General features: G+C 33.8%; 1 protein-coding gene across 11 annotated transcripts; it reads right to left on the reverse strand.

Moving 5' to 3' along the window:
• Positions 1–1,854: 1,854 nt before the first annotated feature.
• Positions 1,855–52,614, reverse strand: LOC102891856 (zinc finger X-chromosomal protein). Of its 11 annotated transcripts, none has more exons than XM_015591777.2 (10): positions 52,506–52,614; positions 49,584–49,716; positions 24,454–24,521; positions 23,859–23,947; positions 17,838–18,407; positions 5,693–5,842; positions 5,325–5,468; positions 4,823–4,972; positions 4,198–4,338; positions 1,855–3,422 (listed from the first exon to the last, which is right to left on the reverse strand). In XM_015591777.2, the coding sequence occupies exons 4-10, from the start codon at positions 23,917–23,919 to the stop codon at positions 2,239–2,241; spliced, it is 2,400 nt and encodes a 799-aa protein (XP_015447263.1). In that variant the 5' UTR covers positions 23,920–23,947; positions 24,454–24,521; positions 49,584–49,716; positions 52,506–52,614; the 3' UTR covers positions 1,855–2,238. The 11 variants fall into 11 exon arrangements, with proteins under 11 accessions (XP_015447263.1, XP_015447262.1, XP_015447260.1 ...); XM_015591776.2 differs by lacking the exon at positions 52,506–52,614 and adding an exon at positions 51,930–52,248 and having other exon boundaries at positions 49,608–49,716; XM_015591774.2 differs by lacking the exon at positions 52,506–52,614 and adding an exon at positions 51,930–52,248.
• Between the last annotated feature and the right edge of the window lie 1,104 nt (positions 52,615–53,718).

A 53,718-nucleotide genomic window follows, 5' to 3' on the forward strand; every position in this document is an offset into this window, starting at 1 on the left:
AAATCTGTACCTCTTTAAAATATTAAATGGAAACATCCACTTTTTAGCTTTGCTAATCAAATTATTTTAAGAATTAAAACAGCCTGCATTAAAGTACATAACAGTAAATACAACTTCAGTATTCTCTTTATAAAAACAACTATTTTACCATATTAACTTGACCACATCCTTAACTACCTTTTAAGGTTTCAATACTGTGGTTAGAAAACAAAACAACTGTGTAATAACTCCAGAATATGTGAGAAATATAGAGTAGGCAAAAAGAGTGTTCTTTATCTTTCAGTTTATTTTTAAAATATAAATAGCTATTTTTCTGGTTTTATTCTGGTTTTAAAATTCTTAAATGTAAACTTTCATTTAAATATTTCCTTTTATATTACTTCAAGAAGAAACCAAATTCAAGAGAGATTTAAAAGATTTTTGCACAAGAAATAAGAGTTTTCAAAAACAGAACAATGGATGAATGCTAAAAAAGGAAAGTACATATATAAGGGACAAGAAGGCCTAAGAAGTACCAAAATTCTTCCCATGGCTGTGGTTGACATTAGGTTTTTAAATTCTACTGTGCTTCAAGCACTTGATTGAGAACTAAATTAATGTAGCCTTTACAGGGTCTCAAAAAGTTCCTAATATTTAGATTTCTAACACTATAAATATAACTTGTACATGAATATTAGTGGCACCAAGAAAGGCAAAGGTAAAAACTTTTCAGCAAAAGTAAAACGAAGCACCTTAATAAAAACTGAAGGTGCAAGGTAGCTATCAAGTGAAAAGAAAAACTTCCAATCTTCCACATTGTGCTAGCATATATGTGCCAACAGCCAATTAAAGTAACCTAAAGTGTTTTAAAATTTTCTATTAAAAAAAAAACAAATTCTAATTACATATATGTTTGAGTGACTGATTAAAATGTCAACTCAGAAATAAAAAACATACTGTGAGAAACTTGGTGATTCCAATTCAAGTCTCACATTTTTATTACATATGTTATATAATGAAACGTTACACCTGTATCCTCTAAAACAGCAACTTGTATGTTAAATCTTTTTTAACGTTGATAACTACCTAAGAAATAAAAAAGGCAAAACTTGCTAAGTTTAATTAGAGCCTATTCTCCAATATGAAGCCATTGCTTCCTAAGTCCTCCATACTTTGTGAAGACATTTCTTTTATACACTTAGTGAGAACCAAGAGATTTATGTCTGCATAGTCATTAGCTTTTCCAAAACTTTAAGGTACAAAGCTAAAATTATAAGAAAACATTCTGTTATAAATACACCTTAACTTGTTTTCCAGTAACCAAAAATATTTAAAAGAAAATACCTTTACTCTTTAAAAAACACTAGTGTCGTATTTTCCTTTCTAATTCTTCACTTGAATTTTAATCTCTGAACAGCAAGTTTGCAAAATGCTCTTTTGTACATCCCTGGATCTTTCAGTTTATTCTACATTTAATGCTTTTCATTATAGACTTAGAATTTGGGATGGTGTGTATAAATATGTAAAATAACACAGAGGCACATATAAAATTTAGGGTACACTTGTACATCCAGCTGCAAAAATCTTATGAGCCACAATTTATCTCAAAGACTACAAAACTCAGTTCACATAAGTCTTATTTCTAGAACACAACTATTCCAAAAGAAAGCTGTATAACCAGAAGAATAACAGAAATAAGCAAAACCTTTCACTAAGACTTTCTAGAAGTGTGTTGTGCTGACAAAAGATGCAAACACTATGAGGAAAGTCAAAGGAAGCATATTCTGTCTGCTAAACAAAAATGACTTTCATGTTACAATTACACCTGACAGTAAAAATCTCCCAGATGTTTCTATTTGATATGAAAAATCTGTGGAAGAAAATGAGTCAAAATGATTATTTTTAAAGTTACCAATCTCATGGGTTTTGTTTTTTTTTTTAATCTTAAATAGTCTTAGAAGAGTACCATCACGGTGAGTAAAGTTAAATAGTAAAATGTCTAATACTGAAAAATTCAGCATAGAATTAGAGGTTATTTTAATAAAAGCAACTTCATTATTGCTACTTTTCTCCATTGAATAAACAATCCGAATAGGATACAGAGCACCCTACTGAATAAAATGTTAAGAAGTCAACTAGAAGCAATAATCCTATTTTTACACAGCATAAATTAATATACAGTATTATATGTGGATGAGACTTTTAAATGAATTTTCTGTTTCAAGGCCAATGTTTTTACAAACATCTGTAGAAGTACTGTTAGGGGAGGCCAACTTCTTTATGATGTCGCATTATGTGCTGGTTCTTTTCTGAAGGTCTTCGGAACCCTTTCTTGCAATACTCACAACGGTGGGGGTAATCTTTCGTATGAATGGAAATAACATGTCGCTTAAAGCCTGAGGCATCTGTAGTGCTATACTCACAGTACTCACACTGATACACTTTCCTGCCACTGTGCGTCTTCATATGCTTTTTAAGCTCACTCTGTTGCCTAAATCCCTTTCTACATCTCTTACACCTAAATGGAAGATCTTTTGTGTGAACTGAGAGAATATGGCGACTTAGAACAAATGGATCTGCAATCTTAAAGTCACAGTGTCTACATTGGTGCATTTTTTTACCCTTGTGAGCAGCCACGTGTTTCTTGAGTTCTGAGGGCCTGTGAAAGCCTTTACTACACATGTCACATTTATGGGGGTAGTCCTTAGTGTGAACTGAAATTATGTGTCGTTTCAAATCACTTGAGTTGGAACTCCTGTGGTCGCAATGCAAACACTGGTGTGTTTTGCTTTCTTGGTGAATAAGAGCATGTTGCTGCACCTCTTTGGTATCTGAGAAAGTCAGAAGGCAAATGTCACATTTGAATGGCATCTCTTTACTATGCTTAGTTTTAACATGCGTTTTCAAATTAGAAGAGTCTGCAGACCTATATTCGCAGAACTGGCACTGGTACGGCTTCTCCCCAGTATGAATTCGCATGTGCTTTTTGAGTTCTGATGGGTGACGAAAACCTTTACCACACTCAACACAAATGTGAGGAAAGTTCTTGCTGTGGACTGCCAAAAGGTGGCGATTCAGTAACCCTTGTTCAGCTGTCTCGTATTCACAAAATTTACACTTGTGCATTTTGTTGGCTCCTTTTTCCTTATGCATCACTTTGTGAGTAAACAAAGTCCCAGTGTGAGAGAAATGCTTCCCATAGTCATTGCATTCGATGGCCTTCTCTGCCATGCTGGTCAACTTGTGGCTCTCCATGTGATTGTGTAAACTTACCTTCTTGTTGGTAATGAAATCACAGTCAGTACAATGGTAACTCTTCTTGGTTAAGTGTTCAGGATGGTTTTTCATGTGCCTTTTCAGAAAACCTCTCGACTTAAACTTTTTCCCACAAATCATGCAAGGATAGACAGTCAAGGGATGTCCATCAGGGCCAATAATTATTGCTAAGAAAAGAAAAGTTAAGGGACATGAGTGAATAAGCAAGTTCTATTTTGGTTTCTTCAAGAATTTAAAGTGTGCATTCTAAACATTAGACAGGTAATTCCTAAATCAGGTTAACATTCAACTTGATCATTTTTCAACAAGAGATATAACAACCTAGTAACAAAGAATTTGGTCCAGAAACGTCATTCAGTATGACAGTAGCAATGTCACTTCCAGGTTAAAATAAATAAAATACAAATTTAAAGCTACATAAATTTAGATACCTACTGAATAGTGTTCATAAAAAATAAAGTTCAACATTTCAGCTTTGTTTATTCCAAGACAAATTTATGCTAATATAAAGTTTACTGACACCTATGAAGACAATTTAAATATGCAAATAAGTATTTAAGACAATACAGGAAAGGAATATACCCAATGAACAACAAAGTATTTGTCTTATTCCTCTGTAAATGATGCCTACTTTAAGCTATCACAGATTCTTTACATTTGTTCATTTAGAGTTAACTAACATATTTTAGGGATTTGTCTTCATTTCCACTAAAATTACCTGAGTTTAATTCTTTCTCTAAATTTCTGATCCAAAAACTATTTTTTTTCCAAAAAAATCATTCATGAATATCACTGAATTCTTAAAATTCTATTTCCAAATTAATACACAAATGCTACATGTGGTCCAGCAGCTAAAATGCTATCACAACACCTCTGTGGAAATATACTAGTTTCATCTGAGAGCTCACAAAGCACACTGTGCTGTGGAACTCGTGCCCTCACCTGTTTGGTACTGCCTGGAATCAGGTCTTCTCCTTTTCTTTGTTTTTTGTTTAGCCAGTCTGCCAAGCCCAGCAGACTCATCTATGTGCAAGAGGGCACTTGCAGTGCCATTCCGGTTTTCAATTCCATCAGAATTATTACCTAACGATGTGCATTAAAAAACAAAATTATACTGTATTATAAATTATAAGAATTAGGGATTCTTTATTAACGACGACAACAAAAAGTAAACCATGATACTCATGAATGACAGAAATTTCCTATTCTAGGTAATGGGATTTATGGGCATATTTATATACAAGACCATAATAAATACCCAGCTTTGAAACCTAGCATCATTTTGCTCCATGAACTACCTTGCTGTGACTCAAAATTGTAGTCATGGATTTTCTGCTATAATCAAAATAAAAATTTCAGCTTGAAAGCCTATGTATTTCTTACATAATATAGAATGAAGGATATTTATGTTAAAATTAAAGGGAAAAAGGATGACTATAAAATCTTCCTCCACTTTTCCTTAACTCACTACACTAGTACTGCACAGTTCTAAGGCCTAACCATTTTTCAATAATAATAAACTGATGTTCAAGAACCTTGTAATCATTTGAACTACTATGTCACTTACCATAAGCTGCTGCCCATGCTATTGGCATGAAGGTTTTTATTTCATTGTCATCGGCTGTTTCATGCACAGTGGCTGCTGCTGTTGCAACAGCAGATTCCTCCTCTCCTACGATCACTTCCATATAAACTTCATCAGCAATTTCGGCAACATCTAAGTAGAAAATGAAGTGAACACTTATGAGACCAGGTTTATAAGAGATCAGACATGGCATTTATTTTTATTTGAATTCAGTCAAAAAACAAAAAAAGTTCAAATGTTACGTAATTCAAACACTACTTTCATATAATAAACTATAAATATTTGTTAAATGAATTATTCCTCCCTTTGCTCCACCATAATTTGTTTTTCAAGCAATATTCTAAGCATTTGTTAATAGTCACTGATGTTCTTTGGAATATGTCAGTACAATAATGTCTACAACAGCGTTGCTTACTTCCATCAAATATTTATTGCAGTTTAAATTGAAAACATAAAGTGTCCCACAAAAATGCCACCTACTTACTTAAATCTTCATCTTCTTGCTGAGAGTCACTGACAGTCATATAAACCATCTTCTCCCTTGGCACATGAATACTGTTAGTTTGATCAAGGAGTTCAACTCCATCATCATTCTCAGGCTCACTCTCCACAATATCTACAGTGCCACCTATCAGGGAAGATGACAGCTCTAGAAATTTATGTGAAAACTTCATTTCCACCTGTATCACTTTAATAAGTACCTCTTTCAACACTTTTTTATATTAGTATATTAGAAATGTTTTAAAGGTAATTTTCAGAAAAGAATTCAAATGTTCTCATCTAAACTATCCAAAAGTAATCAGGTTGAAGTAACTGACCAGGATATATAATATGCTGTGGGTTTCTTCTTACCTAAGTCTTCCTCTCCAGGGTCGGCTTTAAAAATGTACACTTTGATGACTTCAGGGCAAGTGCCATCCACTTTACAAGAAGTGATTTCTGATTCTGCATCAATAGTAATTCCAGAGGAACCATCCTGTTCTATTTTACTAGCATCATCCACTAAAAAGAGAAGAAATACACCATTAATAATAGCAGATACTTAAATATTACCATTTAAAAAAATCCTTTTTACAATTATAATCTCTAACTTGACTCATAAAATTGGATGATTTTTCCTAGAAAGCAGAACAATCAATGAGTCTCCTAAAAATGAGATGACATTTTACTCAAAGCAAACTCCTAGTAGCCTTCAAAATTAACAAAAATAATGAAATGATATACTTCATCATTAGGTAAAAGTATATCCATTAAAAAAAACTATTATATTCTCAAAGATTTTGGTAATACCCAAGTAGTAAAATGAACAAACACTGCTCTTATCTAAACGTGTTAGCACTACTTCATGCTGACTTCTCAGTATTATTTGGTCTAATCTGTTTCTATTGGAATTTCTTTTTAAATAAATTGAAATAGAATTTTCAGAAAAGTACACTGCAATGGTCAATGTAAATTCTAAAATCAAACTTTTAAATATAAAAGTACACATACATAGTATATATATATAAATATAAAAGTACACATACACATATAGAGAGAGGAGAGTTCATAAAAATGAGTCTGAGTCACTGCTAGCAAATGCAGCAAATGTATATTTAAACACATTCTCATATACCTCAATGGAAATAACCTGTTTTCTGTTTTCGGGGAAAAAAAAGGTACTCTTACTGACCAACAGAGGCACACATATTCCCCAATATTAGATTCACAGAATATAGAAAAAACACTTCATATTTAAACATTAAAAATAACACAGAAATAAGCAGATTATGGTTAGGATTTAGAACATTAAAAGTAAAAAATAATGTCTGAAAGAAACAGACTCTGGATTGAAATAATAAAAATATAATTCCCACAAAATGTAACCTTTTTCTTTCATTTCAATCCACTACTACTACTACTTTCACAAAAGAAAGTTTGGCAAAGACTTATGAAAACTCAGCCATTATAATTCAGCACATCATAAAAGTTGTATTTACTTAGGTCAAGCACATTAGAGAAAGACTAAAGAAATGTTTTCTCTGTTCCAGACACAACTGTCCTATCAGGCATTGCTAAAGATAAACCAGAGGAGAATGGAATCAAAGTTCAGAAGAGAAGGCTGATTTAGCTTGTCTTCAATACTCCCATCATGGCTTTCAACTCCCTTTTAGTTCCCTTTCTGGTGTTCCCCCTTCTAGACATACTTTATTATCTGGTTATATATTTATGTTTTACTCAATTCAACAATGAATCACAACTATAAATCAGACTTTGTGCTAGGTAGTAGAGATAACAAATATGAAAAAGTCATGGACTGGAGAAGTCTAATGCAGTGGAAAAGCGGACAATAGATGATTATTTTTAAACGTGATACCACTAATAATACAGCTACCATTTATTAAATGATTACTATAAACACTAAATACTACTTATAAGAGGAAGGTGTTAATATATCATCAACACTTTACAGTAAAGCAAAATAAAGTTGAGAAGAGATGAATGACTTATCTGAGGTCACATAACTAGTAACCAGCAAAGCCAAATTCAAAACTTAGTCTATGTGACTCACAACTAACATTCAACTTCTGGTGTTTTAAGAATGTATATATTCTATGAGAGTTAGAATTGTTAGAAGCAATAAATGGTACAACAAAGTACAAATGGTTTACATTAGTAAAGAGCAGATGAATATGCTTATAACTTAAGCACAACTCAATTAAGATTATGGTGAGTTTTGACCAATATTAATTTTGTCTTAAATTCTTCACAGTGACTTATGATTTTTATCTTTGAAATACTTCTGCCAATTCCTCACTATGTTCTTCAAAAGATCCAAAAATTCCATTTGTCTAAATCAAAATTCTTATATAGCATTATAAGAATATTCTAACAGATTAAAATGAAGTATTTCAAAAGCTAACATTAAAAAGTGATAACACAGTGAAATTTCATCTAATTTACTTTCTTAGCAGAAATTAAGAATATCCCAGGCCAAATTATTTGCCAAAACTACTTTCAAATACCATTCTGAAATATGGTTACAGCCATGGAACAACAACACAATACAAGTACAAAGTATAAGAAGAACACCTGCACTGGGGCTTGTAGTAACCTGGAGATCACTGATGTTCTTGGTGAAGAATGTTTTAGTGAATGCTAAATGGGGTCAGACTTGAGTGGATTAAGAATTCTACGTGACGTGTAGATATCTTTAAGAAGTCAACTTTAAAAAGGGAGAACAAAGGAAGGAGCAGTAATCAAAAAAGATGGCACGATCAAGGAGGTTATTATTTGATTGATAAAAATACTTAAGCACGTTCATAGTCTGTAGGAGTAATAAAGAGTTAGAGGACATGGTGAATTGCTAGATCAAGATCTCACAAGGGAAGAAGAAACTATAAGCAAAATTCCTTACACAGAATGAAAAACATTATTCCTTTTGACACCTGAGAATAGGTATTATCAACAGGAATATAGCTATTTTGTTGAACAGCAGCTTGGAATACAATGTGAAGTAAAAATCCTGACTGGTACTTGAACCACATATACACAAGGCAAGGACTTTGGTAAATGTTAACAGAACTGCAGACTGGGTTAAGAACTTTGAGAAGTAAGGAAAATGAGCTGGTCCAGGAAAAGCTTAATGATACCAAGGTTCAAAAAGCCTAGCCAGTTAAGTTCTTTACAATTACACACACACACACACACACGCACACACGCACATACCCGCACGTGCCCTCCTTAAACCTTGACCTTAAGTAACTAAATTATTTTGACTATGTTTTATATATAGTTTGTGGGGAGAAATGCGTCATGTCCTTAATTCTTGTCTGAGGTGTAATTAGCCTTTTTTCAAAGGTGAATATTTTTACAATGTATTCAGATGACTGGGCTATTTTCATTAAGGTGGCTTTGAAATGTTACAGAGATTGCCTTAGAGAATGAAGATCTTAGCAAACCAGACAGGAGAATCCACAATTAATTTATACCTTTTTGGAGAACTACTCTCTGAGAAATAGGTATTGTATGATAAAGCTAGTGCCTTTTGACAAGTTTGTAAAAAATGATTCTAAACAGGTACTGAAAAATCTAATGTAAAAATGTAATCTGCAGGTAACCACTAATAAAATTCTCAAAAAACAGAAAATCTGATAATTTTTCAGCTTGCAAAATGTCACATATTTACTTATAGCTTGTAAAAGATCTTTTTAACTTGTTTTTAAACAATATGTAATAAAAACATTCAAATATAAGATCTAGCAGAGAAAAAGCAAAGTTAATCTATTACTAGACAAAAGTGCAATTCACCTTGAAAATTTCACCTCAAACAGGTGTCCTACTGATTCAACCAGTAAAATTATTTGTATTACAAAAGTAGCTTATTAAAAAAGAAAACATTTAGGTGTTCTGTCACTATTCAAAATCTATGATTTGAAAATTGCCATTAAAAACTAAGCAAAAAACTCAGACAAAAAAGGCCTAGATAAAACTGAGTCGTCATATATATTTCTGTACAACTGCCTTATTAAAATATGTAGTAATGGAAGAACTAGAGCTTGAGATTAAGGTTTCTCCAAAATTAAGATTGCTTCTAATAACAACCTTTTGCATGGCATTTTATCTCAATATTTTATCTCAACCTTTCCCTTTATCTCACTGTATTATAAAGAAATAAAAGTTTTTGGACAGTATGTGATTTGCCTCAAGTCTTTTAAATTCCTAAGAGTTTAGAGGAGGGAGTGAGAAAGATGTCTATCTTTAGATTCAGACTTTCATTTCATTTTCATTCGTTATCTCCTTTCTCTAAGCTTCTACAGCAAATTCATTACAATTTGCGAGGAAAAAAGAATGATTAACCAATTTGCAGAGGAACTGCATTTTGTCTGGTCATTAATACAGAAATCTTTTATCATTAGCAAGATTACTACTCAAGTATTTGGCTTGCTTCTCCATTTCCTCAAATTGCATCATCTCTCAAGGTCAGGTGGTTGTTAAATGTTACCAACCACTGCCCATCACAGGAAATAATAAGCACCTATTTGATTTGCTTTACGCCATGTTTCCCAACCAAACAGCCCTACAAACTATGTTAAAGGAAAAAAAAAAAATCCAGTCACCTTACCCATCCTCCTTATCCTAAGAAATCATTCTACCATCTAATCTTCTGCCTTAACAGTCTTCTCTGTCCCAACACCCTGCCACCACCAAAATTCTCCATGTGCCTTGTTTAAGCAATTCTTCATTACTTGAGGCTTCTTCAACTTTGCCTTAAAAGGCTACTTTTAGTAGAGAGAATACATCTTTATTGTACTCCAATTCTATCAACCAGAACTATGAATAAAATTTAAAAGAATTTTATTCAATATTTCTCTATGACTATATACAAGTAAAAAAAGAAAAAATTAATGTTTTAAATAAAAATGATATTTTTTAAAAAAATATTTTAAACAAATCTAACAAAAAAAACCAGTTTAATTCCGCAGCTGATCATTCTATCCTCTTAAATATTTCCAATTCCTATGCCCCTCTCATTTTATCAGAGAACCACAAACTTAATGTGATTTTTGTCTTTACACCTGTATTTATGCAATTAAATCTGGATTAAGGAAAAAAAACAAAAACAATGCTTTTGCTCTCATTTTTAAATGCCTGACCATAAATCTTGAAAAGACTTTCACATTTTCTCCTTTAAATGGCCAATTGATCTTACTTTATTTCCCTGACAACAAAATACTCCACTAAATTTCACTCTACCTACCTGGAAACAACTAAATCCATAAATTTTGTCTTCACTACATGTCTACAAACTAATGTGCTCCTTTTTAAAACTAATCCTACTGCTTAAGGACTAAATTATACCTTCTTTTCACTGTTCAATTATTTTTTACATCAATTTATCAATCTCTACAAACAAGTTTTCCTCATCTCTTACAAAAAAAACCACCTTCTAATGATATCACATTTCTTGCCAACTACGGCTTCATTTCTCAATTTTTTTCATTCTACATTCTCTAAACTCACTTCATGAACTGTCTACCAATGTCACTCATGACCAATTCTCAAAACTCATTTGACTTGCCTTAGCAGCAGCATTTGACAAAGAAGTTCACTGTCATCCGATTTTAACTTTCCTCACTTAGCTTCTGTGACTCAACCTGTTTGTTCCCTCCTACATCACTGGCCATGCCTCCTCAGTCCTTTGCCAGTGCCTCTTTTCCCCTACCTCTTAACATAGCAAACCTCAGGGCTTAATCATTGGCCTTCTTTCCTTTATAACCAATTACTTGCTTTTGATGTCATTCTATCTTATGGTTTAAATTTTATACTTAGATTTCCTAATTTCTCCTAAACTCAGATTAGCACATGCATTTCCTTTTTTAAGTCTATCAGACAACTCAAAATTGAAATCTTTCATAAAAAGATATCTTGTCCTGGGATCCTTGACATATATATATAATTCACTTACAAATTTTTTATCTACCCCTACTAGAGGGTAGTTTCCATGATTAGAAGAAATTTCCATGTTTTGTTCACTGATCCCAAAAGTCTACATTGCCTGACATACAGAAATTATTCAGTATTCATTTGTTAAATGTGTAAGTGCTAATCTTGAAGTCAATGTCAAACATTTAAATACATATGCCCCTCCTAAGCAAAAATATTATGAAGAGGCTGAAGTATTTTAAAGACTCTATTAACCATCATTTGTTATAAAACATGAAGAAACATGTATATGTCATGCTGTCCAAAATATTTTATAGTCAACTTAATAAACAATTACTTTCTGTTGCATAACCTTAATGTGCACAGATTGGTGCACATATGGTAAAAAAACTGAAAAAAATAACACCAGTCATTTTACCTCTTTCTTCATTCTTGTGTTCCTTCTATTCATTCTTTGTCTGCTCTATTAATTACCAAAAAAGCAGTTCCACCATGCATGGGGTCTAATGTCTTTAAACTCCTGGACACTTGAAAATGATTTAGCTGTAATTTAGACTTGAAGAATAAGTTGGCTGGGTATAAAATTGTTAGGCTACAGTTTCATCATATTGTTTTACACACTGGTGCACTATCTTATGAAATTCAGTATTTTTATGTGGGTACCCATGTAACTTTATCCTTCAAGTACACTAACGTAACTATGACTTGGTTATTATTCCATCAATTTCTTATAACTATGAACTCTTAGTTGATTCCAATCATTCTTAGGAGATAAAATTCACATACCATAAAATTCACCCTTTTACAGTTTTTTGGGAAATTTCCAAAGTTATGTAACCATCATTCCCCCAAAATACATTTGTATTCTTTAGCCAACCCTTTCCCCAAGCTATCCCACAATTGGGCAACCACTAACTTACATTTTCTTTATAGATATATGTATTCTATACAAACCATATGCTTCCAACACTTTCAAAGTTCATCCACAGTAGCAAGTATCAGTGGTTTCCTTTCTTTTTATTACAAATAATATTCTACCACATTTTATTACAAATAATATTCTACCACCATTCAATAGTTTTTAAAACCATTCAATTTTAAAACCATCTTATAAATATTAGAGTTGTTTCCACCTTTTTGGCAATTAGAATACTACTTTGAACATTTGTGTAAAAACCATTGGGTGGACATGTATTTTCAATTCTGCGTGTATACGTAGGAACACAAAGAATAGTTGGGATATATGGTAATTCTATGTTCAACTTTTTGAGAAAGTGCCAAATTTTTCTAAAGAAATTACACAATTTTCCATTGCTATCAGCAATTTATGAGTGTTTCGAAGTTTCCATACTTTTGCCAATAATTGTTATTTTCCATTTTTAAAATACCTATTTTACATTACTGTGGTTTTGATTTACATTCCTCTAACGACTAATGATGTGCATCTTTCATGTGCTTCCTTTCCTTTGGAAAAAATGCCTACTCAAGTTATTTGCCTATTTTTTAATGCAGTTGTGTCTTTTTATTGTTGTGCTGTAGAAGTTCTTCATTTATTGTTTCCTAGACCCTTAAATATATGCTTTGCAAATATTTTCTCCCATTCTGAGTTACCTTTTCACTTTCTTGATAGTCTTTGAAACAAAAAACATTTTCAAATCTGATGAAGTTCTCTATATCTATTGTCCTTTAAGTTGCTTGTGTTTTCGGTACCATATCTTAAAAACCAATGCCTAATCCAAGTTCAACAATATATACACTTATGTTTTATTGAGTTTTAGAATTTTAGCTCTTACTATTTAAGCTTTCGATTTGAGTTAATTTTTGTGTTTTGAGGCAGCAGACCAATTTCATTCTTTTACATGTGGACATCCAGTTATTCTAGCAACATCTGAAGAGACTGAACTGTTCCCCCACTGAACTGTCCTGGCACACTTATGAAATATCAATTGACCACAGATGAATGGATTTACTTCTAGAGTCTCAATTCTATCCCACTGATTTATATGTCTTTCCTTATGCCAATAGTTCAACGTCTGAATCACTACAACTTTTTTGTTTACCTGGGAATGTCTTAATTTCTTCTTCATTTTTAAAGCTTTTAGCTGGATATAGAATTCTTGGTGACAGTCTTTTTCCTTCAATATGTTGAATATATCATCCCATTGTCTTGTAGACTCCATTGTTACCTAATGAGAAAACAGCTATTACTCTTTTTGAGGAAGGATCACTTGTATGTGATGAATCACTTCTGTGTGACTTGATTTCAAGATTTTTCTCTTTGTCTTTTGACAATTAACAAATTCACTGAACTTCTTAGCTTATATGTGCAGATGAATATTTCTTGTCAAATTTGGGAAGGTTTCAGCCATTACTTCTTGAAATATTCTTTCACCCAATTGACTCTTTCCTCTCCTGAGACTATACGTATGTTGACATGCTTAGTGTTCTATAGGTCAATATACCTGTACTCATTTTTCTTCATTTCTTTTCCCTTCTCAGATTGGACAATTTTATTTGATGTACCTTCAAATTTGCTTATTCTCTCTTTTGCTTGTTCAAATCTACTTTTGAGCTTCTCTGGTAAAATTTTCATTTATTATAACTTTCAAGTTCAGAATTTTAGTTTTTAAATTTAATTTATTACTGCTATTCTCTATTTATGAGACAGCATTCTTACACTCTCCTTTAGTTCTTTATACAAGGTTTCCTTTAGTTCTTTGAAAAAAAATGAAACAGCTGCTTTAAAATCTTTGTTAGTAAAGTTCCCTGTCTGGGATCTCTCAGGGTAAGTTTCTACTTACTATACTTTCTTCTGTGTTTGAGCCATGATAATTTCTTTGCATGTCTCATAATTTTTTTTGACAACTTAAAGATTTTAAATGCTGCAATGTGGTAACTGTTGAAGTCAGATTATCCCATTCACCCCAGTTTGTTGCTGCTGCTTGTTTGGTGGGTTTTCTGAACTAATTCCATTAAGTTTATATTCTTTCTTTGTATGGCCACTAAAGTTTCTGATAAGTGGTCAGCTACTGATTGGATTGAGATTTCCATAGATACGTGGAACCAGTAATTCTTCCAATATTTGCCAAGGAGTTCTGTGTATGTGTTGAAACACTTCTTCAACATTTAGCCAAGCAATTTAAAGGCCACACTGGCTTTTACTTCCTACTTGGACAGAGCTTCAAGGGCAGCCAAAGGAGTGAGCTTAGGGCCTTGCCAGGCTTCTTCCTAACATGAGCACAGTCCTGGGAATTGTCACATTCAAGAGTCCCAGGAATATGTCCCAACTTTTCAAAGCTCCCATCGACATTTTATTCCGAAGCTTTTCCTAAGCTTTACAGTTCTAACACCTGTTGTCTACCCTAACTGTATTTATTGCCTCAGCAGTAACTTGAATTACTTCTGATATACTTTGACAAACCCCAGGCAAAAGGCTGTTAACAGCAGATAGCTCAGAATGTCCCTAAAAATAAAGACAGTCTTACAAGTAGGGTATTCTAGGGAAACATTAGACAGGTCAAATAATGACAATTCTCTAGATATAGGGTTTGAAGGAGGGCTAACACCTTTCTGCCCTAACATCAGCTGCCAGGCTACTGATGTTTGTCAAGGAAAAGGATGGTTTTTACCATTAACTCGCACAGCTTAGAGAGGGGTATGTGTGAATACAGGGCGTTAAGAGGCCACAATGCTCACTGTACCAAAATTTAACCTTTTTTTTTTCTTGAATAAACGCTCCCTGTAAAGCTGAAAAAGTTTATTTTGGCCATTTCTACTGATGTTCTCACTTTGCCTACAGAGGAGACAATTTTTAATAATCGTTAGGGAAAGCTTTCTCCCATAACTTTGTCAATATTAGTTGTTTTCTTCTTTTCTGCATGTGGGTTTTATCTGTTTCTGTCTCCTATGTCTAGCAATTTTCTCCATAACTGTATCTTATTTTTTTAACCATTTCATTTTGCAATTTTTAAAGCATGATCAGAAGATTCCTGATTTTAGTCAGTCACATTTATTCTTGTTGCAGCTACCATGGTTTTTACCTTGATAATGTTTTATTTTTCCCTTTGCCTTCAATGCTATATTGTAATAGTTCCATCTCTTGTTGGCTTGCAGTATCCTTTGAAAATGTTTATCTGCTGCAATATTTTCTAAATGCATTTTACAGGCCTTATATTTAAAAAAGAAAAAAACTAATTCTAGTCTGATTAATAAAAATATCTTTCCAAATTTTATCAGAAGTTTAAAAAACTGATCAAGACATCTTTCCTAAAATATTCTTATTCATTTTTTAGAAATATTTTGTGTGTATATTTAAGTTCCAATATTTTATTTTTCCAATTAATTAAAAAAAACCTAGGAGAGAGCTTACAATGTTTAAGTTACTTACATAACCAATAATTAGCTATAGAACAAAATAATAAACACATATAAGAAATAAAAAACATGTGAATTAAGTATTTTACCATCTCTTTCATTCCAGTAACTATCAGAAACAACAAACAAACCATATATTGTACTGATCCTCAGAGTTTATGGCTCAGATATGAGGATTTGGGGTTCATTTTTTTATACACTCACTGAACCTCTTTTTATTGAATGTTCATTATAACCAAAATCATAATTAATTAAAAACTAAAAGCAAATCATATTATCAAAACACCTAAACTAGATGGCCCTGTAAGAGGCAAGATATCCCTAGAATTTTAGTTATAAAGTTAATATATTTGTTCAAGTATTTCACATCAAATATTCAAGGGTTAGATGATGGAGATACTTAAGTGGATAAAATAATCTATATACAGACTATATACTGCCACTTATATTGTAACAACGAGCTTTTGTGCCCAGAAATACCACAATAACACCATAAAAAATAAGAACTTTTCTTTATCATCATTTTAAGTAAGATCTTTAAATGAAAGAAACTTATCAAGATAGACACTAAACACTTCATAAAAACTATTAGGGACATAGACCCAAAAAACTACTAAAATTTGTAAAGAAAAAGAGTAAACAGATTCTTTGATTTATACATGCTAAAGAAAAATATCAAAGGAATCAAGATACTTCCATCTCCCATGCTATAAAAAGCATTAAAACAGATTAACAGCATATCTATTTTCTCTACTATATTTAAAATCACATCAGGCAATAATTTCTCTACCCACTTAAAAAAACTATCAACTTTAAATAGGTTCCTTCCATCTCTCCTCCCCAAATAGGGCTTTAAATTATAGTATAGCATGAGAGAAAGTATCTCTCCTAGCATATCAATAGCTAAAAACCTTGAAATTTCTAAATAAATTCATTTTGTAAAAAGTTTTATTTTAATTAAATTTACATGAAAATTAAATACTAATTGGTTATGATAAATGCTAACCCAAACAGGATACAAGTTCAAGGTCAAAAAATTGTAAATTACTACCATATTTAGAAATACTCTATACTTTATCTAGTACAAGCTTTTATACAGAGAAGGAATTCAGTGACTATTTATTAAATCAGGAGAATCAGGGTTTTGACAGTTATTAAGCAAGTTCAGTTGGATGTAGAAAATTATCATTATCACAATGCTGGGCCACTTTGATATGTATCACATAAAGAGTTAAATAAATGTCTGGTCTCTCTGCTCCCAAATTTTTATCATCTCTTTTGCTGTGCTATGCTGAAAGAACAGAAGACTTGTATGTATGTAGTGTTAATGAAAATAGTGTGAACTCTCTACTGTAAAACTGGATTCCAAAGACCCTAGTAGTAATCCCACGAGCTGGTGATTTAGGATAACCAAGTTACTTAAACCAGGAGGTAGATGATGGGACCAGCTAACAAACTGAAAACGCATTAATGTAGAGAACATATCTAAAGATTGAAGTCACAAAGATCAGAGACAACTATCGGGATTCACTAAGAGAACTACTATGATATCTGCTACTTAAACAAAATTCTAATTATGTCCTGACTGATAAAGAATTCAATACGATCAAGAAAGCCAGAATCCCATAAGGGGCATGGAACCGAGCATAAAACTACTACAATGCTAGATTTCTAATCAATCTGAAATCTATATCAATTGTTTACAGTCTTGTACACAACTACGTTATTTCAACGCATTCAGCTGATAGAATTCCAAAATAGTGAATTTACTTTTTTAAATATTATTTTGAAAGGAAAAGAGACACTGTTGTGTAAGACAGAAAATAAATGCAGAACTGTATAATAAAGACAAAAGATTTTTTCCAAGCTGAAACTCTTTCAAGTTTCAGTGTAATTCTGATAAGGCAGATAACAGCCTACTCACATCTTTCATTATTCCATATAGTTCAGGTCTATTCTTTTCAGCTTTCTTCTTTCTAATCTTTCTGTACTATCCTTATTAGTAATAACTTCATTTTTTATCATTTTGCTTTTCTTAATTATGACTCATCTTACAGGATCCAAACTAAAAAAAAATACTTATAAGCCTGAGATTTATTTTAAATTTATAAGTTTAAGTCAAGAAAATATCACCCAATGTGATAAGAAAGACAGCCTTCAAAACCACCTTTGACAATCACTATACCCCAAGACTTACAGGAAATCATAAGGTAGTCCTCACAGTTGCCTTTGTCATCATCTTGCTGGTCCACAGGGATCCCGTTGGCATCTATGACTGCTTCAGAGGCACAATCTGCTATCAATACTTCTTCTGAAACTATGTCAGTTGTCAGAGGGTCAGTGATGATTTCTGCTTCTACTACACTATCATGAATAACATGTTCAACGTGTCCAATGTCAGACACATGTATAGATTCACTTGTCAAGACGTATTCTGGCACAGACATTGAGGCTGAAGTAATGTCGGAAGCTAAAACATCATCTGGGACTGTGCAACGTGCTAAAGAAACTTCTTCAGTTATATCTGAATAAAGGACTTGCTCAGGAATGATGACATTTTCAGATATATCTGTTTCTTCTAAGATATCTGAGCACTGAACATCCTCAATAACAACATCCTCAATAACATCTTGGATTACAACTGAGTCTGGGTCATCAGGAACAAAGTTATGTACAGTTATATCTGAATCCACAATATCTGAAATAAAAACAGTTTCTTGAACTTCCACAACAATTTGATCACCATCCATGTATGTAGCATCAGTTCCTTAAAAAAACAAAAATTAAAATGACAAATTTCAGGTAGGCATGAATGACTAACTCAGATGATGTAAATGTTATTTACTTTCCACCAGGAAACAGACTCTATCTTCAGTTTTTTCAAATATTAAATAAATTAAGAGGAAATCTATTTTTGCTTCATATAATAGAAAATTTTAACACATTAACGATTTTTACTCAACCCTAATCAATTAACAGGTAAATACTAGGAAAACAAGAAACGTGGAGAGTTATAGAAGAAAATTATTCATAAATAAAATTGTTTAGAGCATCAACATAAAAAGTTCCTAGAGAATCAAAATAAAATCTTAAGGGGTAATAAAAATTAGCTAGGTAACATAAATTCATTTGTGTTCAATTTTCTGTTCAATTTTCTTTTCCTTTTTACCACAGATCTTTCAATACATCAGTGTTCTTCTTTTCATCACTATTACATAATTCTTTTCTTTTCCTTCTTTCTCCCTTTATAATTTTCCCACTCTTTTCTGATATTACACTAGTATTTTCCACCAGTGACTGAAAATTTAGAAAATGTACTGAATTTAGTATAGTAAAGAGTTGACACATAAAATTAGAAGAGAAACAGAAGGCCATAATTAAGGAGGAAAGAGAAAAGACAATGGGTTAGGTATTTTATGAATAGGTAAGATAAAATGTGCAGCTGCTCTGAAGTGCCTCTATCCAGCCTCCAGCCATCACCTATACCACAAAATCCTCTAAGAAGTTCCCTAGAATATAAGAAACTCTACACTAGTCCATTCTGCAATTTGGAATGAAGGAAGACAGTGAATCAATTATAGAACCCAATGAGATTAAATGACTTCACCAATATCACACAGTTGTTTACGCAGCATAAGGGTGCTCAGCGAGTATTACTCTGAATGAATGTCATAAGAGGCCAAAAAAAAAAAAAAAAAGTTAAAAAACATCATATCTGATTCAGATGAGCCACCTATAGATTTCTGTTGATGGTGAGTGGACCAGAGAGAAGCAAACATGGACGTCTCACCAAAAAAGCTATTTAGTTGATTAGTACACTTTGCTGTGACTGAGCAGGCCACGAGAGAAACACACAGATTCTTCAATAAACAAAAATGATAAACAAGAGCCAAAGAATAACAAAAGGTGTAAAAAGTCTTAAAGTTAGTTAATACCCACTTAAATTATATATCTAAGTAATAATGAGAATGTTTTCTTTCATTCCTGTAGAACTATGAAATGCTTTATAATCACTTGTCTTTAAAGTAATAATTCATATCAAACAGTAGATCACTTTAATCTCCATGTTAAAGACATAAATGTAAAAGCAATTACTAACAAGAGCACTACTTAAAAATCTGAACTGGAGAGAAAGGTTTAGACACTTGTTTTGTGACCTTGGGCAAAGTCATTTAATTTAACCACTGTGTTTCAGTTTCCTGGTCAGTAAAATGAGGACCATAGGATCTGCCATGCATACCTCACAGGACTGTTGTGATGATCAAATGGGAATATATGGGAAGTGTTCTGAAAAACTGTAATGAGAGGTTTCGTTATCATTAGGACATTTAAAAAAGGAAGCACTGGCAGATTCAGTGACTTGCTCAAAGATAAATGAACAACTAAGTGTTAACAGTAAGGGTATAAATGCAATAGCTTAGACCACTTAGTCCATGACCCAGGTGGCTTTCTTGTGGCAAGATTAATCTAGTAAATAATCTTTCTCCAAAGAACATAGTCTCTTTTTCAAGAACATTAATTATACTTCTCTATATTCAAGTGAAGAAAGAATTAACACTTTGCATTTACCATTATCAAACCGAAATTACCAAATGTGAGTCAACCTCAAATTATTTCAGACCACACACACACACAATTTAGGAAGCATACTGATTAATTCTCATGTTTCTTAGCAAAGTTAGTCATTGTTTCAATATAGAGCAATACGATCACATAAAATTCAATTATAAAATCATTAAACTTTTAACTTTTAAGAGTAGCTATGTAATAATAAATGATTTTATATTACGTAAAATCCAGTATAATCACTTACATACTTAGAACTATGGGTAATCTGAAGTCTTAAAAACCTTTTTTCTACTGTTAGAACTTAATAAATACAATTTTCCATATGCAGTGGGGGAATTAGGCAAGATACTATCTGCCTGATGCAGATGGATCATTTTGGGAAGCCTTTTGAGAAACAAGCTTGTAGAAGTAGAGAGTCTTGGGTTTATACTTTATCTGCTTGGCAAAGGAGAATAAAGAAATGACATCAACCATGTGTTATTTTAGAGTGAATACTCTACCAGTGTGATAGATAAAAGAAAGGAATTGAGAGTAAAAAATAGTTTAATATTACAGATTAAGAGTGAGATCAAAGAGCCTAAGCTAAGTAGTAGGAACCAGCACAAAGACCAGTGTGGTAAACAGAATCTCCAGTCCATCCATTCAGTCATACCCCACCCTTGGATGTTGTTCAGGCCTTAATCACTGGAACTGCAAATATGTCATATTATGGCTTATGCCATTAAGGCTTTGCAGATGTAATAAGGTTATAAACCATAAAATAGGGTGATTAAACTGGATAATTTGGGTGGGCCCAATCTGATCAAAGCAGAGAACTTGCCCCAGCATGCCCCAGAAAGCTGAAGCAGAATTTTAAGTATGAAAGAGACTCAATCCACTTCTGCTGTAGAGGACTCAATCCACTCCTGCTGTAGAGGAAAGCATAAGAAGGAACACAACCAGCTGCAAGGAGCAAAGACCAGCACCACAGCTGTGGCCAGAAACAAAATGAGGACCTCGGCCCTATAATATAAAAAAATGAATTCAGCCAACTACCTGAATTAGCCAGGAATCAGATTCATCTCCACTGTCCCAGAAAGGAACACACTTCTGACACTTTCATTTCAACCACATAAAGTAAATTTCAAAGGAGAGAGCCCAGTAATACTACAATAGATTTCTGACCTATAGCAACTGTGAGATAATAAATTTTCTTGTTTTAAACTGCTAAGTTGGTTTAATTACTGGTGCAGTAATAGGAATTAATACAGATTTTGGTACCAGAGAGTGGAGTGCTGATGTACAAATACTTAAAAATGTGATGTGGCTCTAGAATCAGATATTCTCTTGAAAACACCACTAGTAAAAATATGGACGTTTATAACTCATGTCAGTGAGAACTCAGAAGGAAAACACCACTAGTAAAAATATGGACGTTTATAACTCATGTCAGTGAGAACTCAGAAGGAAGACAAAACCAAGGTAGAGAAATCCTACAAGGATTTACAGAATGTCTAAGTCATTATGTATAGACTATTAATAAACACTTAGACATTAAGAACACGGCCAGTCACGATTTAAAAGCAAGTTAGAAACGTTACAAGGATTTACAGAATGTCTAAGTCATTATGTATAGACTATTAATAAACACTTAGACATTAAGAACACGGCCAGTCACGATTTAAAAGCAAGTTAGAAAATGAAAGAAAGAGTATACTCGTTATGTTGTGGCAAATATCTAAATAAAGCTGTATCCTTCAGTTAGTTATGTAGAAAGCGTAACTTATAACAGTAAACTCAGATATTTAGCTCAGGAGATCTTAGCAGAGTGTTGAAGGTGTGGCCTGGTTTCTTCCTGCTGCTTACGTAAAATTCAAGAAAAGAAAGTTAAATTGTAGGAATAACTTAAAAACAAAGAGACAACAAGACTTAAGAATTGGGAAATTCACAGCATATATAGATGGTAAAAAAAAAGTTAAAATTAGAGAGTTCTTTTGTCAAGATGTTCTAGAGAAAAAGCAGTATTATGGTCTACAATTCTTCTCTGAAATCTCAGAAAGATAAAAAGGTCCGCGAATTTAATTATATTATGTCCTCAAAGGCCATTTAAGGTATGCCTCATGCACCCTCAATCAAATAAGGGTGTTTCTAAGGAGCTTAAAGGCATTCACCAACAGCCTTCTCAGTAAAAAAAAAAAACAAAAAAAGGGATTTTCTCGGAAAGATATGTAAATGAGTCGCTATATAATAAAGTAGATTCTCATAACAAAAAAGATGCATCATAGTCTCTAAAAAAACCATAAAAAAAAAAAAATGCTAGCTTGGATTGAAAGAGGCAGAGAAAGTACAACAGAAAGAAGGCTATGGACTCCCAAATTCTAGGTGCATGAAGCAGACTGTTAAAACTACTTAGCTATAAACACTTGATATCTTAAATGAAAAAACTAAGGATGACAGAGAAAAGAGAGCCATGGCCCATAAAAGATTATTCCCAGAGCTAAAACAGAATAAAGTTTGCCTGGCTGGCTTTTAAAATTTCTTTAGACTAATGACTCTATTTTATCGTCCTTTTAACCCTGCCTGAACCAGAATACTCAAAACTACCCTACCATACATTCTAGGAGCACATAATTTGTTCTTTTTAGCTTTGTAAGCCCATAGATGAAGAGTTTTATTTAATGAACTACATACTTAGAGTATTATGAGAACACAATTTAGATGATATTTCAGATATCTGAGCTTAACTTAAATGCGAATTTTTAATGTTGAGTCTGAGACCCTCAAGAAAGCTTGAATGGATTTTACACTTGGGAAGGACATAAATTCTTAGGGACCAAATGCAGACAGTGGTAGTCAGATGGTCCTTCAAAGATATCCAAATCCTAATTCCTAGATATTATAACTATGTTATGTGACATGACAAAAGAAACCCTGCAGAAGTAATTAAGATTATATGCAAGACAGATTATCCTGGGTGGACTGCTGTCAACAGAAGGAATATCAGAAAGATTCAAAGCATGATAAGAATTCAACTTGCTTTTGCTAAAGGGAACCACATGTAAAGCATGAGAAGAAATATGGGCAGTGTATAGAAGCAAAATATGGCACTTCCTAACAGTCTCTAAGGAAACAAGAATCTCTACCCTAAACCACAGGAACTAAGTTTGGCTAAAAGTCTAAATTTTCTTGTAAAAAGATGCTGCCTCTGAGGCTCCAGAAAGAAATACAATACCTTGATTTTGGCTTTGTGAAAGTATACACAAAGAACCCAGTTGAGCTACACCATACATGAACTTCTGACCTACAAAACTGTAAGGTAACAAACTGGCATTGTTTTAGATCACTAAATTTGTGGAAATGTACTATGGCAATGACAGAAAACTAATACCAGGAAAACTAAACACGAAATACTTACAAAGTGTCCAAGAAATACTTTCAAAGTCTCCTATCAATGTCCATTGGACTTAGCACTATTAACTGTGGAAGATGAGAATTACTGTAAGATTTTAATGTTGAGGGTGTTACCAACAAGGTTATAGATCGGCTATGAGATTTTGACAAGGTAACAACACACCTAGTATAAATCAATTTAAGATCTAGCAATTTATGTTCTTGATAAGCAACTTCAAATTTGGTAGACAGAAGGTGTAACAACCCAAGAAATAGATACCTATTTCATCAAAAAATGAGTTTGGTTCTTGTGGCTGCAATTCAAGCTCATCTTCATCCATGGCCTTTGATTTTCATTAGTCACAGCTCCTAAACCAGGGATAAAGTATACCAAACATTAATTTTTTTATATTACATGTTTAAAATGTCATTATAGTTATATTTCTGAAAAGCTCCAATTCCCTGATTCTTCACAAATTATCAATGGGAAGATACTGATTGCCAGTGATATGTGGACAGCTATATAAGAGCAATCCAGCAGGCTGACAGTGGCATTTTTTGTTTAATTACAGTATTACTTACATAAAATGCACAAATCTGAAATGTTTAGTGCACAGATTTGTATATATATATGTGTGTGTATATATGCCCACCCAAAGGTTCACACTCCCTCTTGCTTCCTCTTCATCAGCAGCCCAATGATTCCTTAAAGGGTCAACGTTAATAAATTTTATAGACTGGAAAAATCTCATCAAGATTTCATTATATCTTTAAGTTTAATGTCTGTAATCTTCCAATAAATTACAAAATAGTAAAAATTAAATCATAACAATGGGTAGCATTCTTGAGATTTCTGCACGGAAATCTTAACTGACCTTCGGATTTCAGAAATAATTCTCAAAGTGTATGTATATTCTCCAGGCTACAGCTGAATTGGTACCAGCTATTAAAAAGGTAAAAAATAAATTAATCTCTGAAACAACAAAACCAAATTCCCATCCTTTGATATCTGAAACCATAAGAAAGAGTAACTCTCTCAAAGTCTTTCTCTCTCCTGGTGACTAAAACCATAATGTGTAAACATGACAGCTTAAGGCCCTTTACCAAATTGGCTTACGGTAAGAGAAACATTTTTTTTTTAACAGTTAAAATCCAAATACAAAGACCCCCGTACATGCAGAAAGAGAAGGGAGCAAAGAGAAGGTTTATCAGCAACCATGATTTACTTATGCTGCAAGTAGCGCACAAATCTCTTAATCAGTTTTCCTTGCTCCATTTCTCACATTTTAATTCACTTTCAACAGTGCTATTAGATATAGCTTCTTTAATCTTTATCATTTTTGCTCACAATGCTAAAAATGCATTCTTCTTGTTAAAATTTCAAGCTACATAGTGTATTTATTATACTTGTTTTCTGCTTTCTTCATGCTCATTTTGGGGTCTTGATCCTGGGAAAGACAGCCTATCCCAGACCTAGCTAAATTCTTCAGATGGCTTATCTCCTCTATGGGTATACTTTTGGTATACAAATTAACCAACTAGAGTCCTCACTTTCACTAAATTTATGTAGCAACACTGCCCTTACCCTTAAATACTCCAGGACCAGGTAACAACCTAGGTACAATTCCTATGGCTTAACTATTCCAATTCTAATCTTTGCACACCTGACCTATCTTGCCCATTCTTTCCTGCTAGAACCCTAATAAAAACTTTGGACCATGATATGCCCTCTCCTCCTTTCTGCTCCTTACCAATCTTAGTCCTTCCTTTGGGTAGGCCCCTTAATGGAATGGCATCCTTCTTTCTTTCTCCTCTTTTATCTAAAAGTAAAAACTTCTTCCTTTATGACAATCACTTTCCTACTGGATGTTTTACCATATCTATTTAAAACAAATATCAAATACATTTTAACACAAGTACAAAAATTAGTGAATTTTCCCAAGTAAAACTTAAATGATGTCAGACCTGTACTCAGAAATGTTTTAGTAGCTCCCCGCTGACTCCAAATAGAATTCAACTTCTTTGGTCTTTCCATTATTCTCTTAATTTCTCCTTACTCATTTCTCCCTCCTCTCCACCAATATCCCAAAATGTCTGTGCCTCGCTTTTCAGGAAAACAAAAATATGCACTGTCTCATAAGACTCAAACTCTATGCTTGGTCCTGGGTTTCTTTTACCCAAAATGCATTTCCATATCATCTCTGCTTCACTTATACAGTAAATGTCCTTTCCCCCCATGCATATACAAAAAGAAAACGCTAAGCAATTTCTTCTGACTGAACTTTCATATAATTTTTTCTTTCTCTACTGTATTTTGTAACATATGTCATGGTAATTTATGTATGTCTTAATGTTCAGATATTAAACTACATCGTCCTTAAAAATATATGCAAATATAAAACACTATAATTTATGTCATAAAGAAATGCATTTCCTACATGTCAAATGAGACATATCTAATTCATTTTCCAGAAATAATATATTTTGTTATATTTACTCAAAATGCTTCAAGAGCATTTATTTTTATTATGATGACATTAATGTTTTTATTATGATATGACATTATGAAATGACTTCTATAATGAGATGACATATTTTTCAACCACAGAAAAATTAAAAAATACCAGAATTGCTCTAAATAAGTTGTCACTGCTTCTTCTCCCCAAAACTGTGGTTTTGTAACGCTTTTACCTCTTTAAAAATATGATAATTGTATAAATGCAAAAATACCTTGTAAGCATAATTAAATAAAACTACATGAAATTAAGCCAATTAAGATGAGAATAAAAGTGATTTGTTGCTTAAGCTTTCTTTGACTTTTCTTAAAAAAATCAATCTTAGCCCTAATAAAAGTTGAACCTGAAAAAAAACATTTTTTTTGTCTTTATCTCAAAGAACACTAATTGAGACAATCACCCACAGATGAAAGGGCCTTAGTGGAAGTCTAAATGTCTGAAAGAAAAGTTGTCCCAATAAACAGGAAAAAAAAAAAAATGAGACTGAACATACTGGTGTGGATAAGAGGAATAGTTTCACTTTATTCACATCACCCTACCCTAAAGCAGCACAGCTATCAAGAGACAGCTTCTTGGCCTGTGATTTGACCCAAAGGGGAAAAAAAGAGATTGTCAGTAAACACCCAGCTTCAGGACACTGTCAAAAAGGTCCATTTCTTTCTTATCCCATTGAAAATACTAAGATTGCAGCACAACTGGGGGACAGGGAGAAGCTATTAAGAACAGTGGCCAAGGTTCTTGAAGGACATCAATTAGATATGCAATCCTCCCAATTGCTTCACAACTCCATGAGCTGCTAGCTGCTTTTACCTGGCCTATAATCACCCCAACTGACCCATGGCACACACACCATGGTGGCAACAGCAGGTCTGAAGACGGAACTTGGAAAAGGCTACCCAAACTGAAGAAATTAACAATGACCTAGGAAAAGTAAACATGAGGCTTTCAGCTCCTACACTGGCTTTGCAGCACTGACAGAAGACACTCTCTCTTAAGAATTCCCCCCAAAGAGCAAGCACGATGTGTAGAGCAGGCATATCTATAGGAAAGGCGTGAAAAAACTTCCAAAATCCTATCAGGGATAATAAGAGATATTTCTCACCAGAAGCCAAGTAATAAAGACAGGAAGAAGTGCTTCTTCAAACGTGAAGCCAACAACATAAAACTTCAAGAAACACGAAAAATTAGGACAAATGACACCACCAAAGGAACACAATAATTTTCTAGTAAAAACTCCAAAGAAACGGAAATTTTGTTTGCCATAAAGAATCTGAAGTAGTTGTTCAGATAAGATTAATGAGCTACAAGTAAATACAGAAGGACAGTTTCATGACATTACAAACAATACATGAAAAAAATGAGAAGTCTGAAAGAGAGATAGAGATCGTAAGATAGAACCAAAAAGAAACTCTGGAGCTGAAGAAAGCAAGAAATGAAATGAGAAGTGAAACAGCAAAGTTTCAATAACAAAGTGGATCAAACATAGAATCTGTGAAGTAGAAACAGGTCTTTTGATGTGATATAGTCAGAGGTGAACAAAGAAAAAGAATGAAAAGGAGTTAACACAGGCTGTGTGAACCATACTACTAAAGGAAACACCCAAATGTTACTAAAGACCCAAGAAATGAGAGTGAGAAGAGGCAGAAAGTTTTAAATAAAAAAATAATAGCTAAGAACCTCCCCAAACTGTAGAATTTTTGAACATCCACATTCATGAAGGTCATAAATCCTCATAACATTTCAACCTAAAGCAAACTTTTTCAAGACACATTATAATAATTACAACTGTCAAAATTAAAGAATTTTAAAAGCATCAAGAAATAAAAATATCTCACAAACAAGGGAACTACCATTGGGCTATCAGCAGATTTCCCAGCAGAAACACTGCAAAGGTAGGACAGAACAATCTATGCTAAAAGAAAAAAATTACCAGCCAAGGATCCTTAATTCGCAAAGCTGTACTTCAGAAATGAAAGTTAAAGGCTTTCCCAAACAAATCTAAGGGAGTTCATCACCAATAGACTTGCCTTACAGAAATGTTGAAGGGAGGGAGAAAAATGCTGAAAAGAGTTATTCAAAATGAAATGAAAAATAGCTAAGTCAAAACATGAAAAATACAAAAACAAAACCCACTAGAAAAGGTAAGTGTAATCAAAGTCAGAATAATCCATCAATATATTAACTAGTGTAAAAAACCAAAGTATTAGGAAAAAAACTGTAGCTGCAATTTGTTAGTGAATACATAATACAAAAAAGGTAAATTTTTAATAACAAAACAAAATGTGAAATAGACAACAAAAGAATAAAGTCTACAATTACACTTACCAGCTAATATAAACTATCATGTGTATGATTTATATTTTGCCGCATGGTAACAACAAAGCAAAAACTTATAGTAGATTGACAAACAGAGAATCAAAGCATACTACTATGAAAAATAATCAGTTCCTCCAAAAAAGGGAGAGAAGGAAACAAGATTATAAACATCCCGATAACTATAAATAAGATGGCATTAGTAAGTTATTATGTATAGTTAAATGTAAATGGATTAAATTTTTCAATAAAAAGACATGGAATGGCTGGGTGAATTTAAAAGAACAACCTAAGCATATATGGTGCTTATGGGAAACTCCCTTCAGCTGTAAGGACACACATATGCTTAAAATGGAAGGATGTAAAAAGGTACTTCTAAAAAGTGGAAACCAAAAGAGAAAAGGAGTAGCCATGCTTATCAGACAAAAAAACAGCTGTATGCCAAAAATGATAGATATACAAAGGTCATATATAATGATAAAAGGTCAAATTAAGAAGACATAATAAATCATAAATATATATGTAGCCAACATCAAACCCTACATCAACACTGGAACACTTAACTGTATTAAGCAAATACTAATGTATATGAAGGGACAAATAATAATACTAAACTTGAGAGCTTCATTACCCTAATTTCAACAATGGATAGATCCACCCAAAAACATATATACAAGGAAATATTGGACTCGAGCTGTACATTAGATCAAAAGAATCCAAAAGACATATAAAGAACATTCCATTGGACAAGAAGCACACATGCGATATTCTCAAAGACAGAACACTGCACAGAATAGAAAATAAGTCTTACCAAATTTAAGAAAATGAAATCAAATAAAATATCTTTCCAAACAACAATGATATGAAATAAGAAAGGAAGAAAGCTGGAAACTTGAAATGTATGTGGAAATTCCAAATTCCTAAGAACAATAGGTCAAAGAAATAAATTCAAAAAAATATTTAAACTCACAATGAAAACAAAACAAACTAAAACTTACTGGATATAAGTTTTAGAATTGCAAAAGGCAATTCTAAAAGGGAACTTTAAAGTGATAAACATTTATATTAAGAAAAAAAGAAAGATCTCAAATAAGCAACCTTAACCTCAAGTGCTAAAAAAGGACGAAGCCAGTCCAAAGTTAGAAGGAAACAAAGATCAGAGTAAAAGACCGGAAAATAGTAAGTATCAATGAACCTAAGAGCTGCTTTTGTAAAAGATAAACAAAACTGACAAATCTTTAGCTAGTCTAAAAAAAAAGGATTAAAACTCAAAATTAGATTAGATGAGGAGACATGAAAACATGATACCACAGAAATACAAGTGACTATAAGAGACTATGATCAATTATATGCCAGCAAAACAATCTAAAATAAATGAATATAGTACCTAGCAAGAGTAAATCTAAGAAACAGAAAATCTGAACAGACAAATGAGTAAGGAGACTGTATTAGTAAATAAAACATCCCAGCACAGAAAAAAAACCTGGGCCAGATGGTTTTGGTAAATGAATTCTATTAAACATTTAAAGAAGAATTAATGCTAATCCTTCTCAAACTCATCCAGAAAAACTAAAGGGAACACATTCAATCTCATTTTATAAGGCTGGCATCACCCTGATATTAAAACTAAATAAGAAAAATTTAAGACAGGAAAATTATAAACCTTTATCCCTAATGAATGTAGATGCAAATTTCCACAATAAAATTCTAGCTGAGTGAATTCAACAGTACATTAAAAGGATTATAGACCACAGAGTGGTGACAGTCCCTCAGATAAAAAGATGGCTCAACATACAGAAATGACTGAAAGGCCAATACAGGAAGGATGGATGGAAAAGAAAAATTCTGTCTATCTGCAGATTACAATTTTACCTAGAGAAAATCCTAAAGACTTAAACTGTTAAATCTAATCAACGAATTCAGTATATTTGCAGAACACATTAACATGCAAAAATGGCTAGATTTTTAGGTACCAACTAAAAAAAAAAAAAAAAAAGAAGAAGAAGAATTCAGTTCTCCAGAATCTCCAGGAATTTTTAAATACAACCAAAATCACTACTTAGAAAGAAATCTGACACAGGAAATGAAGGCTCTTTTGGAACCTGAAAAGTACAAGACGACTTTTTTTCTTACAGAAATTGAAGAAAACACAAGAACTATATCCTGTGTTAATGGGTAGAAATATTGTAAAATGTCTGTATTATCAAAGCCAATTACATATTCAAGATTTTTTTTACAGTAATAGTAAAAACTATCCTAAAATTTGTATGGAATTACAAAAGAATCGAGAGCTCAGAAATAAACCAAGACATGTTCCAACAAATAAGGTTTCACTAGAAAGCTAACAGTGAAAGAACAGTCCTTTCAACAGAAACAGTACAGAGCTCCCTGCTGGACTTGGGCAGAGGAGAAGAATGAGGTTATGGCCCGAGCATTACTCCCTGAGTGATCAGCATGGACTGAATCTGAACTCAGTGATCAGTACAGAGATAAAATACAGAGGTTTGACAGCTGGATTCTAGAAGCCGCCATTGCCAGACAGAAAATAGAGTCATGGAGACTGGCCATCCTCCCTACTCTCCCAGAGCTTGCCTCTCCACACTTTCCATGAGCTAGCAGCAGGCCCCAAGGAAAACTGCAACAGTGAGTGTAGTTACAGAACAGGAAGTTTACAGCCCTACAAATTGAGGAGTCATCTTCTTAGTAGCAGACACACACCACAGTTGTTGCCAGTGAAAGGTGGAGATATAGAGGAAAGGCAGTCAGAATTACTGGAAGGACTATAGTCAAAGAAACACAGGCAGCTCTCCCAAACCACCCAATCCCAACCAATCCAGGCTGATATGGGAGATTGCAGCAGTGAGCTGCATCTGGCTGCTGAGTCAGTACCAGGACTTCAGGGCCTCTCCAGAGGCTGGGATCCACAATGCATACCACTTTCTCCCATGGGAGTAGAGCTCAGGGATGGAGGCAGCCTGGTCACAGAGAAGACACATCTCCCAAAGAAATAAAAAGTGTTTTTATTTTTCTTTTCTTTTTTTTTGCCACAAAGCAGAGATCCAGGAGACCTGAGCAGTGCAGTAGGCTTATGTGCCACCTAATAAAAACAAAATATCTTCTTATCAATCTGAAGTAGACCTCATCTTAAATAACAGAGTACATTCCCATATATGCCTAAGCAGTGAAACAGTCCATCAAATATATGAAGAACCAGGTGACAAGGCAGCTCAGAAAGCAAATGAAAACTCTCCAGAAAATGAACTAAAAAATAGGGAAATATTAAATGGCAGAGAATTCAAGATTGCACTTCTGAAAAAACTCAACCAGATACAAAAAAATTCTGATAAGGAGTTCAATGAACTCAGAAACCAAATCAATGAAGGACAGAAATAATTTACAAAGATTAAAACTCTAGGGGGAAAAAAAATAGAATTTCTGAAGGTGAAGAACTCAATAAAAGAGATAAAGATTGAAAAGAGATAGCAAGCTTAGCAAACAGAGCTGACCAGCGGAAAGAATTAGTGGTAGCAAACAAAAATCTAGAAATGATGCAGATCAAAGAAAGAAGAGACCAGAAAGTGAAAAAAATGAAAGACCTTTATGAGAACTGACACCATCAGAAAAAGCAATTTAAGAATAACAGATATACCAGAGTGAGAAGAAAGAAGGAAGCCCACAGCCTATTCAAATAGTTGATGAGAATTTCCCAAACCTATAACAAAAACTGGATCCTTCAATCCAAGAAGTGAAGAGAACACCCAATTATCTCAATCCAAAATGGCCTCTCCAAAACCCATTACATTAAAACTATCAAAATTCAATGACAAAGAAAGAATGCTCAAGGCAGCCAGGGAAAAGACAATAGTAACCTATAAAAAACCATTTAGACTATCATCAGATTTTTTTAGCAGAAACTATATAAGCTAGAAGAAAGTAGAATCAAATAAATTACTGAGAGAAATTATCACCCAAGACTACATCCAGCAAAGTTCTCCTTTAGCTATGAAGGAGAAATAAAGACATAAAGAAGCTGAGGGACTTTTCTACAAGGCCTGCGTTACAACAAAAACATAAAAAACTATGAATAAGATGACTAACAGGAAGACAGCAACAGAAAATTGCAATCCTTATTAGAAGAGGGTATCATAAACTTAAATATTACATAAACACTTTTTTGAAAAAGACAATAGCTATTACAACTAAGAAATGAACTCACAACATAAAAAGAGATAACTTGAGACAACAAAAACAAAAAACGAAAAACGTGAGGGAGTAAAGGTCTGAACTTGCAAAGGGGAAAGGAGATAAGACACATGCAAAAAAAAGGGACTACTGTATATATAAAACTTTCTTTTTCATGAACTTAATGGCAACCATGCAAGAAATCCAGAACTAAGACATATAATATTAAAAAAGGAAAATTTATAAAATTCCACTAAGCTAAAATAATGGACAGAAATATAAGGGCAAATAAATAACGGAAACACCAAGCAACCAGAAAACAAAAGATAAAATGGCTATTCAAAAACCTCATATATCAATCATCACCTTAAATGTAAATGAACTGAACTCATTAATAATAAGGCGCAAAGTAAGCAAATTGAAACTAAAAACAAAACCCATCACATGCTGCCTTCAAGAGACATATTTCAGCTGCAATGACAAATAAAGACTCTAAGTGGAAGGGAAAAAATGATTCTCCCAATGCTACACATGGCATCCAGAGAACAGCTGGTATAGCCATACTTATATCTGACAAAATAGACTTCAAAATAAAAAAAAGTAACAAGAAAGAAAGGGGACAATACATCAAGAAGATATAACACTTATCTCTATATACATGTGCTCCCAAGCAGGGAGCACCAATGTATAGAAAGCAACTACTAACAAAACTAAAGAAAGAAACTGACACAAACACAATTATAGTAGGGAACTAAATACCCTGCTGTCAGTTATGGATAGATCACCCACAGAGACAATCAGTAAGGAAATATCGACCTTAAAGGACACATTGGACCAACTGGAGATAACTGACATTTGCAAACCCTTTTATCCCAAACATCAGATTATACATTCTTCCCTAGTGCACATGGAACATTCTCAAGGATTGACCATATGTTGGGACACGAAGATAACCTCAATAAATTCAAAGAAGATTGTAATGATACCAAGCATATTCTCAAACCACAAGGTTTTAACACTGAAAATCAAATGCAAAGAAAACAAAGGGAAAAAAACACAAATACATGGAGATTAAACAACATGCTACTAAAGAATGATTGGGTCAAAGAAGAAATAAGAGATCAAGAAATATATAGAGACAAATGAGAATGAAAAAACGACATATCAAAAATTTGAGGATATAGCAAAAATAGTAATGAGGAAAGTTCATATCATTAATGACCTATCTCGAGATCAAGAAAGATCTCAAAAAACCTAACATTAAATATTAAAAAGCTGGAAGAACAAATGAAGCCCAAAGTCAACAAAAGAAGGAAATAATAACAATTAGAACAGAATTAAATGAATGAAAAGACAACAGAAAAAATTAATGCAACAAAGAGCTGGTTCTTTGAAATGATCAATAAAACTGACCAACTGCGAGCTAGACTCACTAAGAAAAAAAGAGAAAGGTCACAAATAAACAAAACCAGAAATAAAAGAGAAGTTTCAACAGATACTACTGAGATACAAAAATTTATATAATACTATGAAAGATTACATGCCACCAAATTCAATAACCTAGACAAATGGACAAGTTTTTAGAAATATACAACCTTTCTAGACTGAATGATGAAGAGCTGGAAAATCTAAACAGACCAATCAACAGCAATGAAATCGAAACTATCATCAAAAACCTCCCAGAAAGTAAACATCTAGGACCAGATGCCTTCACTAGTGAATTCTGCCAAACACTCAAAAGATGATTTAATTCCTGTTCTTCTCACACTTTTCCAGAATATTGAAGAGACAATACTTCCTAACTCATTTTATGAGGCTAACATCACCCTGACACCAAAACTGGGTAAGGATAACATAAAAAATAGAAAATTACAGACCAATCTCTCTCCTGACTACAGATGCAAATATCCTAAATAGTATCAAATCGACTACAACACATTAAAAAGATTATACACTATGAGCAAGTACGGTTTACCCCAGGTGTACAAGGATGGTTCAATATACACAAATCACCGTATATATAAAATAAAAGATAATCACATATGATATATCAATAGATGCAGAAAAAGCATCTGACAAGATACAGCAACCACCTATGATTAAACAAATGAATATGGTATATAAAAAAAGTATCTAATATAATAAAGGCCATATAATGACAAACCCTCAGTGTATATCATACATAATGGTGAAATACTAAGCTTTCCCTCTAAGATCAGGAACAAGACAAGGCTATCTGCTATCACCACTCTTACTCAACAACAGTGTTGGAAGTCTTAGCTAGAGCGATAAGGCAAAAGAAAGAAAAGGCATTCAAATTAATGAAGAAGTCAGTTTGTCACTTTTTGCAGACAACTAAATTCTATACATACAAAACCCTAAAGACTCTACTAAGAAATTACTATGAACAATTAACAAATACAGTAATGTTGCACAAATTTTGTACAAAATCAATGCCCACAGCGTTCCTATACTCTAACAATGATTTCCAGGAAAAAAAAAAGGCTTTTGTAACTGCAACGAAAACATAAAATACTTATTACTAAATCAAAGAAAGCATGTGAAGGACCTATACCCTGAAAATTTTAGGACACTTAAAAGAAATTGATGACACAAAGAAAGAAATAAAAAGATATCCTTGTTCATTCATGAATTGGAAAAATCAACATATTTAAATTAAGACAACCTTATTACCCAAAGCAATAGACAGATTTAATGCAATCATCACCAAAATCCCAATGGCATTCTTTAAACAAAAAAATCATCAGGTTTGTTTGAAATCAAGAAAGACCCCAAGTAGCCAAAGCAAGTCAGAGAAAAAAAGAACAAGGCTGAGATATCACACTGTCCAAGTTCAAGTTATACTACAAAGTAACAATAATCAGAACAGCATAGTACTAACAGGCCAATGGAACAAAACAGAGTCCAGAAATAAACTTACATATATATAGGCAAATAATATTCAATAAAAGAGCAAGAAAACATATAAAGAGAAAAGAAATCCTCTTCAATAAATGGCACTGGGAAAACTCAAAAGTCACATGCAGAAGAGTGAAACTAGACTATCTGTCACCACACTCCAAAATTAACTCAAAATGGATCAAAGACCTGATTATAAGACCTGAAACAATAAAATGCATAGAAGAAAACAGGTACTATATTCATGAGGCAAGGAAAGTAAAATTAAAAACAAATGAATGGGACTATACCAAACTAAGAAGCTTCTGTACAGGAAAAGAAACCATCAACAAGACAAAAAGGAAACCAACTGAATAGGAGAAGCTACTGGCAAACAACACCGCCAATAAAGGGCTAATATCCAAAATATACAAAGAAGTCATGAAACTCAACAAGAACACAAACAATCTAGTTAAGAAACGGGCTGAGGACCCACAACAGACACTTCTCCCAAGACATACAAATGACCAACAATATTAGGGATATATTAGGGAAACTGCAAATCAAAATCACAATGAAATACCACTTCACTCCTGGTAGAACAGCTATCATCAACAGGCCGTGATAATAAGTGTTGTGAAGGTTGTAAGGAAAAAGAAACCCTCACACTACTGGTGGAATTGTAAACTGATGCAGCCACTGTAGAAAACAGTATGATGCTTCTCAAATAATTAAGAACAGAATTACCTTATGACCCAGAACTGTCTTTTGGATATTTACCAAAAAATCTGAAAATATTTATTTGTAAAGATATATGCACCCCGATATTCACAGCAGCATTGTTCATGGTGGCCAGGACAAGGAAACAACCAATACATCTTTGATAGATGATTGGGTAAAGAAGATGTGGTCCGTATATACAATGGAAAATTATTCATCCACAAGAAAAGGTGAATTTCAGCCATTTCAGACAACATGGATGGTTTCTGAGATTATCATACAAAGTGAAATAAAAAGAAAAATTAGAAATTAGAACCATATGATTTCATTCATAGTGGGAATTAAATTGAAAGAAACAAACAAGAAAAACAAACAAACTCATGCACGTGGGCAACAGTTTAGTGATTACCAGAGGGAAGAATGAGTAGAGGAGGTAGATTAAGGATAAAAGGAGTCACAGAACAAAATTTAACTTTGAGTGGTGGACACACTTGAAACCTATATAATTTTATTAACCAATGTGACTCCAATAAATTTAATTATAAAATATTAGAATAAGGAACCGTAAAATCCCTAAAACTAAAGGTTAAGTGAAAAGTTCCTTGATTGCTCATGGCAATGATTTTTGGAGATGACACAAAAAGCACAAACAAGAAAAGCAAAAATAAAAGAATGGGATACAGTAAACTAAAAAGGCTTCTACACCAGCAAATAAAACCATCAACAAAATGAAAAGGTAAACAGAAGAAAATTATTTGCTAATCATACGTGATAAAGGGTTAACATTCAAAACATATAAGAACTTGCACAAGTCAATAACAACTAAAACTCCAACTGAAAAATAGGCAAAGGAAATGAACAGAAATTTTGTCAAAGACAAATGGCCATGAGGTCCATGAAAAGATGCTCAATGTCACTAATTAGGGAAATGCAAATCAAAACTGCAATGAGCTATCACCCTGTATTTATTAAAAATGACTATCATCAAATAGACACGAGATAATAAGTATTGACAACGATAGAAAAAGGGACCCATGTGCAGTGTTGGTGGCATTATAAACTGGAACGACCTTTATGGAAAACAGAATGGAGATTCCTCAAAAATAAAACAGAACTACCACATGATACAATAATCCAAGCCTGGATATATATATCACAAAGAAATGAAATCACTATGTCAAAGAGATATCTGCACTACCATGTTCACTGCAACATTATTCACAATAGCCTAAATACAAAAACACCCTATCTAGCAATGTGTGGAGACAGAAAATATTATGTATGTATTTATACACACATGGGAGTATTATTCAACTATAAAGAGAAAACTTTGCCACCTGTAACATGAATAAACCTTGCAGGTATTATGCTAAGTGAAATAAATCAGTTGGTGAAAGACAAATGGAGTAGAATCTTAAGTTATATGTAGACTCTCAAAAGGCCAAACTTAGAGAAAGTAGAATCGTAATTGCTAGTGGCAGGAGACAAGGAAAGAAATGGGAAGATGTTGGTCAAAGAGTAATAACTTCCAGTTAAAACATGACACATTCCCAGTTAATACATTCTGGGGATCTAATATACAGAATGATGACTGTAGTTATGAATACCATGTTATACAACTGAAAGTTAGAGAATAAATCCTAATGTTCTTACCACAATTTAAAATTACATGATAGAGGTATTAACTAACCTATTGTGGTAATTTCACAACATCTGTATCAAATCATCTCATTGTATACCTTAAACTTATGTCATTCATATTTCAACAAAATGAGAGTTTAGCATGCAGAATCTTTTCCCTCTTTTAGAGCTTGCAAAAATAATCGCAATATTGAAATTCTCTGAGATTTTTTGTTTGATTTTTAAGTAACATTCCAGTTTTCTTCCAACCTCCCCAACTACTGGCTATTCTGCCACCTATAATCCCTTACTGCAGCCTTGGCCAACAGTCTTTTCATCTGCTTTCCCTTTATGCCCATGGCTTTACCATTTGCATACTCAGATCCCCACATACTCAGAATAAGACTGTCTGCTGAATATTTTCAATTGGACCAAAGCCCGCTCCTGACACAATCACGAATTTTTTCTTTCTTCCTTGTATACTGGGTTGTCAGATCTTGTTCATTTCTTCTTCTACAACTTCTCAATTATTTGTCCCTTTCTCTTATTCCCATGATCACCATTTAATCTCAGCTCCGTATTGCCTAATTCCTGGGAATGAAAATAGTCTCTTGCTTCTTTCTGCCACTTCCATCAAGAAATAAAGAGCCTAGGAATCCTACTACAAGAAAGAGTTCATGCTAAGTAGGGAAGCATTCCTAAAATATGCAGGAAGACTAATTCTGCTAAAGCATCACCTTGATCATGACATACTTTGTTCAATCAGATAACGTCATCATTTCCTCAATATTGAGCATGCTCTACAATATTAACCCAAGCTAACATAACAGATTTACAGCTATTAGCCAATTTGCAGCTAAATGACAGCCTATTATTTTTCAAACAAAGCTTTTGTGCTTCCTTAGCACTTCTATTTTGGCATATCACATTCAGGAATTTTCTGGGAGGTGAAGTCTCTAAAGTAAAGCTATGCCTATTTAACTGTCATAAATAGGATCGATAACTGCATAAATATTTGCAGGAAGATGGGGGTGATGTCGGGGTTTGGCAACACCAACCAGCTCATATACACAGCCAAATATGCCACAAGTAACTGAATTCTGGCAAAAATGAAAAGAGCTTAAACAAGTGAGAAACTATCATTAACTGCTGAGTTGCACTCATGGTCTGTATTATTCAATGACAATTACTAATTCATAACCTTTAAACATAAAAGAGTTAAATTCAATTTTACACCTTATGCATTTACTAATATATAGTCTGGCCTATGAGTACTGCCTACCTATACTATTTTTATTAACATGAACAATCACTGTTCAACAATGAATTTGACTTATTTAACCCGGTCTAGTTCACTGAAAAAAATAAACTAGGCAAAATAAATTTTTGCACGTCAAAGAAGACCACCTTATTCAGTTACCTCTCCTGGGATAGAACTGTCAGTTCAACCATCAGAATAAAATCATATTCTTTAATGGACTATATTCCAAACAGCTCCCGTGAATGTGATAAAGTAAAGGTGAAAGAATATGGTCTGATTATTTAACTGTAATTGTCAATGTCCTTACAGCCAAAACAGCCTAGACATTGGCTGAATCTAAGGACAAGCAGAATAAACAAGCAAACCAAAAGGCTAAATGAGATGAACCAGCCCTACTGTTACCTGTTAACAAATGCCCTGAAAATAGAATTACCTCAAACTCACTTTATGACTTCCCTTGTTTTAAGGATCACCATCTTGAAAATTAGGACATAGATCATAAAAATTTAAATCATGAGATTCCTAGGAGAATTCAGACTTGAAAAAATTAAAATTTTAAGAATATAAAGAACACTTAGCAAATAAACAAATATGTTTCCATTCCTCAAAACAATAACACCATAAAGTTAATAGACTAGCAATGTTTCATCTATCCTAGCGTATTGAAGTTATATGCTTGGTAATATGAATTGCAATAATCAATTTTTTGATTCTGGTCTCCCAAACATATATTAATGCCTTTTAATATGACTTCACTATAACTTCCTCCCTCCTTAAGTTATACTCGCAAAACAAAAATAATTTATATCATACAAGGCAGACTCTCTCAAGTTGCTAGAAATACTTAAAGAAAAGTGAATTTATAACATGATTTTTTTATAGTGGAAATTAAAATTAGTGAAGAGCTAAATAATAGCAAGCATTTATTTCATAATGGTTAATAATTTTCCAGAGCAGGGTAAAGGAGTAAACTAATTTTTGTTGCTGTTAAATATAAACTTTTTTTGTTTTGTTTTTGTAGAATGGGGTATGTAGAGAAAAAATAAACTAACAGGTGGTAAACTAAAAAACGAGAAATAAACTGGAAAAGCATGAACATATTTAAAGGAAAGAAAACCATAAATATTACAAAATGTTTACATAGTACTATTTATTTTTTCTATATTAGTATGCTGAAAAGTAATGAATTTAAAATATCCACTGGGAAAGAAATTATTAGAAAAAAAATTAAGATCAACCAAGAAACAAAATAGAGAAAACTCAGAACACCCATCCAAAAATAAAGTAAAAAACTGTCTAATGTTAGCACATTTCAAAATGCTTGAACCCTCAAAAGTTTCACAGGTGAATTTTTTTTTTTTTTTGCCCAAGTTATTGGAAAAGATAATACTAACACCATACGAACAATTCTAGATCCCTGGGCTGTGTGTGGACTGGTAGTGGTGCATTACTGTTGGGAACCAGGCCGCACAATCGGAGGTGAGCAGTGAGAGAGTGAGCAAAGCTGCTTCTGTATTTGCAGCAGCTCCCCAGCACTAGCATCACAGCCTCAGCTCTACCTCAGATCACCACGCATTAGATTCTCATAGGAGAGCTCTGATTCCTGGTGCCAAAAAGGCTGGGGACTGAGAAGTATGGGACAAGAAAAACATTCCCGGATATTGGGAGAGAGCTCAATAAGGTACATGGGAGAAATTTTACTGCTATTAGAAAGGTGACTAGAGAAAAGAAATCCAGGGTTGCAGAAGGAGGCTGAGTAAGGGACAAGGGAGACATTTCATATCTGTAGGGAGAGGACTAAGAGAAATCCTAGGGCAGTAGAAAGAGGACTAAGAAGGCTCAGTGAGAAATTCCAAGTCTGCAGAGAGAAGGCTAAGTAAAGAAAAGCTTGAAATTTCATATCTGCAGGGAGATGGCTGAGTTAGGGACTAGGGAGAAATTTTACTGCTGTAGTAGAGGTCTGAATAAAAGATAGGGAGAAATTCTATGTCTGCAAGGAGCTGCTGGGGAAGAGATCAGAACTATCAGAGCAGCCGACACAGGGCTGAGTAAGGACCAAGAGGCAATTTCTAAGGCTTCAGGGTAAGGGCTGACTAAGAAGTACCACCGTAATTTCGTGGGTACGGGGAGAGGCTTAGTAAAGGAATAGTAGCAATTTCCTGACTGCAGTGAGAGGGCTGTAAGGAGGACAGGGAGAAATTCAGAGGATGCAGAGAGAAGGCTGAGTATTCAACAATGAAAAATTCTAGGGCACCACAGAGAAGGCTGAGAAGGCACAGTGAAAAATTCCAAGTCCGCAGGGAGAAGGCTGTGTAATGCACAGACAAAAACTTGGAGGTTTGAAAAGGATTGTAGGTTCGAAGCTAATATGAGGAAAGCTAATATGAGGTTTGAAAAGGATTGTAGGTTCGAAGGTAATATGAGGAAAGAAATTTTAGGGCTACCAGAGTGGGCTAAGTAACATAAAGGTAGAAATCTCATGGCTATACTAAGAGGAATGAATAAGAGAAAGGGAATTCTAGAGATGGAGAGAAAGAGCTGAATAAGGAACAAGAAGAGATGGATTGATGTTGGAAAAAAGAAATCAGGACAAGAAACATAAGAGAAGGCCAAACCTCTAAATTAAAGGTCCCTAAACCCCCAGGCTGCAGACCAGTACCACTACGTGGCCTATTAGGAACAAGGCTGCAAAGTAGGAGGTGAATAGTGGGTAAACCAGCAAAACTTCATCTGTTTTTGCAGCCACTCCCTGGCACTTGCATCACTGCCTCAGCTCCACCTCAGATCATCAGGCATTAGATTCTCATAGGAGCACTGGTCCCTGGTGCCACAAAGGACCACTGTTCTAAACATGAGAAAGGCTTTCACAATTCCTTTTACAAAACCAATAAGTCACCAACACCTAACAAAATAATTCAAACTAATCCCTAACTAATCCCAAATATTGGCAAATGAGATCCAACATTTAAGAGACACACACACACACAGAGACAGAGAGAGAGAGAGACACACACACACAGAGACAGACACAGAGAGAGAGAGAGAGAGAGAGAGAGAGAGAGAGAGAAACAGACAGACAGAGAGAATGAGAATGATTCAAGAAATCAAAGATGGGGCCAAATAGCCTCTATAACAGGCTGAAACAGAAAAACTACGATACTCTCAAAAGATACTTAAAAGCTGAAATTGAACATTAATTTTAACTTAAAATATTCACCCCAACAGAATAATTGTGTAAACATACAGCATCTCAAAACCAATATGCTCCCACGGTGTTCTATAATACATGTAAATAGAAGAATGTTATTACCACTTAAAGAACACCATGTATTAAGCTTAAAGATGAAATACTACATTCTTATAAAAGTCAGAAATAAGACTAAGATACCCTTTAATACTACTGGTTTTAACACTGGATACTGCTAACCAATGTAATTAGGTAAGGTAAAGAAATTTAAGGTTATGTCATAATTTATATGGTGCAGAAAATCCAGAAGACTCAACTGAAAAACTATTACCCTCAGTTCATAAATGCATAGCAATACAAAATTAATATACTTTACAAGTAACAGAACCTATTTCTCTAAAACCTAAGGAATACTGGAAATTACTAACATTTAAAAAATTAAATTTATACCCCCTTTTTGTTAATAATTTGCTTCTGAGATTAATACTTTTGAGTTTTAACTTACTGAATTTTAAATAACTATTAGGATGTACAGTAAATTCATCTTTACCTGTCGTGCGTGCGTGTGTGTGTGTGTGTGTGTGTGTGTGTGTTTTAAACCCCACTGGAATTGATTGGGCTTACATTAATCTGTATTGATCAATTTGGAAAAAAACTGACATCTTTAAAATATTAACTCTTCCAATCGATCACACTATAATTTAGGAATCCTTAAATTTAACATTTGTTAGAAGGGTCTTAGATTGTTATAATAAAGTACTGAATGTTAATATATTAGATACTTTAACAAAGTCAGCAATACAAGTCTAGTGTTAACCCTGTTTAAACTTGTATTAATACTTACTTTAATCTATCCTGCTTTTACCCTTAAAAACACTGTCATTTATAATTTGTTAGATGCCAAAAATTGTGCCGAGGTCTTTGCATAAATTATTTCATACAATGTCTACCCGAATTAGTGGTATATTATCAACACCATTTTCCAATGAAGGAAACTGAACCTTAAAAAGCTAAGAAATGTGCTGAAGGACACAACAGGGACTTCAAATAATTATGTTTCTCATATACATTTTAACTATTTTACCTTTTTAATCCTTTTGTTCACTTATTCTGCACTTTCAATTATTTTATAGTATCTTCTAAGCCTATTTTAAGTTATTTGAACTTCATAAACTGAGTCTGAGCAGTTTTAATGGCTGTAAAGGGAAACAAAAGTCCTAAGAATGAAAGTATTTAGGGTTATCAATGGTTTGTAAAGGATGATACGTGTACACATCAGAAATACAGGAAGAGAAAAATCAGAACTGCTGTCTATACGTATTTTTAAAATTTCGTATGTATTTTAGCTGTCTACATTGCATATATTAAAAGATACATAATAGTTGAACAATATGAGTGAATAAGAAAAACTACAGTTCATTCAACTAATAAAACTTATTTTTTTCATCCCTGATAAACTCTGCTTTCCACTCAAAACACACTCTTTGTTAATCAGTGTGATAAATTCTTTAAACATTACAATACAAAGTAAACACAGAGCAATTATATTTTAAGAGGAAAATGTAAATTCACAGATGTATAAAAAGCTGGTGAAAGTGGAAAAGACTGACTTAAAAACCTTCCAGGAAAACTAATTAATAACTGGGGGTGGTGGGAAAAACCCAAGAACTAGCATGAAAGAACTAGCATTCAAGAACTAGCATGAAAGTTTTTTAAAGGACAATTATGTGAATATTAAGCCTAGCAAAAGATCTCAGAAAACTGATATCCCTGAATAGTCTCCTTATCACGCTGTGCCATTCCAATATGAAAGTACAACTACTGTAATGTGCTATCAAACAATTGTCAGAAAATCATTCCGAAATACATCTCTTGATTATTTTTTATTCAGAGATTAGTACACTGTATATTAAAACTTTTTCATAGTCTAGACTTCAACATAAAATATCCTTATAAAACATTAAATAATATGCCTATGCTTAACATTTTAAAAACCTCACTATTAACACTTCTACTTTCTCTTTATTTGGTTTTCCTCTAACATTTTAATTTAGTTTTAATTATCTCCATCTTAAGAATTAACCACTTTTGTTTCTTATCCATTCATTTAAACTTTTTGTTATCTGACACGACAGTTTAACCTCCCCATTTTTTTCCTAGCCATTAAAAGCTACCTTCAAACAGAAATTTTAAAAGAAAGTTACTGATCAACTTGCCTTGCCTGAAATCAAGTTAAGCATGTTTAAACACCAAGCACAGTAACTGAAAGAATAAAAATAGAAATAATTTCTAAAAATATGTTTAAAAAGATGGTGAAATGAGCTAATTCATTACAATTAACACAAATGAAACAAAGGCCAAATAGAAAGTACAAAATATACATGGCAGCAGATATAAAAGGTTTTTTAAATAGGTAAGATATTAAATGCACCAGTTAAATAATAATCTTATTAGATTATTTTAAAATTATTTAAAAATCAGATTATTTTAAAATTGCTCCTTAAATTTTAAAATTTAAAATTGCTATTTAAAAAGAGATTTTAAAAGCTGTAATAACTTATTTTTTTAAGTTTCTACACTCTTTATAGGAGGTGAACCTAAAGAGCAATACAGGGAAAAAAAAAAAGGAGGCATAAATTAACCAAAATAATTTTTAAATTTTTAAAAAAGTCATGTAGTTACTAGACAAAATAGATTTAAGACAATTAAGAATCATGAAGTTTGAATTGTATTTTTTTAATGTTAAAAGGAAAACACTGTCAGTTAAGAATAGGGCTGAACCTATACATTCAACAATAGAGCTTAACAAATAAATTCATACATTTGAAAACAAGAATAAAAGCCTTCTGAATTATATCATGGTAATAAGAAAAATAATTTGAAAACCACAATACATTTAAACTGAGCAATAACAAAATCCTGATTTCTGTCAAAAATCATGGTATTCACCTATAATTTAAAGGAAAATTTATAGTTTTAAATGCATATACTGTAAAAACAAATTAAATATTAATGAGCCAAGCCTCCAGTACATGCACATATGCATGCATACACACTTAAAAAGGAATGGCAGTTTATTTAAACTCAAATAAATCAGAAAAAAAGATTAATGAGCAGGAAGGATCAATAAAACACTACTTAAAAAGTCTAATCAAATAGGAACAGTGGCTATAGTAAAAGAAAAAGAATCAAAAAAGAAACAAATTAACACTATTAAAGTTGTTTGTAAACTCCTACAAATGTATTAGGTGTAAATTCACATTCTGCTAGAAAATTTTAAATTCTAAAAAAAAAAAAAAGATTCAAGAAAAGCCAAAGATTTAACACCAACAAAGAAACCACTAATAAGTCAACTGTCAAAAATCTACTCACAAAAAGACAAGAGTACAGGTAATTTCACAAATTAATTCTAATTTCCAGTAAACAGCAAATGTCTTTTAATAAACAATCTTTTTTACTAGAATTCTCCCGCCCCCACTCATTATATAATTATATAATCATTATTTAAAAAACTGAAAAAGGAAAATTATAGAATAGTTATGAAGATGTGACTATTAAGCATCCAGGGATTCAAAATTTAAAGTTAGAAAACCTATACATGTAATTCAGCCTATTATTAAAGAAAAAAAATCAACAGATGCAGCCAAAGTATCCTAAAAATTCAACTACTGTTTATGAGAAAAACTTTTAACTGTAAATAAAAAGAAACAAAAAATATTTATGCAAAACAATATTATTATGTCAATATTTAAAGGTAAAATATTGGGAGTACTTTTTAAAAGTACACAGACCATTAGAGAAAAAGATCAAACATTATTACTCAGAGAAAATACTACTATAGACAAAATGAAAAAAAATCAACAATTATAGCAGGACTATATTTCATTTTAATCTTTATAGCAGTACTATGTTTCTAACAGTGCTTCCAATTATCAAAGGAACCATTACTTTACAAACCAATAAAAAGAAACATTCTCAAGTAAAATGACACAGTTATTGTTCAGTTTTTATTTTTTATACACTGGAGTTCTGTATGACTTATTCAGAATTTGAAAAAACACACATCACTCTTATGGCAGGAAGAAAAGTCCTATAACTCTTAACATGAGAGAAAAAAAATACGACCAAAGAAATTCACATTTAGGATGCTCCTCTGGCTCACTTTTCTTTTCAAAGTTGTTCAATGACTGACTTTCTAAAAATACTGCCTTCCTGACAAGTCTTCAAGATCCCTAATTACTTTCAGTGCCATCTTTTTATAAGACAGTGAAACCTACTGTGCAAATTATGATGCTGGCACTTTACTTTTCATATAAGTCACTATTCATTTCTTGCTAAAGGTAAGCAGCCTTTATTCAAAGTTGGAAAACTTACAATAAACAATGACCAGAGTACAATACATTTTTGAGAGAAAGTATCCTATGACTGAACTATAAATCAATCAAACCAGACTCCGAATGCTTTTAAACTTCTCTAAGGGCAATTTTACCTTCAGATATAATGTTTGACATGTATTAGCAAAATGTAGTATCCAATAATGTAACTTATCTGAAGTGATACAAAGTGAACACTTCATGAATACTGCAGGCAGGGATAAATATATCATAACTACTGCCTGGATAACAATCATTCTAGAACCTCATTAACTATAAAATAGATATCCATTCCAAAATGTTAAAATACAAGTAAAAAAATGCATCTCATCATCTATGAATGTGACTATGCATATGATCATAGAAGATGGCACAATCAATACTTGAATAGTTATATAAATTACAAACATTACAAGTCTCAAAAATTGCTATTTACTATGTAACAATTACCAATAGTTTAAACAGGAGTTCTACAAGATATCTATCAAAAGTGATATAGTACAGAATTGGTATAGACAATGAAGACAGATAGTGGAATTAAAACTCTAGCTCCACCATTTAGTTATGATGCTTACATATAATCTCCTGGGGTTTTGGACTTTCATATGAGAAACAGAATTCAAAATAATACTTATCTCAGGGAGTTAACACATGGATTTAAAAGTTTAATATATTAGTAAAGCCTGAGAACAGTGCCAGCACACATTTAAGTGTTTATGATGACTGATGATGATAGAGAAAATTAGATGTTATGGAGGACTATCAAAGGATATAAAAGGCCTACAGAAATGAATAGACGGCAGTACTGTTCTTTAAAAGCCTGTTATCTGTACTTATCTACGTAATTCTGTCTTTACAAAATCTAACAATTTTATGCAAATAAAAAAAAATCCAAGAACTTTCCAAACTGAAAAATATGACCCTAAAATTAAAAAAAAAGGAGCCAAGTAGCTAAAACAATTCTAAAGAGAATATATAATTAGATTAAATAAAAAAATTAGAGCCAAAATAAACTAGAAATACAATTGCACACATTGGAATTTAATATACATCATAAACTGAATTACAACTAGTGGTAAAAGTGTAAACTAGTCAATGAATCCAAGTTAAAAAAAAGTATAAAATTAGATAAATATATAAAAAGTAAACTTTAAAACCTATACTAAAGAAAATCAAGAATGACTTTGTTTTAGGGGAGAACATCTAGGAGACAGGAAAAAAACCACAAGCCATGTATAAAAAGACTAAAAAAATTAACTATTAAGTCCTACTTGACAAAATGTCATGTACAAAGCTGAAGACAACTTAGACAATACCAGTAAAGTAAGAAAAACATGGCAACCCAATATGAAAACGAGTCAAGAATAGGAACAAACAATACTAAAAAAGACACGTAGCCAATAAACAAATACTCCAGAATGAAAGGCTCAACCTCACAAGTAATCTGATCAATGCAGTTAAAACAGCAATTAGAAAGCCTTTAATACCTGAAAGACTAGAAGAAACTGAATTGTTAAATCTTTGGCAAGATACAGAGAAACAGAGGCTCACTGAAAAAAGAAATTGGCAATCCCTAGTAAAGTTGACAACCCATACATGTATTTCAATATCCCAATTTCATTTAGATCAAAAACCCCAAGAGAGAAGAATCATGTGCAAATATGTTCACAGCATGAGTGTTTTTAAATTTCCACCAAGTGAAAATTCTAACTGTACCTATGAATGGATAAACCAGAACATATTTATCACTAGAATATAAGTAATAATAAAGTAGATTAGTAATTTCTCAAACTTTTTCACTTCAGGACTCCTTTATAAATTAAAAATCTGAGACCTTAAAAGAGCTTCTGTTTTCATAAGTTATGCTATTAATATTACCATTACAAAAATTATCTATAGTCAAGGACCATGCTATACAAAAGGTCTAACTTTTTCTGACCCTGACCCATGGGAAACAATAAATTTTACATCGTGGCTCAATATAGAGACAAAACATTTGTGAGTTTGTGCATTAATTTACTCATTTTAAATAAATCATTAATATTAAAATGAGTATTAAAATATTTTCAAAATTATTTTTTGCAAATCTCAAGGTCTACCTTAAAAAACAGTTGGATCCCCCAATCTGCTTCCTCATACAACTTTTGAAACATCAGATATCAACTGTATACGTTTATGAGCATGAGAGTAAAAAAGGTAAATAAACATTTAGTATTATTTAGATTAACAATTTCTCCTCATAGACACACTGAAAAGTAATCAGAGATCCCCAGGGATTCCTGTACCATATTTTAAGACCCACTGATCTAGATGCACATGTAACATGGTAAAGTTAAAACACAAACAGATTGGGATACACATACCTAAGGCCACTGTTTACTCTTCTAGGAAAAACAAAAGACAATTGGGATGAAATGTGAGAAACTCTTTAACTAGATCTGCAGGATTTCATTTCTTTAGCTAAAAACAGGTATGATACGAATATGAAATAAAATGTTATAATTCAATCTGTCATATCTAGGAGATAATTGCTTTCCAGTAATTTTGGAACATTTTTAATTTAAGTTGATAATATATTAAAGTTAATTGTTACTATATTTTTAAAAAGATGTCAAGACTCCTCAGATTCTTTGATATGTACCTCTCCTTAATATTCCTCTCTCAATGAAGCAAAATATAATCTAGTAACTGTTCTTTGCTACACTGTATAAAGACCTATATTTTATAAATTGTTGCTTTTAAAAATAACTTGTCTACATTAATATTTTGTACTTAACCATTTTATTTATTTTCATATTAAGGTGACACTGGTTAACGAAATTCAGTAAGTTTCAGGTGTACAATTTAGCAGTAAGGCATATATGTATATTGCACTGTCTTTACCGCTCAGTACTTAACCATTTCTGATGGAAATGCTTTAACATTAAACACTTACCTGTCTTCTTAATTATACACTTACACTACTTTAATCTTGAATATTCACTGTTTCTGCACTGGAACATCTACTGCTGTTGCTCTGTGCAGCATACAAGTCTATCTTCTTTAGACCTCTTGTCTGTTTTTCCCATCTGTCAAAATACAAGTAACTACATTTCACAACTAGATTGTATTAATAATTTACTCTAGTCTGTATTCTGCAATCCAACTTCTCAAATTTTTCTAACCATGGCCATTCACAATAAACATTAGACTCTCTCTCATGTAACAGCACTGCTTGACCTGTTGCAGGCCAGGAAAATTAAAGACTTGTTTCTTGTATTATAAAATACTAGAAAACAAGTGCTCCACGTTTTTTTGTTGGGTTGGGTTTTTTTTGTTTTTGGGGGGTTTTTTTTGGACTTTATGCAGAGAGGACATTCATGTACTAAAGAAAACACAAGTTTTAAAGCTTCGCTTAGGAAAGAGTAATAAAAAAATTATTTACATAGTATTATTTCCACCAGGGGAAATGGAAATGTTTGCATAAAGCCATCTGAAGGCCATTGTATTTTTAGAATTACTCTTCTAACCTACATTTCAAACCTTCTTCTGAAATCACCCCTGTAATTTTCAACGGTTTTGTTCACTATAGTACTTACAATACTTCTAAGCAAAAGTTTATTTTGTGTGAGAATTTACGATACAAAAAAGTAGTGAAGAAGAGATGAATCATTCAAAAAGTAGCAACAATATCGATAACTTTCTACTAAAAAAATACTTATTACTTCTCAACTTTGAAACTTTTCGATAACATGGTTGGAAGTAGAACTGCTAAATGAACATGAAGCATAGCTCAGGTGTTTCATCATTCAGCTACTTTCACAATCTACCTTTACTAGCCGAATTTCTACTACTCCCCTAAGCTCCACCAACCGTGCTATACTGTTAACTGTAAGAAACTTCAGAATATAGCTGCCCTTTCTCCACTCGAACCTCAATCTAACGAAGTCACACCCATCTTTCAATAATTTTCCCAAATTGTGACATACTTGAAGAACCGTTTAACCTTTCCTGGTACTGTAAATGCTATAAAAGTCAAGCAGTGAATTCGCAGTATGTGCATTTTAAGAACCACTTCCATCCTTGTTAGCCCACAACATAGATCACAATTGGCCTACGAGTTCACCAGCAAAGTTGAACAGTATGCAATCTTTTCTAATGCAACTATTCCTTAAGAGTTTTTAAATAAGAGAAAATTGACGTAGCACCGGGGTTCTTAAAATGGTAAGTCATGCATAATATTTTGTTATAGTTCAAAGAAGAAAAATATACTTAAAAGAAAACCAATTTTCCACCTTTTATTCAGTAAGTAATGTAAAGTGATCATAAATCTAAACACAGCTTTTCAATAAAGTTTTTGAATGAAGAAGTGTCTATTCCTCTGCTTTCAAACTTACAAAATAAACTTTTCCCCTCTATTGAACAAAAGCGGTGATAACTTTCGCTATCAAATTTTTATTATTTAGATAGAGAAGGGGGTGTTGGAAAACTGAAGGGAACACCCCCTAACAGCCACGTACTAGTTAAAAAAAATTTTTTTTTATTAAGAGTCTCAACTGCCTTGGTGAACCTAGGTGCTTAGCCTGCCATACTATCTATCAACTCCACTGGTATACAAGGTCCGTGAAAACGCAGGACATCAGGAGCAGTACAGTAGCTCAGAACACAGTGGAAACTGCGAGTCGCTGCCCCACAGTGCTTAGAGCGTATTATGATGGCGAGAGCAATTGCCACCCTTAGGGAGCGAGCACTATCCCTACGCGCGCACGCGCTGCTGGGCATCCTGGGTCCGTCACCGGAGCCGCCATCACCGCCAATGGCTCTCCAAACTCCCCTTGAGATAAAGAGAAATATTCTCTTCCAACACCGCCTTCAAGATGGCGGCTCCGCATCCCGACAACCCCTTCCAAGCAGTCCCCTGAAGCAGGCACCAAGCCGCCGCCATCTTGTCCCCCTTTCCTCCCCCCTTCGCTAATATTTACATAACAAAAATCTGCCAGGCAGGCCTAAGGCCTTCACCTCACTCCTGAAGTCTTTGCCTGCTTGGCAGGCTTTACCCAAGTGCGGCGCCGACTCGGGGCCCTTCGGATGCCTCCGCAGCCACTGGCTGAACCTTCCCCAACCCCGCCCGTTTAGGGAACGCGGCTCCGCTGCCGGTAAAGGCAGCCGACCTCCTCCCAGGGCCTAAGGCCTCCTAGGGGCCTCCTCGGCGCCATCTACCACGCCACTCTAATTAGGGCGGAAGGGCGTCTCGCAGACCCGGACCAGGCCGCCTCTAGTTGCGGCACTGGTACAGACTCACCAGACCCGACTGCCGGTGGTCGGCGACGGTGGCGGGTGCTGCAGGCCGGTCTTTCTCTGGAGCACTGGGCCGGGCTCCGACTGCCGGGGCGGGCAGAGGGAGGGAGGAGGGGCCGAGCTCGGAGCTGACAAAAAGCGGCCCAGCTCCCCGGCACGGGCCCGCCGTCAGCACGTCACGTCACCGCCCGGGAGAGAGACCCAGGAAAATGTGGAAGTGTAGATGGGCCCCACAGCCAGGTGGGTCCCCCTGCACCTCCTGTCGGCGGTGCCCCCGCCCGCGACTGGGGAAGCTAATTGCCTCGCTCCGAGAGGGTTTCCGGCGACCGGAATCTCTCTTAGAACGTTCTTTCCTCCTTCGCGCTCCCGCCCGCTGCTGCGGCCGTCCACGCGTAACAGAGCACTGGATGCGGAGGGCCTCCCTCTGGGCTCGAGGCCCCTCTCGGGTTCCACGCGCCGCCGCCGCCGCCGCCGCCGCCGCGGCCCTCGCGGCTGTAAAGCCCACTCAGAGTCAGGTACGACCAGGTGTCCCTACTTCCCTTGTGCTGCGCCGGTTCCTGGGCCCTCTCCGAAGACCTACCGCATTTCCACGCCGCTACTGGCATTGCAGTTTGCTCCGGTTGTTCAGACGGCCTCAGACGGCCTCAGACCGCCTTCCGCCCACCCCAATCCCTAGCCCGCAGTAAATGTTTTCTTCATTTCAGTAGATTGAGAAGATAAAATTAGCAACCCCTGCTTTCACACACACACACACAAAAACAACAACAAAACAAAAACAAAACTTTTAAGTAAAATGAAAATACCTTGCCACTTTAAACTGGCATGTGCGCTAAAGGAAGCGTATAAAACTGATACCAGAGTAACAAACCGTTAAAGAAATTAGAACCTGATTTGAATGTGGAAAACGACAATATTGCGGAAGTGCTCTTCCATGCTTCAATGAAAGACGACTTTACTGTACTTAAATTTCATGTAGCTTCTATTTCTGGATTTGCAAATCCATGAAATGTAACTGTAATTGCTTTATGAATGATGAAACTCATTTCCTTATTGTTTAATGTAGAGTAGGAGACTTCTTTTTTTATCACATCTGCTTTAAAAACCCTTTAAATTTTGAAGAAACTTTACAAGAAAAGGGAAATGTTTAAGCAGACAACATTTATCTACTCTGAAAACGTGCATTTTGTATTTTCATTACTTAAATTACTATGCTACCATTCTATACTGAACTGATTGATTCTAGAGGGCTCCACAAGGTGAGAATCCAAAGGAGTACCCAACCTGGAGCTCCGGTCACCACGTTCTTGTCTTATGCTGGGAGAAAGAACTCAGAAGCATAACACAGCAAGCAGGAAAGCACAAAGTAAAAGTGAACAGAAGAGTGCTCTCAGGTCAGAGAGTCTCCTGGAGCTCTCTGGATTAGGGGTTTTTCTTTTCTTGGGCAGAGATATTGAGTATACCGTACTTGCAATACAGGCAATACAATATTATGATTGGCCAAAGCTGAGAAGAGACAAGGGGAAGAGTCTCTATGCTTATCCTTGTGGCAGAGAGGGTGTGAGGACAGTCCCAACGATATCCATCTTACTTCTGGATCTTAAGTTGTCTCATACTGCAGTCTCACAACTGAAAATAGGGAGAGGGCTAAGTAAGGGACTAAGGAAAATTCCAAAGGTACATCTTGAAGGGGAGGGGGAATGACCCTAGGCCAACTATCATGCCTTTAAATCCTCCTGAGGTTTTTACACCCATATTCAGATGAGGTGTTGAGGAACTGGAGGTTGGGCTTCTGT

The sequence above is a fragment of the Pteropus alecto genome, unplaced genomic scaffold, assembly GCF_000325575.1.
Source record: "Pteropus alecto unplaced genomic scaffold, ASM32557v1 scaffold1566, whole genome shotgun sequence".
Lineage (NCBI taxonomy): Eukaryota > Metazoa > Chordata > Mammalia > Chiroptera > Pteropodidae > Pteropus > Pteropus alecto.

Coding starts and splice junctions, on each gene's coding strand:
- LOC102891856 (XM_015591777.2), bottom strand. CDS start 23,919: ATGGATGAAGATGAGCTTGAATTGCAGCCACAAGAACCAAACTCATTT. Junction 4,973..5,324: donor GCAAGAAGATGAAGATTTAA/GTAAGTAGGTGG, acceptor TTTTCTACTTAG/ATGTTGCCGAAATTGCTGAT. Junction 3,423..4,197: donor TTCCAGGCAGTACCAAACAG/GTGAGGGCACGA, acceptor TTCTTTTCTTAG/CAATAATTATTGGCCCTGAT.